This window comes from Lontra canadensis, unplaced genomic scaffold (genome assembly GCF_010015895.1).
Source record: "Lontra canadensis isolate GAN:19392208 unplaced genomic scaffold, GSC_riverotter_1.0 scaffold97, whole genome shotgun sequence".
Lineage (NCBI taxonomy): Eukaryota > Metazoa > Chordata > Mammalia > Carnivora > Mustelidae > Lontra > Lontra canadensis.
The window spans coordinates 7,865,850-7,934,109 of record NW_022631091.1 but is presented as its reverse complement, the minus strand read 5'-3'; the positions used below and the strand labels follow the sequence as shown (position 1 = coordinate 7,934,109).

The 68,260-nt window shown below is 48.6% G+C and overlaps 1 protein-coding gene across 1 annotated transcript; it reads left to right on the top strand.

The window, feature by feature from the left end:
* The first annotated feature begins 11,467 nt into the window (after window positions 1–11,467).
* PSMB1 (proteasome 20S subunit beta 1) lies at window positions 11,468–27,883 on the top strand. The gene is made up of 6 exons (XM_032837199.1): window positions 11,468–11,604; window positions 14,116–14,223; window positions 17,525–17,606; window positions 20,442–20,571; window positions 26,115–26,221; window positions 27,598–27,883. The coding sequence occupies exons 1-6, from the start codon at window positions 11,492–11,494 to the stop codon at window positions 27,781–27,783; spliced, it is 726 nt and encodes a 241-aa protein (XP_032693090.1). The 5' UTR covers window positions 11,468–11,491; the 3' UTR covers window positions 27,784–27,883.
* The last annotated feature ends 40,377 nt before the right edge of the window (window positions 27,884–68,260 follow it).

Below are 68,260 nucleotides of genomic sequence, written 5' to 3'. Positions count from 1 at the left end.
GAGCACTGTAGCAGTGCTATTAGACATTATATATTCTCCACAATGTCTTGGGTGTTAAGTTCAATAAATACTGAATTGGACCCAATACATTTTGACCGTTTATTGATCTACTAACTTAACAGAACACTGTAATAGAAGCTGTACAGACCCAAAAATAAATAAAACATGTTTTTATACACATAGTAACTTGAGCTCTTCGAAAGCCGTAAATACAAACTGTGTTCTACCTAGTTTTCCTTAACTCGTCTCTTTACTAGCTGCACATTTTTTATTTCTTTTAGACAAAAAAACCAAGCGACTACCTTCTGTTGAGTTTAGCTCAGATGGATCCTTAACTTGCTATGAGAACTGATAGCATCAAACAGGACTGGCTGATGAACACATCAGGAGCACCACACAGGGGCGCCTGGTGGCTCAAAGGGTTAAGCCTCTGCCTTCAGCTCAGGTCATGATCTCAGGGTTCTGGGATCCAGCCCTGCATGGGGCTCTCTGCTCAGCGGAGAGCCTGCTTCCCCCCACCCCTCTGCCTATATGTGATCTCTGTCAATAAGTAAAATATTTTTTTTTAAAAGCAGCATCTAGTTATCACATAGTAAGCACAGGATAAATGTTAGCTATTATTTCATTTTAAACATTATTATCTAATAAGATATTGTCACATATAAAACTTGCTGGTCTCAAAGCTACATGTTACATATCAAAGACACATCAGGCATGTATTGGTACAAACCGAGCACTCAGATATTTCTTGAATGAATGAGAGAATCAGACAATCACTTTAGGAGGACAAAGGATCCAAAGACTATACATCCTACATACCCATCACTGAAAAAGACCAAAAAAAAAAAAAAAGAGAGAGAGAGAGAGAGAGAGAGAAGAAAAAAGGGAATACCCACTTCAGAAAATATCAGATATAAGAAAATTATATTTTTAAAACTGTGGTCCTACAACAGAAGTGCTGCAAGTAAGAGCACGATAAGGGTACGGTCATCAGCATCAGAGCTCAGTCCGGAGGCAGGAAAAGACTCGCGGCCAGACGGACTTCCGGCAACAGAGGGTCCTACGGCGCGCAGCCGGCCACTTCGCCACCCGCCTGCGGAAAGCGCGTCACCCAGAGGCAGCGCGCGACCGCCACGCAGACCCAGACACACCGCCCGGTACTCTGAAACTGGGCGTTTTCGAAAAGCTCGGCCCGCGTCACTGCGTCCGGCGGGCAGCTGAGCAGAAACTCACACATCAGAATTTCAGGCCAAAGATCCATCGCAAGACGACAGGACTCAAGAGCGCGCGGCCCGCGAGACACAAGCTCAGAACCCGCACCGCCGGCGTCGGCGCGCCGCGCGGGCTCCGAGCGCGACTCCCGGTCACAGCGGCAAGAGCGGTGCCAAGCCTCGCACGTGCGCGTGAAAAGGTGCCCTTCGCCTTCGCCGCGGGCGCGGGCCAGTCTGGGCAGACAAAACTGACCGCAGGCGACGCTCCGTGAGGGCGGTCCCCGCTACGGCTGATACCCGAGACCAGACGCACGACAGGAGACGTTCCCAGACGCCGAGGCCCCAGACCCGGCCCGGCATTGCGACCCTCCGCGCGGGGAACCCGCGGCGCGGGCTGGGACGCCGCTGGGCTGGGGCGCGGCGTTCGGGCTGCCGGGACCTCGGCGCTCGCCGCGCTGACCGCACGCCTTTCCCGCCGGAGCACGCGCGCGCGGTCCTCCGTTCCCGCTCACGGCGGCCCCCGGAGCGCCCACTTATCTCTCAAACACGCAGCCGCGTGCGGGACGCGCTCCCATCCCGCAGGCTGACGCAGCGAACAATCACCGACGGGGAAGCCTCGAGCCTCCCGGCGTCGGCGCACCTCGGTCGGGCGCGCTCTTCCGCGCCGGGCGCCCGGCGACACCTCCGGATTCGGGAACCGCGCCGCCGGGGACCCGCACCGCTAGGCCTGCTAAGGCCCGGGCTGCTGCCTCCCCTCGGGCTCTCCGGCACCCGAGGGCCGCGGCACTCCTGCGGGCGGCCGGGCAGGCGCGCACCGGCCGGGCTCCACACGCCCTCCGGCACGACGCGGAGACGCCTCCGGCCGCAGGCTGTGCGGCGCTGCTCGGTCCGGGCCTCCCGGAGCCCGGCGCTCCAGCAACGGACGCCGCCTCCGAGGCACAGCCGCTGAGGGAACCGAGGCAGCGGGCCGGGCGGGCGGCCGGTAGAGGCCGGAGCGGAGGCGGCACGAGCCAGAGGAACGTCCCCCTCCCCCCGCGGCCTGCGCGCCCGCTCAGCGTCTCCCCCGCCCCCGCCCCGGGGGCTCGCTGCACGGTCGCCTCTGCGGGGCGAGGAGAAGCTAAAGCGGGCAGAGGAGAAGCTAAAGCGGCCGTTACCTGAGTCCCCGCAGAGACCACCGCAGGCCCGCGGAAACGAAGCTGAGCCGCGGGCGGCCCAGGCGCCCGCCACGGCGACCCTTCCCGACCCTGCCGAACTTCTGGCGCGCGTTGATGATGTCACTTCCGCCAGTTCCAGCTTTGGCCTCCGCAGGCTGCGCACACTGGGGCGGCGGCCATGGGCAGTGTGGGCGCAGGGGCACTTCCGCCGCGGCCCCGGCCCTCGGCGGAAAGGGAAGGAGCGGCGGGCGGGGCCCCCCGCAGTCCCGGACCGGGGCCGCCCGAGCGGGCCGTCCGCGGGTTGGCGCTGGCTGCGGAGGGGCAAGATCGCGGTTCTCAAACGCGGCCTTCAGACACGGTGCAGCGGCGTCGCTCTCTGCCCCAGTAGGGGGGGCGGACGACCAGCAGCCGCCCGCCGAGTGTGCCACGCGGGCGGGACTGCACAAGCCGGCCGGCCTGGGAGGCTCTCGCCGGGGCCCGGAAGCCGCCGGATGTGCGGACGCGTCCTGGCCGGTTCTGCGGCGCCGTCCCGCGCGCCCTTTCCACACTTGCCGCGGAGGGAGAGGCGCTCTGACCGGAGAGCGACCCCGGCTTTCTGGGAAGAAGGCGGCACCCTGTCCGAAGGCCCGCTCCAGCGTCAGGCCTGGCTCGGGCATGTTTAAAGGAGTTTAGGGCCGTTGATCAGTAACGGGAAGGCAGCGGCCCCTCGCTTTTCTTGACCAGGCGCAGAACGACGGTACCAGCCAGCCACGTTATCGCCGTGCTCCGAAGCTGTGCAAGGGGAATGGCTCCGTACTGTCTGGTTTGTGCAGGTGGGGCGCCTGGGTGGCTCGGTCGGTTAAGCGTCTGCCTTCCACCGGGGTTGCGATCCCAGGGTCCTGGGACGAGGTGGGCATCAGGCCCCCTGCTTAGTGGGGAGTCTGCTTCCCCCTCTTTCCTGATCCCTGCTCTCACTCTCTCAAGTAAATAAATAAAATCGTTAAGAATATATGGTGTACAGATAAAGATTACTCACAGGGGCTAAGGTGCTTGCTAGAGCTCAAAGGGTACTTGTGTGGCTGGGCTGGCAGGGGAGCCTTCAATTCCCCACTTCCAGTTTCTTCATTCCATATCTGGGATTAAAGGAGAAGGTCCTCTTCTGGAGCTACTTCCTCCTAATTGGGGACCACATAAGGATCTTGGAGAAAAGACTTTTACTGAGTGGGGGGTGGGGTCCTGTTTCTGGCATTTCTACTGAGGGAGACTCTGAGGGCATCTCCAAGCTAGTATGAAAACAGAGAACTCCTGCTTGACAGTTGCGAAAATTCAAACAACCAAAGACAAGGAGAACAAGAAATACAGCAATGCTTAATAGGGTATATTTCCGTTTAGGAGGAGTTAAATTTAGCCAATTGCTAAAAGGATCTAGAGCTGGAGCATCTATGGTGGTGATGTGTTTAACTCTTTCGTGACATCAGCTTCATTTTTTGAGTAATTCGGGTTAGGGTTAGGGCACAGGTCCTCCTTGAGCTGCAGTCAGTATCTGTAAGAACCATTTGGTTTGAGAGAGCCACCTTCTGAATTTGTGAGTGACAGGTTCGCCAAACGGTGGCACTGTATGCTTGGCTAAAGCCTCTACTTGGAATTTTAATTCACTAGAGACAGCTCCTGGGACAGATAGAGCTAAGGGGATAAAGGAATCAAGAAGCCTTCTTTGCTGGAAGTCTAGCCTTAACAATGCCTTAATTAGGAGGAATCAATCGATGGCAAGTGGGAAGGGACTTGTTCCAGGAAATAAGGGTATCCCCAAGTGCATCATCCAATCCTATCATAAGGAAAGTTAGGCCATGCACTGTCTCCACAAGTCCATAGTTAACCCCATGGAATGGGGTATGCTCCAGCTTTGAAGGAGCAGTTTTGCCATCCCAACTACAGAGAACCGGTCAAGGTGATAGCTGAGTTTTATGATTGTTGGGGAATCCATCCCATTGTCCCGCTGTTCAAGTAATCATATGCCCATGTGGTCTTATCATCCCCACAGAGAAACAAGCATGAGGACTGTCTATATGTCAGCTACTGTGACAATTTCTCTGAAGTTTAACTCAAACTGTCTAGCACAGGCAAACAAACACTCAAAGATAATCAGGACTAGAACTTAACATCCACGAAGGTGTGTTATTGAAACATAATTTTTCTTCCTAAAGTCGCCCTCATTTCTAAAGATAGCCAAATTGAGACTAAATCATTTGAAAAACAAGTCCAATTTTAACAACTTTGGCCTAATTATTTACATAAGCTCAGCAAGAATAGTGATTGACTGCATACATTCTTTAAAACTTGCTTTGCTAGAACTTTTCATAAGGATTCTCTAGATTGAACTTTAATTTTTATTTTTTTTGAGATTTTTATTTATTTGACAGAGCACAGAGGGAGAGTGAGGGAGAAGCAGACTCCCTGGTGAGCAGGGAGCCGGATATGGGCTCGATCCCAGGATCCTGAGATCATGACCTGAGCCAAAGGCAGAAGTTTAACTGAGTGAGCCACCTAAGCGCCCCAGATTGAACTTCTAATAGTGTCTTGGGGCCAGAAGACAAGCCAAATACTTGTGTCACATTTGCCTGTAATACCTGTAGATTGGGTGAACTCCTCTTCTTGAGGTCCCCCAAATATTCTAAAGTTTCCAGTACCTGCCAGGAAGTGACATTCTTGACTCACCTGGTAAGGCTGCTGGGGACTTCCTACGCAGGACATCCCACTGACATCTCCAAGGAATTTTATTGACTCTGTAAAGTCAACCTTAGTTCCTTAAAGCTGCCTAGTCAAATCTGATTCTATGTATGTCTCTCTCCAATATGGCATTCCAGTCAAAGCCTTGGTAGTATAATGAATATTTCCAATGGTGTCTGTTATAAAAAGAACAGATTTGCCAAATTTATGCAAATAATTTTAATTGTCATGAAAGAAAGAATACTTAGAGTTTCTGAATTCATGAGGGTTCGGGTAGGGAGAAAAGTCAAATGATTAAATTTGTTCACAAAGGAATATGTTATCATATTTCCATAAGTCACAGATATCCTAAGAGAAAATCTCCTTAAATTTGGAAGAGCAAACATTAGAGAACTAGCAATGTTTCAAACCAGGCTTATCAGTAACTTAACATACCAAATAAAAAAGCTTAATTAGTCAAAAAGACTTCATTTAGAAATTGAATCTAAGGAAGTTTGTTTTAAAAAACCTCAAAGTTAAAAAAATAATAAAATAAAATAAATAAAAAACCTCAAAGTTCTAAAACACATGCCTAAATAGGACCATTATTATAACACTTAATATTTTTTTTAAGTTTTTTTTTTAAGATTTTATGTATTTATCTGACACACAGAGATCACAAGTAGGCAGAGAGACAGGCAGAGAGAGAGAAAGAGAAGCAGGCTCCCTGCTGAGCAGAGAGCCCGATGTGGGGCTCGATCCCAGGACCCTGGGATCATGACCTGAGCCGAAAGCAGTGGCTTTAACCCTCTGAGCCACCCAGGCACCCCTATAACACTTAATATTTAATTAACTATTTAACCAAGGTGGCAATAAGAGAGTCTACAGAAGGTTATATAGTTAGCATAACTTAGCTCGTTTAATATTCGAGAAGTTTTAGTTCTAAGTAATCAAAGACCTGATAAAGGCAAAACATAGAAACTTTGGTTTTCTGCACAAAGAAAAAAAAACTTTGTTTATACTTTCTTATCAAGAAAGTATCATATCGGGGCGCCTGGTGGCTCAGTGGGTTAAGCCGCTGCCTTCGGCTCAGGTCATGATCTCAGGGTCCTGGGATCGAGTCCCGCATCGGGCTCTCTGCTCAGCGGGGAGCCTGCTTCCCTCTCTCTCTCTCTGCCAGCCTCTCCGTCTGCTTGTGAGCTCTCTCTGTCAAATAAATAAATAAAATCTTAAAAAAAAAAAAGTATCATATCAAGTATAAGAAAGTATTTTATCAAGAACTGACCAACAGGGGTGCCCGGGTGGCTCAGTGGGTTAAACCTCTGCTTTCGGCTCAGGTCATGATCCCAGGGTCCTGGAATCAAGTCCCACATCGGGTTCCCTGCTCAGCGGGGAGCCTGCTTCCCCCTCTCTCTCTGCCTACTTATGATGTCTGTCAAATAAATCAATAAAAATCTTAACCAAAAAAAAAAAACCAAAAAACTGACCAACAATTCCAGAAAACTTTGTCTTTTTAATAGAAAGAAAAACAGAATTTCAGTCTTATACAAGTACACTTTTAAAATCCATTCATTTCCGGGGTACCTGGGTGGCTCAGTGGGTTAAGCCTCTACCTTCTGCTCGGGTCATGATCCCAGGGTCCTGGGATCAAGCCCCGAGTCAGGCTCTCTGCTCGGTGGGGAGCCTGCTTCCTCCTCTCTCTCTCTCTCTGCCTGCCTCTCTGCCTACTTGTGATCTCTGTCTGTCAAATAAATAAATAAAAATCTTAAAAAAAAAATCCATTCATTTCCATCTTAGTTTTGAGCACACATAAAATTGTTTTTTTCCCATTTGAAAAATTTTCCTTCACAAACCTTCTACAACTTTTTCATTCAGATTTTGTCCCAAGCCTTTTTTCTAAATAACCAGTCTCATTTTAGGACAAAATTACTTTCTTTTACATCAACAAAAATGTATTCTCTTTTCTATTTTTTAAGATTTATTTATTTATGTATTTGAGAGAGAGGGAGCTAGCATGAGCAGGATGAGGGACAAGCAGACTCTGGGAGCAGGATGAGAGATGCTCAGGACCCAGGGATCATGACCTGAGCTGAAGGCTTAATGACTGAGCCACCCAGGCACCCCATTCTCATTTCTTTTTCTTTTTCTTTTTTTAAGATTTTATTTATTTATTTGACAGCAAAAGAGAGAGCACAAGTAGGGGGAGCAGCAGGGAGAGGGAGAAGCAGGCTCCCCCCTGAGCAGGGAGCCCGATGTGGGAGTTGGTTCCAGGACCCTGGGATCATGACCCGAGCCGAGAGCATTTGTTTAACTGACTGAGCCACCCAGGCACCCCTCCCCCCATTCTCATTTGTTATACCATTCTTACACAGCTCTTTCTTTCCTACATACAGAGTTGCTTTCTTTATTTCCATCAGTCTTCACTACAGTTAGTAGAATTTTAACTCTTAGAAACCTTAGTCTCCAGTGAAAATTAAGTAGTAACCAATTGTGAACTGTTACACCAGGATTCTGCAGGGGGCAAATTTATTAATACATTTCAAAATTTCTAAAAACATATGTATTATAGCACAATCTTTCAATTAATTATAAACTGTGTTTATTAGCAGACCCAAGTATCTTTAGTTTCTCTGTATTAAGAAGCCAGAAGCAGATAAGCCTGTTCATCGAATAACGTTTTAGTATATTATCTTATTTAGAAAAGAATTACATATCCAATGAGTTCAGCCCAATTTATCATTTAACTTAGCAAAAGTTCAAGGTTGCCAAAGATTTTGAAAGCTATATGCCTTTTTATTTATTCAACCTACTGGTTCATAACAATTATGAAAACTTTATGAGACACAAAATCAACCATCATTTTAAGTCATTTTTGTTGACAATGCAGCAGATACAAAATGATTTTAATTAATAAATTCAGGTAGAATAAAAGCTAATGTATCGTATTCCATGCAGATAACTCTAAAAACATGTTTATTTTAATTAAGCCAACAGCACTGAATTAGCTTTAATACTGGACATGTCACACTTGCATCCAGTAAAAGACCATCGATTTGTTCCCCACTGTCACTTTTTACCTGGGGCACCTGTGGGGGTCTGAGGTTAGCAATTCAAGCCCAGGGAGCCCCTGGGTCCCTTCACGTTAATCTGGGAGGCGCTTTATCCTGAACATCGTTAAGGAGGGGCCCAGCATCTTGAGGTGCTTTGCGCTCCTTGATAATGAGGGGAGGAGGAGGAGCAGCAGAAACCAGTGGTGCGGCAGGCACCGAGCATGGTGGAGAAGCTGTGTGAGCGGAGCCCCGGGTGGTGCAGAAACAGAAGGAAAAGGAGGTGGGGGCAGAGGTGCAAGGGCGCCACCAGAAAGGCTGGGAGCAGATTCAAAGCTTAGGGTAACATTCCCCACCCACCCCTGTCTGTCTCTGGGTCTCTCTGCAAAACAGATTTTTTTCCTTTGGTTGATTTGCAGCTCGCTGCATCATTTATTTAAAACATGTCCTCATGGGACGCCTGGGTTGCTTAGTCGGTTAAAGGTTAAATGGCTGCCTTGGGGGCGCCTGGGTGGCTCAGTGGGTTAAGCCTCTGCCTTTGGCTCAGGTCATGACCTCAGGGTGGGGGGATAGAGCCCCACATCAGCTCTTTGCTCAGCAGGGAGCCTGCTTCCCCCTCTCTCTCTGCTGCCTCTCTGCCTGCTTGTGATCTGTCATATAAATAAATAAAATCTTAAAAAAATAGTTTAAAATAAAAAAAATAAGTGGCTGCCCTGGGCTCAGATCAGGATATTAGGGTCCTGGGATCTAGCATTCTGCTCAGCAGGGAGTCTATTTCACCCTGTCCCTCTGCCCCTCCCCCTGCTTGTGTGTGTGTCCGCACGCGCGCACATACACTCTCATATAAATGCATAAAATCTTTAAGAATAAAAATATATATATATATATATATATATATATATACACACACACACACACACACCCTCGTGACCCTTCTTTGGGAACAGAAGTAATATTCCCCATCTTCCTGGGCAAAAGTTCAGAAAAAACACAGAACAGGACTATGACTAAATGAAGCCCAGAGTCCCTGCCAGCATTGGTCCCTCTCTAGAAGTTGGCTTCACCAATTAAACTGAATGCTTCTTCGTTTCTGTTTCCTCCCCAAAGTTGGAGTTTCACCGACTGAACCAAACCAAGATCCCTTATTGGAAGGCACCTGAATGGGAGGAAGGAATCCAAAGTGGCCATTTAGTGGTCACCTTACATCTCTAACTGGTACACTGACCAAACTGTGTTACAGTAAAAGGTCATCTTTTTCATAGTCCTAGCTTCCTGGCTATATTCCTTTCGCTTACTCAGAATTCAGCCCAGGGGGCTATTTAGTGGGATAGAGATGGAATTTCCCATTATACACAAAGTTGACATAACACAACGCAACCATCCCCCAACCCACACCAACGCAGATCTGTTCCAAATTCCTAATAAATTGACTGTTATTCAAGTCCCTTTTAGTTTCTCCCGAAAGCTATGCCTTTCCAAAGGGAGAAATCATGGACAGTGCTTCCCAGCGGAGAAGCTCGCATGGGCACGCATTCCAATGGACTTACCTGGTCCAGAAGTCTGTCCGCTTCCCCACGTGCTCCTTCCCTTTCCACCCAAAAAAAACGAACCTGGCGGCTAGTGTCATTGGGGAATCAGCAAGGAGTCTGAGACAGAAATAGTGTCCTCGGCTGTGGGGCAGATCCCTCAGACACCCTGCCCGAGACTAGCGAGCCTGGAGCAGCTCCCTGCGGTCCTCCAGGTTCCTAGCCCAGGAAACTACCAAGGAAGCCCTGGCACACCGCCAAGGCCAAGCTGCTCTGCCCTGGGACTCCCCGGGGGAATCTGGACGCCACAGGGGCATCGGCTCCCGGCTGGCTCAGCAAATCGTTACCAAACCCCAGGTCTGGCTGCCCCTGGCTTGGACAGCCAGGACCCAGGAGCCCTCGGCGGGCTCTGCAGCGTAGCGCGCACAGCTTTCAGTCTCAGGGTTGTGCATTCAAGCCCTACATCGGGTGCGGAGCCTCGTTGGAAAGAAAAAAAAAAAAAAGAATAAAAGGCGGCACTCAAAGGGATGAGCTTTGACCGGAAAGAAGTAAGAGACTTACTCAGGAGGCCCGCCACCTGGGCAGAAGGCAGACTCTCCTCCCAGCGCCAGCTGCAAGGTTTCCGCCCGGCCCGCGGACTCTGGGAGTTTGGGGTCGTTCATCAGTAAGGACAGGGCCGCGGTCCCGACATGTCCTGGTTCGCGCAGACTCGACGCCGCCGTCTCCCACCTCATCGCGGTGCAGGGCTCCGGCTCCTGCTTCCGGACGTGAGGCGTCCCGCTGGCTCTAAAACCGAATGCACGGTGCCCAGACGGTCCTCACGCGGACTCCGGCGCTTGTCGCCCGCGGGCCAGGGCGTCCCGCGCAGCCGCCGTTCTCCTCCTCCCGTTCACTGCGGCGCCGGCTGCCCCCGCGGGACGCGGACCAACACACGCAGACCCCGTGTGAGCCCCGCACGCCAGCGGGCCGGGAACTCCCCCCGGGGAAGAGTGCGCGCTGCGTCCCGCACAGAACCCGCTAAATCTTCCGTCCGGAACCGACCGCGAAGACCCGGCCTCACCCTCCGCTCCCCGTGAAACCTGCGGGAACTCCCCCGGAAACTCCCCCAAACCCTTCCGGCCCCGGGCTGCGCGCGTGTCCGCGGGGCCGTCCCGCACGAGCCAACCGCCTGCTCGCCCGCGTCTTCAAGGGCCGGTCCACGGTCGCGCAGGGCAACACCGCAGAAGGCGGCGCACAGGCCCGCGCGCGGACTCGCAGGGGGTCCGGGTTCCTCGCGGCGCGCCGAAACGGGACGCGCGTTCCGCTGCGCAAGCGCGGAAGACTGCCTCCCGCCAGGCTGTCAGCCGGCTTTCGGGGCGGGGACACACCCCGGCCGCTCCGAGGCGCGGGAGCCGGGCAGCCCCCACCCTCCCGCGCCCGTGCTCTGCCGAGGCTCCAGCCCGCGCCGGGACCGCTTGCTTCTGCAGCTGGGCCGGACAACGCCCACAGAGTAGTCGAGCTTCCACAGTTCAGCCAATTTTCTTGTATGGTCGGACTTGGAAGTTTTTGTCCATCAGGCGTGAATTCCAATGTTTTCTTGGGAAAGGAAAACCTTTCTTAGGGAAAAAAAGAAAACTGGCGGCCTCCTCGGAATAGGGGGCGCCTGGCTCTCCACAGGAGCAACGACAGGCGCGAGATAGAGCGGCCGGAAGGAGCGCCGCCGGAGCCGGAAGTGACGAGAGTTCCGGCCGGGCGCCCTCGACGTGAGACCGCGGGAACCGCCGGAGCCGGAAGTGACGGGACTTCCGGTCAGGCGCCATCTTGTCGTGAGACAGCAGCCGCCGCCGCGGGAGCCACCGCCGGAGCCCCGGAGCCGCCCACGCCGTGTGATGCTTTCGACCGCCGTAGGGTGCTTGGGACCCGGCCGAGACCCGGCGATGGAGCCCCACAGCACCGCGGGCCCCGTGCAGCTGCGCTTCTCGCCCTACGCTTTCAACGGAGGGTAACGGCCCGAGAGCCTCGCTTTCCCCGTCCCTGCCACAGGCTGTCGGCGGCCTTGGCGGCACCCGCGGTGGCCCGCCGGCCCCCCTCTCCGTACGCCGCGGGTGGGGCTGCGGCCTTGCGTGCTTCGCCTTACCGGCCGGTCGCTCGTGTCGCAGCGAGGCCGTAGACAGAAGTGGAGGCCCGGCCGGGACACGGAGGCTCCCCTCACGGTCTGAGTGGGGCTCCGGCCGGACGGCGAGGCCGCGGGGTGGCCGCCGGTGCTCGTTGGGGCCGATGGGTCAGCGTCGGGACGCGCTGGTCGTGGGCGCGTCGTCAGCGGAACCACGCTCGGCGTTTTACGTAAAGGCTCGGTGCCTCTGTCCGGGAGTCCGTTTGCTTCGGGGGAAAAGGGAGCGGAGCGACCCCTTAGGACGCGCCGTCGTGCGCGCCGCCCTCCAGTTGTCCATCTGCACCCGCGGCCTCACCCTGGTGCTTGCTTCGCGGGGGGCGCGGGCGACCGGCGGGAGGCGGGGCTTGAGGCGCCGTCCGTAGCTTCCCTCCCGGTTCGGGCGGACCCGGTTCTTGGCGACGGCCGGGAGTCAGTCGTGTCCGGCCGGGGTCGGACTTGAACGCAGACTGTCGCTGTGCTGCAGAGACACGGGGCGGCGCTCATTCAGCCTTGTTGCTGCCACTGAAGCTCGGCACCGTGCAGCTTCTTGCAGCCGGACCGCGCTCCCCGCGCAGGCCATTCCGCAGAGAAGCTGCGGGGTCGGGGTGCGCAGTCTCCGTTGTAGCTCTCGGGTAGCTGCGCCCGGTCGCTGCAGAGCAGCTAGTTGAGCCGCGTTACTGGCTCCTCTCGTGGGAGGATGACTCCCGTACGGTGTCTCCGGTTCAGCCTCACGAGTCCCTCCTCTTGGGCTTCTTGTTTGTTTATTTACTTGTTTTTTCCTTTGGGGCTTCTTAGATGAAACTTTTCTCCCTCGATTTTCTCTGTCGCCGTGATTCAGGACACTAGAACAAAAATCAAGCTCATTATTCCTCAGTCCCCTTCTCTGCGCTCATACCGAACGCCATCATCCTGCTTACCCAGGTTTAAAATCTTGGCCATCACCACGGGCTCTTCCACTTCGGTCCCGTTTTGGCGGTTCCAAAAACTTGAACAGTTTGTGTTTTTCCGGTATCCCCGCTTCTTCCAGTTGGTACTGCTCCCGTGCTGCTACGTTCATCTCCTGGGACAGCGCCTCATCCCGATTCGCGCGCTATGTTCCTGTCACGGGGGCCTTCGTCCAGCTCCGCTCAGCTCTGCATGTGGAACTGTTCTCTTTCCGGAGCTTGAGGGTTTTCTGAAGTACACGCGTGTCCTTCCCATAGGCCTTGCGTGCTTCCGCTAGCTCACGAGAAAGCCCCTTAATAAGTTGTGTGTCGTTTTCGGGGTATTCCCTGGTTCCCTTTCTTCGTTGTCCGTGTGATCTGGAATGCGTCCTTTTGTCCTTAAGCTTCCGTGCGGGTCCCACCTCAGTGAAAGGAACAGACAGAGTTTTCTGAACGCTGGTGTTCTGTGCAGCATTGTGCCAGGTGCTGCTGTGATCCGTGCCCTTCACCCTGGCAGTCATCCTGTGCGCAGGAGCTGCTGCTGCCCGCGTGAGCTTGGACGGCTCCTCAGCCGTCACAGAGCCAGAAGTGGCCAGGCCAGGTCTCCAGGAACTCCGGAGCTCAGGATCTCAGGGGTCACACTCTCCTTTCTCCTCCCTATGCCACAAAATCACGGCTAACACTGGAGGACCAGTTAGGTTTCAGGCACAAGTAAAAGGGCTTTACAGTCATTAACTCCTTTAATTCTTGCAAGATCCTGATAAGGTAGTTAACTGTTAGGATCTCTGATCTGTATATGAGGACGCGGAGGCCTTGGGATGTTAAGCAGCTAACCCACAGCCTGGAGAGATCCGGAATTAGAACTGGATAAACTTCTTTGGGAATTCGTCCTTCAGGTGTTTTCAGTAAACTGTTAGCATAAATCGTACAACAGTAAGAGGAAAGCTTTGTTTTTTGCTCATTCGTTTCCAACAGATGCTGTTCACTAAGAGCTTGGATGTAAAGAAATGAAAAACATTGAGCCCCTCTTTCAGCTCAGAGAGCTTTGGTTGTGGTACTGCTGTCTGTACCTCATCCCTGGGGCAGGGTTAGGGTCCAGTTTTGTGATACCCGTATCTCGCACAAGGTCAGTATTTCATGTTTTTGTTGTTGTGTGTTGATGATGTTATGATGCCGGTGGTTTTTCTGTTACCTTCTGTTAAGTGACTTCTGCTCTGATTTAGGCTTGTGTTTCTCAGGGAGCACGTCAATCTTTCTTTCCCAGATGACTCCTAGGAAGGGGTCCTTTCCCTGGATATTTCATCTTTCCTCTGAGTCCTGCTTTGCTCAGATCTCATGGGTTTTATTCCAGTATATGCTACAGGTAACTCTCCTCTAGACAGAGGTGCTATTAATCATCCACAGATACTCCTTAATTTTTGTGTCCGTCCCCCCCCAGTACTGTATTGGCAATCGCTGGAGAAGATTTTTCGATCGTTGCTTCTGACACTCGACTGAGTGAAGGGTATTCGATTCACACCCGGGATAGCCCCAAGTGCTACAAATTGTAAGTAAATATTTCTAGGGATGCGCTTCCCTGTGCCTTGGGGGATGTTCTGCTGTGAGAGGTTCCACGTCTAGACAGTTTATTTCCTGAGATTTTAGATTGCGTATTTGGAGCTTAGTTTGCATTTTTGTTAGAAAATTGCTTTCTAAGTTAGTATTTCCTAATAATTCAATGTGTAGTCTTCATGATATTTGCTGTACTGGCAGGAAGTATTCTGACCTTAACATTTTATCATGAAAAGTTTCAAATATACAACAAAGGTGAAAGAGTTTTATAGTGAACACCTGTGTGCTGTCCCGTGGCTCTTACTGTGAACATTTTGTATAGTTACATTATCACATAGCTTTGCATTCTTTTATCTGTTAACCCATTGCATGTTTTTTTTAATCTCCCACTTTTTTTTTACCCAGAACATTTAGCCAGAGTCTAAGCAGCTGTATCTGTGAGGCACAGTCTTAATGGGCTAGCTATATTTTTTCTAAACCATGAAAATGAAATATGCACTGATAGGCGTTGGTTTGTAGTTCACGTTTTTGGAAACAGTTACAAATGGTGGTTAATTCCTAAGTTAGTCCACAAGAGCCTGTTAACCCTGAATTGTAATAGGAATGGATTGATGGGGTTCAAGTCCTTTGGATGGGGCCCTGTGTTACGAGTAGGTAAAGAAGAGGGTTCTGTCTTCTTTCCTGGTCAGACCCAGCCTACACCCTGTCCTAAAGAACAGCTGTTTGCCTTCATCTTCCCAGTCCTCTTCACGTACTCTTTTTTTCCTCTCTGAGACTGAGAGAGAGCACGCATGCACGAGAAAGAACGTGCGCAGGGGGCAGAGGGAGAAGCGGGCTCCCTGCCGAGCAGGGAGCCCAACACAGGACTCCATCCCAGGACCCTGAGATCGTGACCTGAGCTGGAGGCAGACGCTTAACTGACTGAGCCACCCAGATACCCCTCTTCATCCACTCTTCTACCTTTCGATATCCCTTTCTCCTCTCTACTTCGTAGTTCATGGGTGCTACCTTATTTTTTCTAAGATGTTTCATAATTTGAAAGTAGTAAATGTCACAGATAAAATTTAAGAACGTAACTTTACAAATACCATCGTCATGCAAGGTTCTGCTTATCTTTGTAATGTTCTACTTTAGTGTGTGTGTTTATGAAGGGAATACCTGTTCTTTTTTCTTTTTATGAAATACTACAGCTACGTAGATAGATAGCACGTTAATAATGTCCTCTGTCCTTATCATCCATCTTCAGCACTGAACCATACATAGAGTTGAAGCTGCCTGTGTACACCTAATCCCAGGCCCTTTGGAGCTGACTTAAAGCCAAACTTGCCTCTTCCCCACCTGTTGGAGAGTCTACATTTAGTCTTCATTCTTTGCATGCAGACTCTCCTCCCTTTAATGTACACCTGAATATTTGGGAGAAGCATCTTAAAGCTCCAAGATTTTGTCCTACCCTATTGGTATTACTCACCCATCTTGATGCTAAAGACACTGGAACTCTTTAACTCAGTGCAGTGAGACTGGTTGTAGGGATAGGTCAGGAAATGCTGGTGATGCCCCTGGAGCTGTCAGTCCCCCTGGCTGGACAGGTATGGTTCGTATGAATCACTCATAAATTTCTGGAAGGAAGAGTTTATCATGTGACTTCTGCAATTATCTTGATGATATTGATACAGGTTTCTGTATAGATTGATACTAAAATTCAGAAGTCTTTGAGACCTGGTTGAATTTGTTTGGCTCTTCCAGAATTTAATCAGTTCCACAGTGGTGGGCATTTAAGTTGCTTTTTGTTTGTTTTGTTTCCAGAGCCATTAACGTAGCATGTGTACTTTCCCAGATAAGCCTGTAGTAATCTTTGCAAACTTACATGGGTATATTTACAGGATGAATTTCTAGCACTGGAATTACTGGATAAAAGTGATGTTCACCTAAATTTTTACTGGATATGCCAAATGGCCCTTTTAAAAAGTTAAATTAATATATATTCTTACCCAGTAATTTGTTAGGAGTACCATTTTCCACAGCCTCCCCAGCATTAGGCATTATTAACCAGGCTAATAGATTGAAATCATCTCCTGTGTAGCTTTGGATTTGTGAACAACATGAAGGGTCTTCATATGTTCATGGTGACTTGTGTTTCCTTCTATGTGACTCTTGTAACTGTACCAGTTTTCCCATTGTTTTTTTAATTGGGATGTAATGGACATATACAGTGGTTTCTGGTGTACAACATAATGATTCCATACTGGTGTGTATTGCAAAGTGATCACCACAACCAGTCAGTGAACACCTGTCACCGTATGTAATTACAGAATTTTTTCTTTAGTTGAGGACTTTTTAAGATCTGTTCCCAGCAACTTTGCAACATTCAGTACAGTGTTACTAATTACATTCACCGTGCCGCACGTTATATCCCATGATGCAGTGTGTCAACACTTCTGATATTGATAGAGGCCTTTAGACTAAGGTTAGAATTAGACTTTGGTCATATCTACTGTAGGTTTTATTTTTTCTTCATCATTTTTCTCTGTATAAGTTTTAATCTGAGGGGTGCCTAGGTGGCTCAGTGGGTTGTGTGTCCAGTTCTTGGTTTTTGCTCAGGTCATGATCTTGCAGTCATGAGATGGAGCCCTGCGCCAGGTTTACGGCTCAGTCGGGAGTCTGCCAGGGAGTCTTTCTCCTGCTCTCTGTCCCTCCCTCTGCTTGCTCACTCACTCCCTCACTCTCCCTCAAATAAGTAAATCTTTTTAAAAATTTTAATTTGCGGGGCACCTGGGTGGCTCAGTTGGTTGAGCAACTGCTTTCAGCTCAGGTCATGATCCTGGAGTCCTGGGATCGAGTCCCGCATGAGGCTCCCTGCTCGGCAGGGAGTCTGCTTCTCCCTCTGACTCTCCTTCTCATGCTCGCGTGCTCTCGCGCTCTCTCTCTCTCTCAAATAAATAAATAAATCTTAAAAAAAATTTTTTTTAATTTGCTGTGTAGTCACATTTATGAAACTTCTCTATGTGGACATTGGGTTGTATCATATTTAAACAGGTGGCTTCCAACCCAAGATTGTATCACCTGTGTTTTCTGTAGGCCACTCACTCTTTCATTCTTCTATACGTCTTTGATCTGCAGGTAATTAGTATAGCATAGGGAATAAAGTGATGACCCCCTCCCCACAACAACAAAGGGCTAACTAGTCCCATTACCATTTGGTAAATAGTGCGAATAGGAGTTTTAAATTTAAAATTGCCCAAGGTACGTTATACTTTGTTATCTGACCAGCTCAGTTTCTTGAAATGTGCTTTTTACAGAACAGACAAAACAGTCATTGGATGCAGCGGTTTTCATGGAGACTGTCTTACCCTGACAAAGATTATTGAAGCAAGACTAAAGGTAGATGCCTTCCTTACATGTCTATGGTATGGAAAGTTAATGGCAACTCTTCCACGGTTGGAAGCGTACAGCAGGACTGGCATTCAGAATAGCTGGAGAAGCTCTAGGTTAGCTGATGAAACTACATGTAGCCCATTCTAAAAATGAAATGATATTGTTAATATAGCGACATGAGAGTAGCATAATGTGAAACTGCAGAATATTTCCTTTGTTAAAATCTCTGCAATATAAAGGTTCTCTACCCTTTCAAGGTAGCCTGGGAAGGGTTTCTTCTGAAGATAATCTTCAAAAACTAAAATTCTCTGGAGGAGGCAAGCTTCCAGATAGGTGCTTGGTTTGTAATGCCATTAAGCTGACGTGCTTTCCCTCTTTGCAGCATTGCGTTCTTAGTCGACAGGATGCATGAGCAGGACCAGGGATAGACGAGGCAGGAGTGTTTGGATGAGGAGGTACAACCCAAGCTGTCATCACCTACCACCTTGGTAGGCTTCAGTTGACTGCCCGCTAGGGAAGTTTTGATACCTGAGGGGTAGGAGTGGAACAGCAGGAAAGGGTGGTATGAGAAGGAAGCGAGAGAATGAGCCTTTCTAACCTATTCTGCAGGTTCTGAAGGGGCTGACAGTGTCACTGCCTGCATGTTTCTTGTGCGAGATGGGTAGGCATGAGGCACAAAGGAATACTGACTTTCAATAAAAGCAGAGGCACGTCGATTTTTTTTTTTTTTAAGATTTTATTTGTTTATTTGACAGAGAGAGAGAAGTGAGAAGCAGGCAGAGGGGGAGGGGGAAGCAGGCTCCCCGCTAAGCAGACAGCCGGATGCGGGGCTCGATCCCAGGACCCTGAGACCACGACCTGAGCCGAAGGCAGAGGCCTAACCCACTGAGCCACCCAGGCGCCCACGTCTGGGTTTTTATTAAGCCCTGTGTATGTTAAGCAGTATGTAACTTCCAATAATTTCAAGGAGAGTCGGCTAGGAGTAACGTAGCCTGTATTAAAATGGGATTTTAGGGGCGCCTGGGTGGTGCAGTTGGTTAAGTGTCTGACTCTTGGTTTCAGCTCATGTCATGATCGAAGAGTAGTGAGGTGGAGCGCCATGTCAGGCTGTGCCCTCAGAATGGCGTCTGCTTAAGTTTCTCCCTCTCCCTACGCTGCTCCCTCCCCTCCGCCCTGTGTGCACGGGCATGCTCTCTTTTTCTCTGAAAATAAGTAAAATGGGTTTTATCTGTGAGAGTAACTAGTAAATACGTACTCTTCACTGGCAAAAATGCAAGGGTGGAGTAGGGTTTACTTCTGTCGGGTGCACGTCACAACTGTTATGTCGTGGGTAAGGACACCTGTCATGTGAAGAAGTTAGCAGAGGTGGTCACGTTCTGTCTTTGCCTGGTTTTGAGTAACCCAAGATCATCTGCACTTAGGAATGATGTCATAGGTACTGGAGTTTGTAATAAATTTAACCTGTTTCTGAATAATTTTGAAATCGCTCGTTGGAGTGTAGACGTGATTTCACTCAATAGTAACCATTTATTAGTAGTATTTGAAATCTTTACATTGAACGCTTCCGTGATGTACATTTATTGACATGTTTATATGAGTCCTGGTACATATTTTGTAAATGAAACTTAAAGTACAAAAAGTACATGATTAGCAGAGTAGTATTGTGTTAATAAAATAAACAAGGAGGGGTGCCTGGGTGGCTCAGTCATTGGGTGTCTGCCTTTGGCTCAGGTCATGATCCCAGGGTCCTGGGATCGAGCCCCACATCGGGCTCCCTGCTGGATGGGAGCCCTGCTTCTCCCTCTCCCTCTCCCCCTGCTTGTGTTCCCTCTATCCCTATGTCTTTCTCTATCAAATAAATAAAATCTTTTTTAAAAATAAATAAATAAAATAAACAAGGAACAGTGAATTCAACATAAATACACAATCCTCGACATTTTTCTTTCATACGTTATCACATAAATGGTGTGGTGATTAAAGTGTTGATGCTTGGTTTTGAAACAAAGATTATTTTTCCCAATCTTTTTTTTTTTTTTTTTTTTGTATTTTGACTGATTATTTTGGCCTGTATTCTTAAGTGAATCTTGAGAGATGCTTGTTCTGTGGCTCAGAAATTTGTGAACTTAAATTTATTCTATGTTTGTAATTTTTGTAGAATTTCTCTATTGGATAATTTAGGATTCCCTAAGACTGCAGTAAATCTGGGATTCAAAATCACAATAAGGTTTGCTTTGGATACTTGTATTCTCCACTGTAGATGCTTTAAGGAGAAAGACCACTTCCCAGAGTAAGGGTCCTGCCCTCACACCTTCTGTTCTCACAGGTATCCACTCTACAAAGAGAAGGGCTTGTATCTGGGTCTGATCAAGGGTCAGCAAACTTGACCTGTAAAGGGCCAGAGAGTAATTATTTTCAGCTCTATGGGCCATTTACTCTGCTGTTGCAGTGCACAGGCAGGGGTAGATATATGTAATGAATGAATGAGACTATGTTCTAATAAAGCTGTTTTTGCAGAAGCAGTTGGTGGGCTGGGTTTGGTCCACAGGCTCTAGTTTGCTGACCCTGGCAGAGGTAGAGGAGAGCTGGACTTAAGTCTTCCTCCCAGGTCACCCCACTTAAGGCTCATGTGTGTGCATTTGCTCTTGAATGAGCAATTCCTGAGATAAAGGTGGCATGGAAAATAGCTGAGGGCAGATTTAACGTTCTTTCCCTTAAAAATTTTTATAGCCCTCCCAAATGGTATGCTAGTATTACTGTGTGATCGCAGAAGAAATTGGTGCTCGTTGTCGTCTGTAATATAACCTGCCTCTCCATGCCTGTTACTTTCGTTAATACTTGCAGATGTACAAGCATTCTAACAACAAAACCATGACGACCGGGGCGGTTGCTGCCATGCTGTCCACAATCCTCTATTCAAGACGCTTCTTTCCCTACTACGTGTACAACATCATCGGGGGACTGGATGAAGACGGTAGAATTCTTCATTCTGGAAAATGGAGTGGGGGTGGCATGTTTTAGATAACGTGTGTTTCCATGAAGAGTTGAAAAGAACCATAAACACCATCTTGCCCAACAGTTTTATTTTTCTTAATTAAAGCAATAAGAAACTGAAGGTAAAAGGAAAGTAAAGAGATGATCCGCAAGTTGTATCTGGAAGCCCAGATAATGACTAATATTTTCTGAAGATCTCGCATGAGTTCAGTAGTAGATCATTAGCATTTTAATCTTATGGAGAGAAAACAGACTTGGAGAAGCTTGACCTAATTATCGTTCTACATTCCAGAAGTATCTGACTTTTAAGTTTTTAAAAAGCAGTACCTTAAAAGAAATGTATGCATTTCCAAAACTGTCATCTGAATGTATTCAGGACATTCTGGAGGGCTTAAGAAAATCAGTCTTTGTTACTTGACCTGTCCATCCTGGTTTTGATCCAAAGCTCTCTTACAGAGCAGGGACCCTGATGGTTTTCACTGGGTCTCATTTGGATTGACTTTCATTTGCTTCCAAAAACTAGACACTATCTCTCAGGACAGATCTGTGCCACCATTTACAGTAGTCCATTTAAAAAAGTTATAGAAATGTCTGGCTGATAACAATATATTAAAATATATCTACTGAGGGAAAATTTCTGGATGGTAAGGAGTTGGGCTCCTCTCCTCTCCTGTATCCACTTTTTACTGCTGCCCCTTCCATTCCATGGGCTTTTCCTTTGTTTTCTTTCTGTCTTAGTAGCTGCCCTAAATGAGGCCTCTGGGAGCGTGCTAGTCGTGTTATCGACTGTGGTTTAGATGTAGACGAATTAGGTTGACACAGTGTATTTTGAGGCTTTCAACCTTACTGCAAACTGAGAGAAAATGTAAAGCATGGATATAGTCTAGCCACAGATTATCTTGCCAAAGCCAACATGCTGGACACTTTTTTTCACTTAAATTATGTCTGACTTGAATGTCAAAGTCAGGTTTTAGCAACATTAATAATAGCTGCCATTGAATTTTAGACAATGTCCTTTGAGTTTCACTGAGAGAGAGAAAGACACCAGTTTAGGAATGCTCACATCTACTGAAGGGCAAAGCTAAGGTTTGGGTTTGAATCTGTTTTGAGTTCAAAGCCCTGTTCTTTGATGTTTTGGTGGTATTCTCAGGCATTTCCAACTGTCTTTTTATTTATTTATTTATTTTTAGATTTTATTTATTCATTTGACAGAGACATAGCAAGAGAGAGAGAAACAGGCCTTTGGCTGAGCAGGGAGCCTTATGCGGAGCTTAATCCCAGGACTCTGGGATCATGACCTGAGCCAAAGGCAGATGCTTAATGACTGAGCCACCCAGGCACCCCTCCAGCTCTTTTTAAATCTTCTCTGGTCTGCCCTGATTATCCTTTATGTTTATTCTTATTTTTTAGAGGATTTTATGTGACTAGGAGACCAGTAATCGAGACTTTTAGGGTAGGTGGGTCAATGGCTGTCCTTCAGGACACTGGGGTCAATGGCTGAACTTAGGACAGTGAGATCAGTGGTTGTCCTTAGGACACTAGATCCAGCCACTGCCTTTCAGGATGGCCAGTTCAGTAGCCATCTGCTGTGACCTCTGTGCTGTCCTGCTTTAAAAATCACCCCCCGCACATGGCCCAGTTAAAAATGGCTTCGGTTTTTCTGTAACAAAAACAGTAGTACTGTCGAAGTTTTGAATAGTACAAGAAAGTACAGGAATGAGAGTGGTAATCATGCCAGCCTTCTACTTTGAGAGGAGTTCTGTTAAACTTCTGGTGAGCGTGCTTCCAGAGATCTCGGCAGTCACGCGTGCTTGTGCGCTGTGTGAATGCAGTGTGTAGTGCGTGCGTCTGTATATGGGATGTGTCGTCACGGAGACCGTTTTATGCCAGTGAGTAAAGATCCATAATGACTCAGTGACTGACTGACATAGGTTGTAGCTCCACCAGCATTCGCCTAGCAGTCCTCTGAAAGTCATTTAAGTTGTTGCAGTTTACTTAATAAAAACAATGTAATGAACATTCTTGTACATACAGTTTTGTAAACTTCTTAACCATGTACACCTCCCTGGAAAAATTCCCGGAAGTTCAGTTGCTGGGTCAGAGAACACATATTTTTGTCATGTTGATGCCATCCCTGGCTTGTTCTTCAGAAAGGCCTTTGTAGCTAGGGCATGAATACCTAGGAGGTTTTTTGCGTCCTTTACCACTATCAGAATTAACACCTTTTAAAGATTTTTTTCTTTTTTTTTTTTTTCTTTTTTTTTTTTAAGATTTTGTTTACTTATTTGACAGAGACATAGAGAGAGAGGGAACACAAGCAGGGGGAGTGGGAGGGGAGAAGCAGGCTTCCCACCAAGCAGGGAACCTGATTCGGGGCTTAGTCCTGGGACCCTGATTCGGGGCTCAGTCCCGGGACCCTGGGATCATGACCTGAGCCAAAGGCAGATGCTCAACGACTGAGCCACCCAGGGGCCCCATTTTAAAGATCTTTATGCAGTTAAGTAATAGTTTATGGTTTATTTATATATAGCTTTTGTATATTCAAGTTGGGCATTTTTTGTGTTTATCGACCTTTTCATTTCTTTGGAGACCGACCTATATGCTGAAACCTTTGCTCATTTCCTTATCTGCACATTAGTCTTTTTAAAAATTTATTTATAAGAATGCCATCTAACTGTGTCAGCTCTGTAATGTATACAGTGGATGCCTCCCAGGAGGTTTGGTTTGGTTTGGTTTCGTTTCGTTTGGTTTTTTAAGATTTTATTTATTTATTTGACAGAGAGAGATGACAAGCAGGCAGAGGCAGGCAGAGAGAGGGGAAGCAGGCTCCCTGCTGAGCAGAGAGCCCAACGTGGGGCTCGATCCCAGAACCCTGAGATCATGACTTGGGCCGAAGGCAGAGGCTTAACCCACTGAGCCACCCAGGCACCCCTCCCAGGAGTATTTTGTCTCTTACATTTTGGGGGGTGTCTAGCTATGGCAGAATTTTCTGAATTGCATATGGTCCAGGCTAATGGTCTTTTTTTTTTTTTTTAAGATTTATTTATTTATTCAACAGACAGAGATCACAAGTAGTCAGAGAGAGAGAGAGGAGGAGGAAGCAGGCTCCCCGCTGAGCAGAGAGCCCGATGCAGGACTCGATCCCAGGACCCTGAGACCATGACCTGAGCTGAAAGCAGAGGCTTAACCCACTGAGCCCCCCAGGCGCCCCTGGTCTTTTTTTTTTTTTTAATGACATTGAGTGTCCTACCTTGTTAGGACGCTCCCATCTAGGGTTTATCTTTTTTTCTTTCTAGGACTGTTTTGACTTTATTTTTTACATTGAAGCTGTTGTGCTTTTTTTTAAGATTGAGCATTATGGTGAGGAAAAAACACCCTATTTATAGTAAAGATTCATGCCATTCTGCTCTGATGTTACAAATGTGTCTCTTGCCTTTGTTAAGTGGGGGGGAAGGTCTTTGAAGCTCTGGTCTTCAACTTATCCCACCCTTCTTTTCCTTCAATGTGTTGTTTGCAGCTTTTTCTGAGATTGGTTCTGCCTTTGGTTAAAACTTGGGCCTCGTTTAACTTGTGGCCTGTTGGCCTACTGAGACAGAGAGTTACTCTTTGGCTCTGTACTTGCTGTCCCTTCTCGTGTGTTGAAGTTAGTGAACTGGCCCCTGGGATCTCCATCTTGTCCCACACTGATCCCAGCAAAAACGCCCCCCCAGGTTCTTCTGGGCGACCTCAGCACCTCAGACGCTGCCTTCTCAGCAGAGAGTTGTAAGTAATTCTGCAGCTGAAAACGCACACACTGCTAGGGTAGCAGAGGTCCGTGGGTAGGAAGACAACTGTCCTCCTCTCACATTTCTCAGGTTAATTACTAAAGTGTTTAAGTTCTGGTATAATGTGTTTTCAAGATCAGATACATCACTTTTAAGTCTACCTCGTAAATGACCCATGATTTCTCACACCCAAAACACAGTTGTTTTAAAAAAAATTACAGTGGCACGTGTGCTTTGTAACAGATTCAGTACCAAAGCCTACAAGATGATTCCCTTCCTTTCTTGCCTCCAGTCCCACAGAGATAACCAACTACAGTTTGCAGTTTATCTCACCGTACTTTTTGTGTGCCTGTACAAATACGCATATGTTTTTCCTGTGCTTTTAAACAACACAGGACTGTGTTATAGGCATCATAGAGCTCTTCATTTCACATCGTCTTGTGGTTGTGAGCCATGGGGCCGTCCCATCTCCCTCTTCATTCCAGTTTGTGCTGGTGAAAATACGCCTTCCTGTAGGCAGATCTGATCTACAAGTGAGATTGTTACTGGGTCATAGGGTGTGGACCTTTACTGCCACATTGCTGTTTCAAAAGGCATAGCAATTTACGCACCCTTCAGGAGAGCCCGAGAGGCCCATTTTTCTTCCCCTTGTAGTGCTCTGTAACTGCTGTGAAGAGTGGGTGCATTCAGGGGTGCCTGGGTGGCTCGGTCAGTGAAGTTGCCGCCTTTAGTCCGGGTCGTGATCCGCAGCGGCTCCCTGCTCAGCAGCGAGTCTGCGTCTCCCTCTGCCCCTCCCGCCTGCTCGTGTGCATGCGCTCTCTTCTCTTTCTCCAGTAAATAAAATATCCAAAAAAAAGGAAAAGAAAATGTGTACATCCAGATTCTGGTTTGGTAGTTTTGTTTTGTTTTTGTTTTTGCAGTAGTGGTCAGCTCCAGTAGTACAGAGCAGAGTAACGATGTTTTAGACAGAAACTTTTGCCTGTGGTGTTTGTGTTTTTCTGAAATTTTTCTTTTATTAGAATCCGTTTTTTTTATCGTGTTGATGCTAAAGAGTGTGCTTACTGCTGATTTTAAAAAATGCAGTGAGGGGCGCCTGGGTGGCTCAGTCAATTAAGCGGATTCCCTCAGCCCAGGTCATGATCCCAGGGTCCTGGGATCAAGCCTGGGATCCCTGTTCAGCGGGAGCATGCTTCTCCTTCTCCCTCTCTCTCTGCCTGCCACTCCCCCTGCTTGTGCTCTCTCACACTCTCTCTCTCTCTCTGTGTCAAATAAATAAAAACTTTAAAAATAAATAAAAAGTAAAAACACACAGTGAATCTTCTTTGTGATTGTTCACATTCAGCAGAAGAATTTTAACTCAAGTCTATGCTAGAAGTGCACTAGTTCATTTTTTTGGACTGTTGTGAGGAGCTTGGTGCAGAACTCAGAGCAGGAGCTGTGACTAACCAGTGTGCCTGTGAGATCATATATGTACTGGGAGCCACTGGGCGATCCATGATGTCCCCCTGATGAGAGCAGGGAGCTCCAGATGGCAAAAACACCATGAGGAGGCAGGCATGGGCAGGTGTGCCTCTGAACACATTCTGGGAAGAGGTGGGCAGACCCCGGGGTATAATGGCGCATACACTTCTTACGGAATTGGCTGGAATTTTAGTTAGTACGTAGTCCATTTGTGTCCCACTTCGACTAGGGTTAGTCTTGCTGTGATCTGGGATTGTGGTCAGGATGGACCCCTATAGAGATTGTCTTATTCTTTCAGGGAAGGGAGCTGTGTATAGCTTTGACCCCGTAGGGTCCTACCAGAGAGACTCGTTCAAGGCTGGAGGCTCAGCCAGTGCCATGCTCCAGCCCCTGCTTGACAACCAGGTAAGAGACTGCATCCATGTTGCTTGTGACGTTGACACAAAGTGCTTTCCTCTGAGTTCTCCTGTTTGCCAGCGGGGGACCATGGAGACATCAGGGCTTTCTCGTGTGTCCCTGCTGAATTTATTTGGCTGATTTTCCCTATCCCAGTCTTCCTGTGTCTGTTTGGCTGGCTGTCTTGTGGCCTCTTCTTGCCCCCACAGCGGTAGCATCTTCTGTGTTCTCATGAAGTCGGGGCTCTGGTGTCTACAGTGGTTAGTGGTTGCTCCATGTTTTCAATTCTCTGGCACCTTTACCTGGAGATCTTGAAAATAACCTTTCTCCCTGGAGCCCTCCTACACCGTTGGTGGGAATGCAAGCTGGGGCAGCCACTCTGGAAAACAGCATGGAGGTTCCTCAAAAAGTTGAAAATAGAGCTACCCTAGACCCAGCAATTGCACTACTGGGTATCTACCCTAAAGATACAAATGTAGTGATCCGAATGGGCACGTGTACCCAAATGTTTATAGCAGCAGTGGGATTGGGAGGGAGACAAACCACAAGAGACTCTTAATCTCAGGAAACAAACTGAGTGTTGCTGGAGGGGAGTTGGGGGTAGGGATGGGGTGGCTGGGTGATGGACATTGGGGAGGGTCCGTGGTATGGTGAGTGTTGTGAAATGTGTTAGCCTGTTGATTCACAGACCTGTACCCCTGGGACAAATAATAAATTATATGTTAATTTTTTTAAAGATTAAAAAAATATATCTTTCTCCCCATATTCACCATTTTTCTGTCACCTAATTTTGTATTCTAACTTTAAAGTACATATTTAATTTACCCCTTTTCTGCTACTGTTGCCTAAATTGAGGCCTGCATTTCCCAGCATCCTTTTGCCTCCAAGCTTCCTTCCTTGTGTTTCTGAAATACATTACAGATGTGTAGCCACTTGTGTATATTGCTTATCTGCCTCATCTCCTGCCACTCTTCTTTACACCCGGACCTCCAGTGTGGTGTGCCTGCTCCGTCACCAGGCCTTCGGTCTGCAGCGTTACTCCCCTCTGACTGTGGCTCACCCTTCACACTCCTCCACTCAAGTGTGTCTTCTGCCAAAGCCTTTCCCTTCAGGTGACCTAGTTATGGCTGCTTGGGCTCTCCTGGCTCTTTGTCCTTCTTACTGGGAGCACACTGGCCTGCAGCTCTGCTTTCGTATGTCCTCTCTAGACTGCGTGTGCTCCTCAGGAGCAGGAGCTCTGTCTTAGTGAATGAGTGTCAGGTGTCATTGCTTTTCAGCTAGGAGACATACCGGATTTGTGTGATCTGTTCATTGCGAATCCTCAAGACACATGAAGGCATTTGTACTGTCATGTGATGACGCATCCAACTTTCCTGTCCCACCAGGTTGGTTTCAAGAACATGCAGAACGTGGAGCATGTCCCACTGTCTTTGGACAGAGCCATGCGGCTCGTGAAAGATGTCTTCATTTCTGCAGCCGAGAGGGATGTGTACACTGGGGATGCCCTCAGAATCTGCATTGTGACCAAGGAGGGCATCAGGGAGGAGACCGTTCCCCTGAGGAAGGATTGATTTCTGTGCTGTTAGCATTATCACTTCAGAACTGGTTAATTTTGTATCTTGGAACTGTTGGACTAATGTGCTTTATTAAAAAATAAAGACTGAAGTAATCTGTTATGACTTGTGGTCTCTAAGCAGGACAGATCTAGAAAGTAGAATTTCTTTTTTCCTTTCATTTCCTTTTTCAAAGACTTTGTTTATTTGAAAGAGAGCGAGTGAGTGACAGCATGAGCAAGGGGAAGGAGAGAAGCAGACTCCCCGCTGAGCAGGGAGCCCGATAAGGGGCTCAATCCCAGGACCCTGGGATCATGACCTGAGCCAAAGGCAGTCATCTATCAACTGAGCCACTCAGGCACCCCTTCCTTTCTTTCTCTGCTTCTCTTTTTTCTGTCTTCCAGAGCTATTTTTGTATTTTAATCCTTTTTTAATTTTTAAATTTTTTTTAACAAGCTCTACATCCAGCGTGGGGCTCAAACTCATGACCCCAAGATCAGGAGTTACACACTCCACTGACTGATCCAGCCAGGCACCCCTGTTTTTGTATTTAAAAGATGAAAAAAAAAAAAAAACCAGGTCATGTCAGTTTTTCCCTTCTATTTATTTTTCCAAAGGTTTTATTTGAGAGAGACACAAATAGAGGACAAGCATGGGAAGAGAGAAGCAGACTTCCCGCTGAGCAGGGAGCCTGACGCGGGGCTGGATATCAGGACCCTGAGATCATGACCTGAGTTGAACCCACTGAGCCACTTAGGAGCCCCTTTTTGTTAAATTTATGAGCAAGAAATTTTTCTGGAAAAGATTGTTTTGGTCGGCTGTTCACTGCATGATGACAAGCTCATCTTATGAAGAGGGTTTTTGGAATTTAGTCCACCCAGCTTACCTTAAAGGGTGGAGTATTACCACTTTTAACTTTAAAGTCATCTCGGTTTTATTAATGAATGTGAATGGAATGTCTTAAAATTTCCGACCCATGGAGTTGCTAAGCAGTCTGAAATGGCTGTGTGGGAGGGAAATGTTCAGATCAACCAGAATAGAAGAAAATTACAAAAGCAAATAGCCCTTCAAATCAGCTTTAGCCAGACATCAGCAGGAAGAATTTTTGTAAACACTTTAAGAATATTAAATCCGAGGGCACCTGGGTGACCTAGTCGGTTAAGTGTCTGACTCTTGATCTCAGCTCAGGTCTTGATCTCAGGATCGTGAGATCAAGCCCTGCTTTGGGCTCCATGCTGGATGTGGAGCTTACTTAAAAAAAAATCGAGACCTAAACTTTGGTAGAGCTAAAGTAGTGTCCATTTAGGACAATTAAATACATTTTCATCTCTACTACATAAAATGTTGGAGCCATTTTCTTGGTGTTGAGCAAGTCAAATGGTATGGTATGACCTAGGGGTTGTGATTGGTTTTGTGGTGTATTAACAACAGCGGGGTTTTCTTGTTGGCCTCCTGTTAATTTAATTAAAATTATCAAAACTCTAAGAGATACATATTTTAAAATTTGGTGAGAAGTCCATTGAAAGCTGATGACCCAGGAGAGGTGCTGTGTGAGGAAGGCCCTGTCTCCAAGGACAAAAGACTTCTGTCCCAGCTCAACAGTTGGGCGGAGAGCACATTTTCCCTTGTACCTTTTCTGCTCATGTCCCAGGCAGATCAGATGACGCCCACACTGGGCGGGGCAACCTGCTTCACTCAGTGCAGCACTTCTATGCTCATCTCACTCAGAAGTCCCCACAGACACCTAAAAGTAGTACTTAGCTAGGGATCTGGGCACCCTGTGATCTGGGCAGGTTCACCTAAGACTAGTCATTACAATTTGGCAAACTAGGTATGCTTTTTGTTTCAAAGGAGTTTCCATTGATTTTGGGATTCAACTCTCCACTATTTAAAAAATACAAATTTGTGTGTCTAGAATTTTCTATAAGGTCCCCACCTCCAAAGATTGCTAGGGAAGTTTTACAAATTTCATGTCTTTTTCTCAGCTTCAGGTACGAATTCTTTTTTTTTTTAATATTTTATTTATTTATTTGACAGAGAGAGATCACAAGTAGGCAGAGAGGCAGGCAGAGGGGGGGCAGAAGCAGGCTCCCCAATGAGCAGAGAGCCCGATGCGGGGCTCGATCCCGGGAACATGGGATCATGACCTGAGCCAAAGGCAGAGGCTTAACCCACTGAGCCACCCAGGCACCCCTTCAGGTACGAATTCTTGTGACCTAGTGTTTCTCTAGACCTTGGGTGCAGTCTCACTGAAGTCCTGTGTTTGCAGTAGGCTGGAGTCAATACAGCCTTGTGTTGAAGACATGGTGGCATGTGGGTCCTTTCAGAGCTAACTCAAATTATTTGGGTGGCTTTTATAAACCATTTAACCACAGTTCCTCTCCTGAAAAAGGCAGCCCCTTAGCACTTGGGTAGATGAGAGTTTAAATTTCTAGTTAGCCTTCGGTTTTTGGTGAAAAGCTGCCATTATGTTGACTTCCCTTCATAGGTCAGATTTGCGTTTCTGCCCACGGCACAGAATGAAAGGGATTGAGAATCTGATACTATTAGAAACTGTAGGAAAATAGTGCTTACTCAGTGTTGACTGTGACTTGATTTACACCCATGGAATTGAAGTGCCGTGTATGTGTTTGTTCGTTCTCTAATAATCAGAAAGGGTAGAAACACTTCTTTGAAGCCTTTGAAGCCTGCTCAGTGGAACTCCCCAGTGGGGTTGTGCCAGCAGGTGCCACTCAGGCCTCCAGGGTTCATAAACAACCACGTTTACTGCTGGCATTGCAGAAAGAAAAAACAGGCTATGGGACCAATTCAAGCCTACTTAAGAGGAATATGGACCAGTTAGTATGACAGTGTCCTTATTACCAAAATGTCTTGGCTATTACCCTGACAGTGTCTTCCCCTGCCTTTCTGTACCTAACACCTAGAAATGCCCTTCATGGCCAACAGCATTTACTAGCTTGCTTTCTGACTTGAGGTCTGCATTCCTTCATTTCTGACTTCCAGAGTACGACTGGTAGAGTCTCTTGTATTGGAAGAAAACTGGTTAAAAACTAATTCCTGGGTGTACCCCAGATATATTTAGCTGGGCCCTAAAAATATTTTAAATCAAATACCCAGATGAAGTATACACAATTTTTAAAACTCCCTTAACTCTTCAGATGTTCAATCAGAGAAACAACTTATAGGAGACACCCAGCAAGGGATTTATTATAGGGTTTGACCTGGTGTGATTAAGAGGAGCTTGACCTGGTCTGTGTGTGGTGCTGGAGCCTAAAATCCACAGTGCAGGCCGTTGGAGAGGGAGGGCAGGTGTGACGTTGAGGATGCAGGAACACTGGAGCTGGTGAATCAGGGCCATGAGCACACTTGGATCACCCTCACTACCTCCAGATAGCCCACCTCAGGGACAGGACGGGGACAAGGGAAAGCTAGAGTGAGTCAGGCAGGAGCTGAAGGCACTGTGAGCCGAGGCACTGCCCATGCCCCCTCCAGGTGGGCACCAGAGCAAGACGGCTGCTGCTTCCCCTCCCTCACCTGCCAGGCCCCCTCCGGGGTTCCCAGCATCAGGCCACACCTGAACTTGGGAAGGACATTCAGTTTCCTTCCCATGTTGTTGCTTCTACCAAGGAGGTGGCAGCTTGTTCCATGCGTGATCTGGGCTGCTGCAGGAGCCTGAAGGCCAGGTGAGTCGGAGGTACAGGAACCTCATGCCTGCATTCTGCGAGGCAGCTCATTTTCCACCAGGACAGAGGATAGGGGAAGTCCCACCTGCAGGATCACTAGGGTCTATTAACATCCTGGGGCTTGTTTTCTGTCGTGGACAGGGAAGGGCTCACAGCATTGTGTGTGCATTTCGGAGGTGGTGCGTCTGGGTATGTCCAACAGAGGGAGGCCCTGCCTGCCTGGGCCGTGATCACCCGTCTCCGTCCTGAAGGGGAGTCACAGGCGGGTGCTGGCCTCCACCGTGTGGCACAAGATTAGTGTCCAGGTGGTTCTTGGGTCCGAGTGACTTCTTGGAGCCTGGAGTCATCTTTGAAAACTAATTTTTCTATAATGGGAAAATCTCCAAAAACACAACGTGGGGAGAGGGAGTGGGCGCCTGGGTGGCGCAGTTGGCTAAGCATCTGACTCCTGGTTTCGGCTCAGGTCTGATCTCAGGGTCCTGAGATGGAGCCTCACATCAGGCTCTGCATGGAGTGGGGATTCTGCGTGAGAGTCTCTCTCTCTACGCCCTTACCTCCTGCCTGCTCGCTCGCGCTCTCTTTCACTGAAATAAATGTTCAAAACGCAATGTGGGGTGTGGCTTGATGTTCACGGGGCTGACTAAGGAAGCACAGGTGATCTACAGTGTGCTCTCATACCATTTTGTCTTCAAGCAGACCTGAACTCCTGCCTCTTCTGCAGTGAGCTGCTTCTGGAGAGCCGCAGTCCGCCGGAAGCTTGTGGAGTTGGAAGAGCAGTTAGCTGTGGTCTAGGAAGAGATCCCACCCACGTTCTGCAGCGGCGATCACTCTCCCAGGGGCCACCAGATGGCAGTGTTGGCTTGCCCAGGCTAGCCATCGCCCCGCAGACAGACGCTCCGGTTGGACGCCTAGCAGGTCCTAGGCCCACCCTCTGCCAGGACACAGGCGGTGCTGAGGTTTTGAAGGGGCCCTGAGCCCAACTGTAAATCTCTTTCATACCTGGAAGGAGGGGTGCCTTGTTGGTGCTCTAAATCTCAGATCACCCTCATACCGAAGCGGAAAGGACTAGTGATAAGCCCAGCAAAACTGGTAGTAATCTACAGAAGAGGGGATAACCCAAAAAGTTGGTAGATGGTAATCTACGCTGGAGATCCTGGGTGTGTGTATGGGATGCGGGTACTGAGGTGGGGGCAGAAAGAAAGAGGGGAGGAGGGTTGTGGTCTGAAGAGACAAACATCAAAACACAGACTTTGTTTGGAAGCAGAGAAATTTATGGGGTTTTCCAGGCAATGGACAGGCCAGCAGAGATGACATTAAGACTCAGTATTCATTTGATTCTACTGGTCTCCCTTTCTCCGGGTTTTCTGTATTTTCTACCAGCAAGTCCTCTTACTTCTTGTACTTTGGTAAATTCCTTTCAAATGAACCTTGATGTTATGAGGGGCTCGAGTCTCAAAATGCCGCTGAGATTCTCACTGAGGATTTTGTATAGATGCCGATGCCGAATTTACCACAAATCCTGAGGCTTCATCTCGGTGCCAAAGAGCAGATGGCCTGCTTCCTGTGGAGTTCTGCTCTACCCCAAGAAAGTGCGAGAAGGCTTGCTTCTTTCTTTTTAATTTAAATTCTAGTCCGCTAACATATTCATCACCCACACACAGCTCTCAGCGCTCATCCCTGCAAGTGCCTCGGTAATGCCCACCCCTCACCCCCCACCCCAGCAACTCAGTGCTCTCTGTAACTCCGAATCTCTTAGGGTTTGTCTCCCAAGTGAAGACTTGCTTTTCTCAGAGCCTTTGACTCAACAGGATATGGCCTGTGCTGCTCTCACTTACCACTGGCAAGGGGTCCGTGTTTTTCTTGTGTCTTAGAGGTAATTACACCTTTTTCCTCTTTTTCTCAGAGCAGAAATCAGATAAGTCCCAGACAGACCTACACGTCTTGGTGATAAAAAGAAGGTCTATAATTAGAATGACTCTATTTCCTACACCAAATTTTGAAACATGCTATAATACAAGGTCTGACCAAATATTTGAATTTAAGGCTGTCTTTGAAATATTAACAGTTGTAAGAGACTTGCTAAGAATCCCTATTTAATTTTATTTTCCTTTCTTAATATTTATTTTTAATTATTTCAAAAGCTACAACTGGATTCTGATTTTGTTTATGTTCTTGACTCTCTCATATTAGCAGTTTTCATTAACTATTAGAATTGATTCTTGAGAACCACAGGAGGGGCCTTGAAGGTGAGGACACTGCTGACCCATCTGTGCTGCCTTTCCTGTCACTTACAATTTTAAGAATAGTCATGCACAAACACCAAGAGCTTCTCGGAGGCGAGCCTGTTGGACTGCACCAGCTGTGTTCTTCCTGCTTCCTGGGAGCGCTGCTATTTACAGCTCCTCTGGAACCTCGTCAGGCTTAGGGAAGCCTTGTCCCTGGGCTCTGAGGCTCTGAAACTCAGGCTTTGTAAAAGGATTCCCTGCCCTTTGTGGTTTCCCTGAGAAGCTATTTGCAACAACGCTAGCCAGGCCAGCATTTCTCAGGGGAAGACGTGAGCCTGGAAAGACACAGGGGCCGAACGCAGGGCCAGGGATAACCTGCGGGGTGCGGAGGGGCCCGTGGGCTTTGCCACAGTCCCACCAGTGGGCTCTCAAGAGGATAGAAGTCCGCACCAGGGCCGGCCCTGATCGTTATGAGAGCGTAGACACTAGAGGATGATTTTTCCGAGAAATCAGAATTTGCTTATTTCTGTTGTTTATTAAGAGGTGGGTCGGGGTGTTTGTTCAGTCCCTGCTCCCTCTCTCCACTACGCTGACCACAGCCGTCCAGCTCCTGTCACGTCGCGGCACTTTGTAAGTCCCAGGGAGAAAGCTCGGAACAGAGACATGACCCCCGCCTTCTTGAGCCGGATGGGAGGTAGCCTGAGCACATCAGGTGTCTATGAGGAAAACCAAAAGTGTGAGGTAACTGAGTGGGCAGGTGTCCACTTTAGAGGGTCAGGGAGGAGGTGACATTCGCGCTGAGACTCGATAAGGAGGACAAGCGGGGATCTGAGGGTCCTGGGGACAATCTTGCAGCACACACCGGTTCCCTCAACACCAGCTGAGCACCATCTCCATGCCCAGCCCTGGGGTCCAGCCCGGAGCAGAACGGACTCCGGCCCTGCCGTCAGGGAGCTCGTGCCATCATGGGGAAGGCAGGATGACCAAGCTGAGAGCGTGCGTCGCAGAGTCCCATGTGCGGTTCTTAGCAGCCGCCCAGGGCCCAGTGTGGGGAGAGGGACGAAGCGGCCCGGGCTGCGGGGGGGTGGGGACGGCTAGTGCAGGTGTCTGGGAAGGAGCCTCCTCCCGCTGGACACAAGTGAGACGACGCCTCTGATGCTTTCTAAGACAGAAGGACCGCAGCTCGGAAGGAGACCGACGTCCCCACCCTGAAGCCCGTCCTCGCCATCGGCCCCTCGCTGTGCAGAGGGCAGGGACATGGCCAGGGCCAGGCTCCTCTGTTAGTTGTCGCTCCTGGCGACAGGGGACGTGCAGCGCATCTCGTAAGTAGAAACCCTGTCCCGAGAGGGGGTGTTTTAGTTCCAAATTCCTTAAATAACCAACCATTGGGAAGTTGGCAGTTTGCGAAATACTCAGTGTGGGATATTATCCTGCCATTGCGAGGGCCGACTACGAAATCCTTGAGGGAAACATGGCACGACGTGAGGGCAGAACGCTGACTGAACACCAGGGGAGCTCCGCGTTGCTTGCCGCCACACTACGGGCATGTGCCGAAATGAATCCAAAAACACCCACGTTAACCGAGCAGGGCAACCCGATATGTGTGGTTTTCTTTATTTTACAGACCTCCATAATGGACTTTTATTGTTTATTTATTTTTAATTTTAGGACAAAGCTTTGTAAATTAGAATTCTAGTGTAATAACTCCTGTCCCTCCCCTGCCTTTTTTTTTTTTTTTTAAGGAATTTCTGCGCTGAACCTGGGACTCGATCCCACAACCCCAATGTTGACAGTCACAGCCAGACAGGCACCCCACTCCTCCTCCTTTTTGGCCAAACTTCTCAAAATATTTTATTTTGATTATAGATGCAATATAGTAGTCAACTTAATAGGGAAAAATGTAAGGGTAACTTGGTTTGCATCAGCACCAAATCACTTTGTTCGAACAGAGCGTCTCACTGTCCCTCACAGTCAGGGACGATGTCCGTAGGCATACCTGATCGCCTGCTAATGAGTGAGAAAGAGACTGTTGTTTCCATGAGCACTGTCTCCACAAACCCAGAAATGTTCAGGCAGTGTGTGGGGCGAGGCTGGGGGGAGGTGTGTTGACTCACTCCCTGCAAAGGGTGTAAGCCCGCTGGTGCTGCCCTACTATGAACAGGCTGTTGCTCGAACTATCTGCTGGACAGTGAAACTAAAACCCCAAGCTTTTTACTTTATTATTATTTTTTAAAGATTTTATATATTTATTTAGAGAGAGAGCACATGTGTGCTTGTGGGGAAGGACAGAGGCAGACGGAGAGAGACTCAGGCAGACTCCATGGGGCTCCATCTCATGGCACCAAGATTGTGACCTGAGCCAAAACCAAGAACTGGATGGTCCACTGACTGAACCACAGGTGCCCCCAGAAACGCCAGATACTTTATAAAGATGTGCACGAAGACTTTGGGTTGTCTGGAGAAAACCACAGAAAATTATGACTTCCCTTGGGATTCATGAAAGTGAGAGGAGTTTTAACCTTTATGCACATTACAAAATTCTAACAATGTGGATGAAACTGAAGGGAGGAGGATTTCCCTCAGAAAAGACTGCTGGTAGGGAAAAATGACCAGTGCTTTTCTTACTCCTTTGGAAGTTGGAGCAAGGTCACATTCCTTCTTACAGTTTTCACAAATTGGTCAGAAACATTTACCAGTCAAAACTCATCAGGAAGTTTGGTTAGGTTTGGAGGGATTTTTACTTTCTCTTATCCCTTTAATAAATTTGCATCATTCCATGTCCCTTGTAATGCTATAAGAAAAATAATTTTGGAATTTTAAGTACAGAAAACCTAAGTAGCTGTTCAGTGGCTCCAAATTTACAGCCAGTGTGGGGCTGGGTCCTCCTGACACCTCAGCCCCTCTCACTCTGACACTTGCCATCCCTGTGGGCATGGGGCTCTGTCCTAAATGAAGGAATTTCCTAGAGGGCAAGGTCTTATCTTTGTTTATCATCTGAAGTGACTGTAAGCTTTGGTTTATTACAAAGCACAAGCTCTGTTTTCCTTGAATCCCTCCACTGCCGCATCCATTTGTCGAGGACTTTGACGATGGGACATTTCACATGCACACAGAAGGAACTGAGAGACCAGTACAGTGAAACGCTATGTGTCCCTCACCCACTGCAATACCTCCTCGTGCTCAGGCTTATGTCATCCTTCCCACCCCCTAGATTATTTTGAAGCAAATCTCAGAAATTCTATAAAACTTCATTGTAAATATTTCAGCCTTAGATAAGATAATGACCATATATTAAAATATAAACACAGTATCACAATCATATCTTTTTAAAATTAACTGTGATTCTTCAATCAAATATCCAATCCAATGTTCAAGTTTCCTCAATTATCTCATAAATGTCTGGTTTTAAGATTTTTTTTTAAGATTTTTAGATTTTTTTTAAGACAGAGATCACAAGTAGGCAGAGCAGCAGGCAAAGAGAGAGGAGGAAGCAGGCTCCCCGCTGAGCAGAGAGCCCGATGCGGGGCTCGATCCCAGGACCCTGAGATCATGACCTGAGCCGATGGCAGGGGCTTAACCCACTAAGCCACCCAGACTCCCCTCATAAATGTCTATTTACAGTTCATTCAAGTCAGGAGCTAAATCTCTCTCTCTCTCTCTCTCTCTCTCTCTCTCTCTCTCTCTCTCTCCCTCTCATGCACCTGACGTGAAATTGTCCAAGAGGGCAGGTGGTTTGTGCTGCAGACTTCCCTGCTTTGTGGACATTACCGACTGCGTTTCTGAAGTTTCTATAAACATGTTTCCTTGTAAATCTGTGGATTTAGAAGCTTGACCAGATTCAGTTCCATTTTCCACTAAGAGCAAGAGACATTTGTATGAGTGTTAATATTGCTGATTTGAGCAAATTAGATCTGTTTCTGTCAGTTAAACAAAGGCACCAGCACACCTGGGCCACTCGTCGCTTTTCCAGGCAATTTTGCCAGAAATGGATCGACAAGGTTCCAGCACTGCTCAGGAGACCCTGACCTCCTCGCAGGGTCTGGGCTCTGATCTCTCCCGACCTGCTCAGCCGGGGAAGGAAGACGCTAAAGCCGGCAGCAAAGGGACGTCACAGAAAGAAGAGGAAAACGTGTGTTTGTTCTTCAGACCGGACCCCAAGACCTGTTCTCTCCAGCTGCTGACGGTCCCCAGCTTTGCCGAAGGAGCCAGCAGCGAGCAGACTTGCTGGAAAACAGCCTCTTCCTGCCGTGTGACTTACTGAGGTAGTCATCGTCTCATGTCCTTTATTGTGACAGGTGCTTTTGTGAACCGCGTGGATGTCTTCTTGTGATACGAGACCCACCTCGAGTACTGCTGGCTCTTCCCTGGGTGCCACTGTAAGACCGCCCTCGCCCCTTCTTCAGATCATAGGCTCCACATCAGCGGGCTTCCCCGCAGGCAGGGCGGATGCCCCTTCCCACGGTGGGGGCGGGGGGACCTGGGGGTCCCTGGCCTCTGCAGGAGCCGCTCCTGGCCACGGGTGTGCTGGGCTACGTGGAAGCCCTTCAGAAGGTCTCTGCGGCTGCTTCCCGGCAGTGCCTTTCCTCCCAAGGTTCTTCGCTTTTTGTTCTTAAACATGGTTTCTACTCAACCCCATTACCCTGCTCTGTGTCAGTAACACACACGCCGCTTGCTTTCTCAGATAGCAGACTTTCCAGCCCATCTGGTCCACTCGCCTGCTCTGGCAAGTCCCTTTACAATTCAGCCCTCTGTTCCATGCTTTCCTGGGCTTTTTGGTTAACACCTTTATTGCATGTTTTATTCCTAAGGGGTAGCGCTCAGAATGCCCTGTTGGTCTCATCTCATCTCTGCCATTATTTGCATTGTCCGTGTGCTGGGACTATTTTTGGGAGAGTGCCGCCACAGTGACAGCTGTGGGACACATTTAACCTGCCAGCTGAAATGTCTCACAAAATGCCCTCCACGTTCCAGCTTCTGTACATGGCTCTGCCTGGGCACAAACGGCAACAGGGTCGGTGTGACTGGTACCTCTTCTGGGAGGCTCAGGTGGTCCAGACTCCCTTTTAGAAACTTCAGGGTCAAGCTATTTGTAGTGAAGACCCCTCACACTCCAGCAGCCACACCTGCTTCCTGCCAGCAGGCGGGGACTGGGGTCCCTGATGGCCTTAAAAGGAAAGGACTTGGGAGAAGCCGCCCTGGGTCAGACCGTGGGCTGCACAGGCCGGTGCTTCTCTCTGAGGGCAGTGCCAAGGGAATGATTCGTGGGAGCGAGAGGGTGTCCTCCCAGAGCCTGGCCTCAAAATAGCCTGGCTGTCCTGAGCTTCCCTAGGAGTGTGCCATGAGTCCATCACCACAGTCCATGGAAAGCCACTGAAAACCTATTTATATTTTATGTTTGTACGTCATGAATTGCAGTTGAATTCAAACTGTCATTCCTAAGGCATTTTGTTTCTCCTTTGTTTTCCTATGACTAAAGCTGTCTATACGTCTCAGGGCTGTCCTCCTGCCTCTATGTCTGGGAACTACATGGACTGTCATGGGTCCCAACAACTTGTGAATGTACCTCGCAGGGTGACACTGAGGGTGACCATCCGCTGTCACGGACACCTTCAGCTGGCCTTAAGAGGGCACCACAGGTGGCCCATGGCACCTCAGTGTACGGGCAGAAACTAAGTATCTCACCTTTCGGAGCAGATTCCATCCCAAAAAATTGTTATCCCATTTTCCTTCCTGACTACAGTCAAAATAAGCTTTTATAGGGAGAACAGTCCATGCAAATGTGTGTGGCCAGTGACCTCGGCTGAGCCACGGCCACCCTCCCTTTCTTTACCACACTCGAGCTGTGACAAATGCACAAGGCAGGAGGTCCAACTCGGGAGGACGCTAAGAAAAGTCACAGATTGGAAGCCGACTTACGCAAATTTCCATCCGGAGATTCTGAGCTGGGCTCACTCAGCAGCCTGGGCGCACCTGCACGGCAAGAGGAGCTCACGGGACACCGTGACACGGTGTCCCGTGAGCTCCTGGGTGTTCGTAAGCGATCAGGTTGGAGTGCGTTCTAGGCAATATTGTGTAAAATCTAACAGAAAGGGGGCACGTACACGAAATAGGGCCCAAGGACCAGGGAGACCCTTCACGCATATAGAGAGCAGTGGGGGAGCCAAGCCCCCTGGGCTCCTCTCCTCAGGTTGGCATGTGGTCTGCCCCTCACACATTTGCCGGAGGGATCACAGCCGAGCGCACACTGTGGCGCTGTCTCTCACACTCACTTCTCCCGCAGCACCACACTGATTGTTGGTCAAAGACACCTGCAGCACTGCTGGTTGTAGGCTCTGGAGTCCGGTGGCTTCCCAACGGGAAGGCCTCACTTCCCATCTCTGTGGCCTTGGGCAAAGCGTTGGACGTGGGGAAGCTGTGGTTGCCTTGCTGGCAAACTGGGTTGATATCCCCACATCTCCGAGGACGTCCTCAGAGTGAGGACTAAAGGAGCGACTGTGTGGGAGTGCTGGGCCCGGAGCCTGACACGTAGTAGGGCATCCTCGGGGAATCACAGCCATCCTGACCAGGGCCTCGATGGTGTTCCTGTGCTCCACAGGGGACTACGGGCCCCCCAACCCCCACCTGCAGGGAACCTCTCCCTTACCCTTCCAGACCTTCAAGGTGTGGCTTGGGGAAGCCACCTCTGGCCCCTCCCCTCCCCACCCCCACCTCCTAACACCCTTTCCTCTCTCATCCTGTGCAGGTTAGGGGTGCTCTGAGCCAGTGACTCTGCACGTGTCATCCGCCATTAGCCTGGGGACAAGGACGTCACCACTCTGCACTCTGGCTCTAGATCCATGTCCACCATTACTGCTTACTAAATAGTGTTGAACTAGTTAATCACACCTACTTACCGGTTTCTTGGATAAAGCTTTGGCTGGCGACTATAAATGTCCTTGATTCTTGAAGAATTCATTGTTACTAAATCCAGTCCTGTAGGAAAACCTGACCCAACACAGTGTGGCTCGGCTGGGGTGGGGTGGAAAAGATAAAAAGAATTCTTGGTGGTGGAAAGTTGGAGGAGCCCCGAGCCAGCACCTCCTCCCATCCCAGCGGAAGCTTGATCTCCAAACTAAGCATCTGTTTCTGAGCTCGGGGGGCAGCAGCTGCCGCAGAGGGCGAGGGGACAGTGCTCTGATCAGAACCCTTCCAAAGCAGTGTCCCCCCTCCAGCCAGCGGCTGCCCCTGTTGACTTTCTCTGAGCTGGCCTCCAGCCCCTGGCCACTCCCTAAGGTCCCTTGGGGTCACTTTGCTGACTACAGCCTTGAGATTTGAGAACAGCTCCTCTCACCTTCTGCCTCTGGTGAGCAGTTAAAATTCCATACGTGCAAAGTGGAGTAAATGATCCAGTGTGATACAGTCACTGTTTTTAGACCCCAAAACTTTATTTTTATTTATTTATTTATTTTTAAAACTTTATTTTTAATTGGTGCTTCATAACCTTGTACTTGACCTAAAATGTTAAAAACCCTAGTCATGGGTCCTTATCCTTCAGTATCTCATGAAATCAGTTTTCCCAAGCATATGGCTTTTCTGGTTTGTTTGTTTGTTTTTTTAAGATTTCATTTATTTATTTATTTATTTATTTATTTATTTGAGAAAAAGAGAGAGGGGAGAGGAGAGCATAAGCTGGGGGAAGGAGGAGGACAGGAAAGAATCCACACGCAGCACAGAGCCTCCAGGTCTCGATCTGACGACCCTGAATCATGAACTGGGCCAGAGCCGAGTCGGCCCCCAGGCGCCCTGTAGCTGCGGCAGTTTTACCGCATGTGTAAGTTACCATTGTGCATACCGGTTCTCATACACACACGCACACACACATGCGCACACACCCTATTTAAAAAAAATTTGCTTTCTTGGAATCCATCTTTGTATTCCCAGTCCTAAAATAGTCCAAGGAGTTACTAAAACCATGTTCTCCTCCCTGACTCCTTTGCTACTTTAGTCTTAGTGAAGACCCTACTGGTCTTGAACCCGGATGACTCCAGGTATCTCCTGGCCAATCTGCTGGCCTTCACGTCTTTGCCTCACCCCTTCCGCTCCCCACAGGGCAACAGGTGTGAACTTCCTTACATGCAAATCTGGCCAAGCCCTTTCCCTCCTTGAAATTCCTCGTGCCTGTTGTTTTTACTCACTTTAAAATATTTACATACAAGAGAATTAACTCTTTTGGATGCACTTGTATGGGTTTTGACAAGTGCATACAGTTGGTAACAACCACCAGCACAATGGAGACACAGAAGGGTTGCTTCTCCTCACAGAAATCCCCTGTCATCTCTCCCCAACCCCCAGCCCTTGGCAACCATGAATCTATTTTCTATTCCTTTAATTTCGCCTTTTCCAGAATATCATATAAATAGAATCATACACCTAATGTCTAATTTTTTTAAGTGGTTGCAAATGGCACTGTATTTTACTCCTGGTGTCTGTGTGGTCGTGTCTGGTGTATAGAGCATTACTGGTTTCTGTATGTTAGTCTTCTGTCCTGCAATCTCACTGAACTCCCATATAGTTTTAGGTTTGTACAGGTTCCTTAGAATGTTCCATATAAATAGTCATGTTGTCTGTAAGTACAGAGTTTTTGTTCTTCCTTTTCCACCTGTATACCTTTTATTTCCTTTTCTGGCTTTATTGTACTGGCTAGAACTCCTAGCACCGTGTAGAGTAAGAGTACTGAGAGCAAACATTCTTGCCTTATTTCCAGTCTCAGAGGGAAAGCATTTAGTCTTTCACCATGCAGCATAATGTTAGCTGGAGGTTTTTTATAGATATTCTTTGACATTGAGGAAGGTCCCCTCTATTCTTATTTTTCTGAGACTTTTTAATCATGAATGGATGTTAGATTTTTGTCAAATGCTCTTCCCACATCAATATGATCATATGACTTTTTTTCTGAACCTGTTATTTTGAATAATTTGAATTATTTTAAATTAAAAATGTTTGGTTTGATATAATTGATGTAATTTAAATTATATTTAAAAATTATTAATTTGGGGGGCGCCTGAGTGGCTCAGTGGGTTAAATCCTCTGCCTTCAGCTCAGGTCATGATCTCAGAGTCCTGGGATTGAGCCCCACATCGGAGGGTCCCTGCTCAGTGGAAAACCTGCTTCCCCCTCTCTCTCTGCCTGCCTCTCTGCCTACTTGTGATCTCTGTCTGTCAAATAAATAAACAAAATCTTAAAAAAAAAAGATTATTAATTTTTGAATATTGAACTAGCCTTACATTTCTAGAATAAACCTCACATGGTCAGGGTGTATAATTCTTTTCATGTGTTTCTGAACTCTATTTGGTACTATATTATATTAACATTTTTGCACCTATATTTATGAGGGATATATGTCTATGAATTTCATTTCTTTGGTACTGTCTTTATCTGCTTTTGAATAAGAAAAATACTAGAATCACAAAATTAATTGAGAAGTGTTCCCTCCTCTTCTATTTTCTGAAAGATATTGTACAGAATTGGTGTTAACTCTTCTTTAAACATTTGGTAGAATTATCCAGTGAAACCATCTGGGTCTGGGGATTTCTTTGGGGAGTTTTTAAATTATGAACTCAATGTTAAGAGTTATAGGGCTAATCATTACACAACTAATGAATTATTGAACACTGCATCAAAAATTAATGTTGTACTATATGTTGGCTAATGGAACATAATAATAAAAAAATCTAAAATAAAGAGTTATAGGGCTATTCAGATGATTGATTTCATATTGAATGAGAGTTTTGGGAGGTTGTATTTTTTCAAGATTTGGTCTATTTCATCTAAATGACCAAATTTATGTGTAGAGTTATCTATAGTGTTCCCTTTTGATCCATGTGATGTCTGATGTCTAGTGACATTTCCTGTTTCATACCTGATATTGGTAATTTGTGTCTTCTCTCTCTCCCTCTCTGTCTCTGTTTGGCTAAAGGTTTGGCAATGTTATTGATCTTTTCAAAGAATAAGTTTCTGTCTTAATTTTTTTTCTAGTATTTTAAATTTCATGGATTTCTGCTCTTTATTATTTTTTTCTTTTTGTTTGCTTTGTGTTTTTTTAGGTTCTCGAAATGAGAGCTTAGATTATTGATTTGAGAAATCGTGTGTGTTCTCCAACCATAGTAGACTCAAACTAGAAATCAATAACAGAAAAAAGAAAAATAACAGGAAAATCTAAAAGATGAAGCCTCAAGGAAAATGAAACAAATACATTGCTTTAAATAAAAATGATGTACAACATACCATACTTACGTGTATGTTTCCAAATCTGGTCTGCCCGTCTGTCTGTCTTTCTTTCTCCTTCTCCTTCCTCCCTCCCTCCCTCCCTTCCTTCCTTTCTCCCTTTCTCCCTCCTTCCCTCTTTCTCTTTCTTTCTTTTTTTTCTTTTTCCTTCCTTCCTTCCTTCCTTCCTTCCTTCTCTCTCTCTCTCTCTCTCTCTCTCTTTCTTTCTTCCTTTTTCTTTTTTTTCCTCCAAGACACCTTGATATATCTTCCATGGGCACTTGAAAAGGACATGTATTCTCTTGTTGTTGGTAGGACTGTTGTATAAATATTGACTAAAGCTTATGGGCTGGTTTGTAGTTGTTGAGAGAGGGATGTTCTCGTCTCCAACTGTAATAGTGGATTTGTCTGTTTCTCCTTTCAGTTCTGGAAGTTTTTGTTTTGTTTCATATATTTTAAAGTTCTGTTGTTTGGTGCATGACCATTTAGGGTTACTATGTCTTCTTGGTGGACTGGTCCTTTTATCATTATATAATGACGTATTTGGGCTCTGGTAATTTTCTTTGCTCTGAAGTCTACTTTACTTGATAGTAATATAACCACTTCTGCTTTCCTTTGATTACTATTTCCATGATGTATATATTTCAACCTTTCTACTTTCTGCCTATTTCATCATATTTGAAGTAGTTGTAAATAGCATAATGTGAGGTCATGCTTTTTAATCCTCTCTACCAATCTTCCTTCTAATTGGAGTGTTTAGACCATTTATAAGTAATTAAATTGATGCTGTTAGGGTTTAAGTTGCCAGCTAATTTTTTATTTTCTATTTGTTCTCTCTGTTTGTTCTGTGTTTTTTCTCCTTGTTTTCATTTTCTTTTTTTTATAAGATTTTTAATTTATTTATTTGATAGAGAGATTGAGAGAACACAAGTAGGCAGAGCAGCAAAGAGAGGGAGAGAGAGAAGCAGGCTCTACACTGAGCAGGGGCCCGATGCGGGGCTTGATCCCAGGACCCTAGGATCATGACCTGAGCCGAAGGCAGAGGATTAACCAACTGAGCCACCCAGACATCCCTGTTCTCTTTTTCTTAATCTTTTTGTAGATTGCCATCTTTTTACAATTCCATTTTGATTAATCTATATATTTTTTAAAGATTTTATTTACTTATTTGACAGAGGCATAGAGAGAGAGGAAACACAAGTAGGAGGAGTGGAAGAGGGAGAAGCAGGCTCTATGATGAACAGGGAGCCCAAGGTGGGGCTCGATCTCAGGACCCTGGGACCATGATCCAAGCTGAAGGCAGACATGTAAGGACCGAGCCACCCAGGCACCCCTATATTGTTTTTTTTAATTGTGTCTCTTAGTAAAGTTTTTCTAATTATTACATTATTTATATAATAATCCAAGATTCCTTCTTTTCTTTATTCCTATCTGTTTAGAGAACTTGCCTTAACCATTAATTTAGGGTAGGTCAGCTGGCAACAAGTCCTCTTACTGGTTCTTCATCTGAGCATGTCTTTGTTTCCCCTTCATATTTTTTTCTGGATATGTGATTCTTGGTTGACAGTTCTTTTCTTTCAGAACTTGAAAAAAGTGTTGCTTTCTTGGTTTCTGATGAGAAATCTACTGTCATTTGAACTGTTTTCCCTCATAGGTAAGGTGTCATTTCTCTTACTCCTTTCAACATTTTTTCCTTGTCTTTAATTTTCAGAAGTTGAGTTATGATGTGTCTTGATGTGAATTTCTTTGGGGTCATCCTGTCTGGGATTCACTTAACTTTTTGAATCTATAGATTTATATATCTCTTGCTAAATTTGGAAAACAGCCATCATCATCATCATCATCATCATTTAGTACTTTTATGTCCTGCCCTCTTTCTTCTCCCTCTTTGACACTCTAGTGATATGAATGTTAGATCTTTTGTTATGGTCCTACAAGTCCTTGAGGCTCTCTTCTGTTTTTTTGTTTTTTAAGCCTAATTTTCTTTCTGTTGTTCAGACTGGATAATTTCTACTTTTCTATCTTCTTATTCAGTGTTTCTTTCCTCTACCCCCTCTATTCTGCTCTTGGGTCTATCCTTTAAATTTTTTATGTCATTAATGTATTTTTCATTTCTAAATTTCCCATTTGATTCTTCTTATATCTTTTTTTTTGCTGAGATTTTGAATTTTTTTCCATTTATTTTTAGTGCATTTATATTGCTTGCTGAAGCATTCTTATGATGACTTAAAAACCCTTGCCAGATGATTCTAGCATCTCTGTCAGTGTTAGAAACAAATCCTTGATATTTCAGTATCTCACAAACATATAATATTGTCACACCTGTTTTTAAAAGCTATTTTGCTAAATGTGTAGTGGTATCACGTTGTGGTTTTAATTTGCATTTTTCTAATGACTAATAATGTTGAGAATTTTTTGCTTATTTTTTATAATAAATTGTTTATTTATCATTACATTTTCTTATCATTACATCTTCATTAGTTTTTAAAAAGCTCCCTAGCATCTAGAATAATCCTTGGCATGGCATATGGGATCCCGTATAATAAGACCTCTGCCTGTATTTTCAACTTTATCTTCCAGTTGAGTATTGCCTTGATGATCTCACTCATGATTGAAAAAGTATTACAATATCACAGTAGACTTCCTTCATATTCCTATTCCCAAATCTATAACCCCACCTACACCTGTCATTCGTTATTCCATCCTAATGTAACTGGAGAAGTGTCTCTCCTCCTAACAAATGTCAACTCTTTTACAGAGTTTCCCTCCCACATTGTCTGGGACTTTGTTCCTTCCATTATTCCCTTTTCTGTCATGTACAATTGATTTTCATTGGCACTTGATTATTCTTACCAGCAAACTAATATGCTCTTGTATATCCCATCACAAGGAAACAAGAGAACCTCTCTTGCCCCATAATTCCCTTCCAGATGTTTCCTTACTCTTATTCTCTTTATATTCAAATTTCTCAAACACATTTTCTATAATCTTCCTGTTCCTTCTTTATTGTCCTCTGACCCACTAAAGTGCTCTTGTCAAGGCACCACTGATCTACTTGGGCAAAATCTAATGAAGAATTCTCTTGCTTGACCACTGCCTTCCATTTTGAAACAACCTCTTGTCTTAGGTTTGGTGATGCCATATTGCCTTGTGTTTTCTCCTATTTCTCTAGCTGCTCCTGTGTACCTTCTCCTTTTCCCTCCATCTTCTACTTGTGCTTCTAAGGAGTCATAAGGCTACTCTTAAAGAAAACTGGCTTTTGTGATACAGTTTTTTTTAATTATATTAAAGTGCATGAAGATATCTTTTCATTGAAAAGGAGTCCATGATTATATGATGATTATATGAATTAAAAATCTACTAACCACTCACATGCAGCCCCATCCTCCCCAGAACTAACTGAATGCCGGGCCTACAGCTCTCCAGCCCCGTATCTCCAGGCCCCTGGCTGCCCAGCCTCATGTCCCTTCCCAGATGACATGTATTCATGTTTTCATGCTTTTAGAAGAGTTTCCCTCAGCTCTGCAAGTAGTAGATTCTCTCTCTCAGCGACCCTCTCTGAGTGTTCTTTTTCAGAGCAAACTGATTATTGTGTCCCTGGTAATTAACACCACTTGCAATAATTTGTTCACACCACCTGAGGATAATCAGTCTCTGCCATTAGATTAAGCCCTTTGGAGGTAGCAACTCTGTCCCGGTGTTTGGAACAAACAGGGCACGTAGGAGCAGTGTGACAACTCCCGTGAAGCCAGCATTTGTGTACAAATTCATATTTACACGCACAGAGGCTACGTGTGTACCTACTCATGAATGCAGGCAATCCTCATTACCCACTGGTGCTGTATTCAGGCACCAGCTTGCTTGCTAAGATTCCTTTGTAACCCCATGGTCACAAGGGACACGAGAAGAGCTGGAGAAGAGGGGAATCACCCGTGTGTGTGCTCCCAGCTGAGATGGAGGCAGGAGACACTCTGTCTTTCTGTTTCAGCTCTCACTGTAAAGAGGGACCCCTTTGCCACCGAGTTAGTGCCATGTTTTCATATTTTTTTTTTTTTGCTTTTTATTGGTGATTTTGCCATTTAAAGTGGCCTTCAAGCCTAGTGCCGACATGCTGTCTAGGGACCCTGAGTACAAAAAGGCTGTGAGAAGCCTCATGGAGAAAATATGTGTGTAGATGGTTCGTGCAGGCCTGGGGTAGAGGTCTGCTGGAAGTGAGCTCGGTGTTCGCAAGTCAACGGTGGATATTAGGTAAAGTGTCTTGAATAGAAATGCACCTAAAACAGGTTGACATAATCATTGGTTGATGAAAATATTGTGACCAGAGGGTCATAGGAACCTGACCCTGGTATTTTCCTCTGGGAAAAACAATTTAATCTTCACTAATTCAGGGTTTGTGGTGACTTTATAGAGCATAATTACTGCAAACAATGAGACTCAATAGTAAAAATACATATACCTTTCTCCAGTTTGCTTCCTTTAATTATCAGTTGTGGGGGAAGCTGGAAAAAATGTATACACACACACACATGTGTGTGTGTGTTTGTATTTTGTCTGTCTTTTATGAATGCCTGTTTATCCTCTTTATTCATTTTTCTATTAGTTGTCTTTTTCCTAACAAGATAAATACTTTATTGATCTATTATGCATATCAACTCTTTATCTCTTACTTTACAAACATTTCATTCCAGTTGCCACTCTTTAAACTTAACGTCTCTGGTCTTTTCACACAAGGTAGTCGCAAATGTTTAAATGGTCAAATCGGCCAGTCTTTTCCTTTGTGACTTCTGGGTTTGTTTTTTTCATAGGATGGCCTTCTTCAACCTACATTAATAAACAGACTTCTCTATTTCCTACTATGTTTTTGAAGGAAGGGAGCCTTCTACTTCATCTGGGATATTTTCAGCATTTTAAGGTGGGAAACTGCTGAATTAGCAGCTGCTCGAAATTTCTTCTTCTTTCTTCTCCCAGCCTTATTTTCCGTTAATGCCTTAGGATTGGACTCGACTGATTGCCTCTGCCTGCGCGTCTGGCTCCACACACATTGTCTCCCAGCTTTGCCCCTCCAGCTTCTTGTCAGTCCAGGGTGCGCGCTGGCTTGCCGTCTGGGTGCCCTCAGACACCAGTCAGCCCTGGCACAGCAGCTCCACTTCCCTCAAGGACCTCCACTCCATTCCCCCTCGTGCAACAGTCCTGATGTCTCCAGTTATCTTTGATGCTTTAAGGAAGTCTTTAAAAAATGTTTGTATATAAGGTACAGACTAAAGCCCATACGTGAAAGAAGACCTTAATAACCAGAAACCTATTTATTTATGTCTTTATTTTATTTAGTAATCTCTGCACACAACGTAGGGCTCAAACTCATGACCCTAAGATCAAGAGTCACACTCTTCTAGCTGAGCCGGCCAGGTGTCCCAGGCCAGAGACCTTTTTAAACCCTCTGAAGAGAGGGGTCTGGGGGGCTCCGTCGGTGAAGCGTCTGCCTTCGGCTCAGGTCGTGGTCCTGGGGTCCTGGGATCGAGCCCCGTGTTGGGCTCTCTGCTCAGTGGGAAACCTGCTACTCCCTCTGTGGCTCCCCTGCTTGTGCATGCTCTTTCTCTCTGTCAAATAAATAAATAAAGTCTTAAAAACTAAACAACGCCCCTGAAGAGAGCAGAAGTGCAGAGAGTCCTGACTTCACCAAGATGGGTGTCTGCTCGTCTCCTCCAGGTCCCGTTGTCCCCGCATGTCCCCACTGGCTGTGTGACAGCTCCTCGTGTAGGTGTCAGGCAGTAGCCAACTGGGCAGCGGGAGCTTGGAGCCTGGCCTCGAATCATTTCCTGTAAGTGAGGTCCTTGCCAGCGGCTGCCAGGCTGGACAGCTATGGCGGGGTCATCTATTGGAGTGAGACAAAGCCCTGTCTGCCCTCTCTGCTGGCCTGGGAGCCTCGAGGCTGAAATGAGGACCCCACGTTGCTGCTGGACTGAACCACTGCCTTTGGGCCTTTGTTGGGTAAGGAGTTACTGTGTATAGACTGCCACCATCCCCTTATCCTTTTTGTTCCCTAACTCAGTAAAGCTGAGGAATGGGTAGAAAAGAACTTGCGAACTCTTAGAAGGTTTTTTCCTTCATCAGTCTCTGTTCCAAAGGATGAGCAGATCAGAGATGTACAACTTTGCAGAAATGAAACCAAGTGAGCAAAACCCAACTCAACCTAATAGTTGTCAACATTCGAAATAATGGAAGTTGAGAGTCTTCTTTCCAGATACTAGTTATGCTCTATTTTTTGTAGTAAAAACCCCTGAATCTTTCTCCAATGGAAGAAACCTTCATTTCTTTCAGCCTCATCAGACCCTGTGTCCAGAACCATTTGCTGTTTTTCAGATTCTTTAATAAACTTAATTTGTTTATAAGGAGAATGTTTTCCCAGAGAATCTGGCTACTAGAGATTTAATCCAGTGCCATGCTTTTCTGGCAATCCAGAGAGTCACAAACATGGTGATGTGATGATGAAGGCAAAGAAAAGGTCCTCACACATCACCCTTCTAGTTGGCTGTGGGGTGGTACTCTGGTCCAGGCAGGTTCAGCCCCCTGGATGCCTCTGGAAGTGACACATTCCCCTTCTGTGGTGCATGGGTCTGCCCGCTATTTCCAAATTCCGATGACCCTTGAACAAAGTGGGGGTGAGGGTTGCCCAACCCTTGTGCAATAAAAAATCTGTGCATAACTTTTGATTTCCCACGAACGTAACTACTTAATAGCCTACTTGCTGGTAACATAAAGAGTCGATTTTCACATATTGTGGATGTCTTATGTACTGTATTCTTACAATAAAACAAGCTAGAGAAAAGAAAGAAAGTGTTATGGAAGAAAAATTACATTTGTAGTACCGTACCGTACTTACAAACAAAAATACCCATATAAGTGGACCTGTGCAGTTCTAACCCGTGCTGCTCAGTGGTCCGCTGTAGTCAGGTCTGTGTGCAGACTTCCGTCCAGAGCCCAAGCTGGTCCTCTCATGCTGCTAGCCTCACACTGGGGGAACCCACACTCGTCCCTTTTGCTGTTGTCAGTTGTGAGGGCTTGGGGGGCCTGGGTCAGAAAGGCACTGTGGCTCTCTCTCACCCAGCAAGAAGCTGTGTCCAGGGCCACCCAGGGAAGCAAGGCTCAGTGAGAGCAGTCTGGAAACTGGGCATTCCTTCCCAGCAGGGACCCCATGGGCCTGTGGGCCACTGTGCATGTGCGGCTTGCTTAGAAGACAGGGAGGGAGAGGTGCTGGCTTTGGTGTCACGAGGACTCACTCCTTTCTTAAGGTGCTGCATGGTTTGCTCTTCATTTCTTCTGGTCTCTGAAACGGGACTTCCTCGCCATCCTCCTAGCCTGCTTGGCCAACACCTGGTCCCTTATTCACATGTCTGCTGGTTATGATCTTGTCCCCTTGCCAACCACAGCCACAAGGGCAGGACTTCCTCTGTCTTGTTTGCATAGACCGGTGCCTGGCATGCAAAGTGTTCAGCAAACACTTCTTGGTTTTTGAGTGGGTCCAGCCCCACCTGCTTTCACAGGGACCATGTGAACCACAAAGCCGGTGACATGGACAGACTACCCCAGCTCCTCAGATAATAGAGGTTTTGAGGGGACTTTGTGATTCTATGTCACAAGCATGAAGCCACACTGGGAGCTAGCAGACAGGAAATACCATCTTTGGGCTGTTGGTGAGCTTCTGGTGGAAGAGATGCTACAGACCAGAAATGGGCAGGCAGGACACCCAAGTAGACAAATGCCACCAGAGGCCAGAGGAAAACTCCTGCTCTGGGATTTTTGGACTTTGGCTTTGGACTCCCTCCCTTATTGGTACCTGTGATATAATCATTCATGAGAAATACATATTTGGTCACTCGGATGGCCAAAATATAAGTTCTCAGACACATTTGGTCTTCATCCATAGTTCCTTCAGAGTCATGCAAATAGACACTGGTGCCCCATTACTAGTGAAGGGGACTATCAGACCTCACATTAGGGCAGGGCCTGTGGCCAGGTGGACCAACCACTGACCAGAGAGCTGGAATTTTTGTGCATCCCCGACACTATCCTCAACTTCTGGGGAGGTGGCCGGGCTGGAGTTTGAATCAGCCAATGCCCGATGACTTCGTCAACACGACCATGTAATAAAGTCTCCATGAAAACCTGAAGGACTGGCTTCAGAAAGCTGTGGATTGGCGGACCCACAGAGAGCCATCGTGGTGCCCTGCAGAGGGGGTGGGGGTCCCTGCAGAGCGGGTGGGGGTCCACACCCCTCACACTACTTTGTATCACCATCTATATCTGCATCTGAGTATTGGGTCTTACCCTTCATCACACCCTTGAACACCTTGGTAAATGTGTTTCCTGAGTTCTGTGAGTCACTCCAGCAAATTAAAAGAACCAAAGAAGGAGGTCCTGGGAACCTCTGATTTATAGCCAGTCAGTCAAAAACAGAGGTAACGGCCTGGGGCTTGTGACTGACCACTGATGTGGGGGGAGGAAAGCAGTCTTGTAGGACAGAGCCCTAACCTGTGAGATTGGTTGTTGGCTCCAGGCAGGCTGTGTTGGTCAGCTTGAATCCTCGGACACCATGGGGATGTCTGAGACTTCTTGCTACAGTCCGGGTGGGAACCCCTCCCCCATGTTTGAGTTGGGTCTGGAAATCCTAAAAGGGATAGTGTCAGGCGAGTACCTCTTCCTGCCCCAGATAGCCACCTCCCAACCTGCAGCTCTGGTTCCGACTGGGAGGTGCGCGTCTTCCATGCGCTCTGTCCATAAAAGTCACCGAGACAGTGGTTCAGTCAGAGAGCTGACAGAATGCAGAGGGCGGGCCCACTGGCTGGGAGGTGTCTTAGAAGACTGATGGATGGTCTGGGAAGGAGTCTTAGGGCTCATGTGGGAAGGACTAGCTTCCTGAGGGGTTGATGACCAGGTAGGATTTGGGGGATGCCGGCAGGGGGTCCTGGCCGGGCTGGGGCTCTCTCAGCTTCTTCACTGAACACCCACAGCAGCATCCTGGGGGCGGGAGGCTGGATCCAGCAGTTTTTCACCTCAACATCTTTACTCAGTGAATCTGTCAGGACTTTTTAGATGAAGGGATGTAGGAAAGTCCAGCTTGAGCGGCAGAGAGACACCCAGCAAGGCCTGATCTGGCCACCGGAGAGCAGCCCTTTCCCTCCGTTTGCCCCACGGCCCCACCTGGCCTCCAGGCCCACCCTGGGGTCCGTCACCCTCACCAAGAAGATGAGATACACCGGCTGCACGAAGGTAACGTGGGCCGGCCGCAAAGCTGGAGGCAAGCGTCGGTTTTATCCGAATGCTTGACCAGGGAACTAGTAGTTATTGACAGGAAAACAAGGGCCCTGTGGTCAGCAGATGGAGACGACTGATGCTGGGCTCGTTCTGCTCCCACTGGCCACCCAGTATTTCCTCTCCACCCCTCCCGGCCAAGCTTCTTGCCTAGACCCCCACCCGTCAGAATCTGTTCATAGTTTTCCATCATCCCAAATGCCATTGTGCCTGGCACGTAGCGTGTCTTCAGTGCGTATACCGAATGAGTGAAATGCCTGCCTCATAAAACTTCTCCTGATATTGCCAATAAAACATGTTTTCTGCCTTCTCCCAACTCCCACAGACCTTGTTTAGAGTTTGCTTATGACACCAGGTTTCTGCCTCCTTTCTATGCTTGTTTCTATGCTTGTCTTGATCTCTTCATGAGACGATACAATGCTCGACATGGAGCTGTTCTTTCTCCCTTTTCTTTCCTGGGATGAAAGGACCAGATAAATGTTTGTTGATAGACTGAATACATGAATGAAGGAGTGAACGAAAAGTTAATAGACTGAAAATAACCGTGTAGGTCCTGCCTAGATTGAAAGCATGGGAAAGAGTTAAGACAGGGAGGGGCGCCTGGGTGGCTCAGTGGGTTAAGCCTCTGCCTTTGGCTCAGGTCATGATCTCAGGGTCCTGGGATCGAGCCCCTTATCGGGGGGTCTCTGCTCAGCGGGGAGCCTGCCCACACCCCCGCCCCCGGCCTGCCTCTCTGCCTACTTGTGATCTCTGTCTGTCAAATAATTTAATAAAATCTTTAAAAAGAAAAGAAAAAGAGAAAGAGATAAGACAGGGAGCACCTGGGGGCTCAGTGGTGTGGCGGCAGCGTCTGGAGGCGTGGTGATGAAACGGGCCATGAGCATGTGGCCGCTGGGCCGAGGCTGCTGGAGGGATGCCAAGCACCACCCAGAGAGAGTGGCCGGAGGGCCCAGGAGTCCCTTTTCAGGAAGCCTGACCTTGTCCTAAAGGCTTTGTGAAGCTGACCACCCATTCTCAGTAGGAGGATGAGGAGTGGGATTTGTGATTTTGACCGATCACCCCTGCAGCTATTCGGGATTCAGAGTACGGGGTGGGCTCCAGGGGAGATGGTGGTAGTGGAGAGGGGTGGGCAGACTGGGGAGGTGTTCAGGTAGCAGAGCAGAAACTGTGGCCATGGGCAGGGTGTGGAGGAGGACGGGCAGGGAGTCCCATCTTCCTGGAAGTCTCAGATGCCTGGACCCAATGCACTCTCACTCTCCACTGGCCTTCTCATCTGTCCTCCCCCTGCCCACCCTCTTGTCCACATTGGAAATGTGCACAAGAGGCAGTGCTGAGAGCCCAGGACAAGCATCAGAGTGGGAACGGGATGGGTGGGCCCCACAAGTGCCTGTAGCCAGTCTCATTTATTGGGACTCAGTGATCTCAAAGAAAGCGAGTTGTGAGAGGTCTTGTCCCTTCAGGCACTATTGGTGGGTGGAGCGGTGACCAGGGGGAGGGCAGCTGTCCTTTCATAGGCCAGAGGTCAGAGGTGGCCTCCACAGCTGGCAACCGACAGGAGAGTTGGAAGAAAGCCCCAGCCAGCTGTGCCCACCGCTCAGGCTGAAGGGCTGCATGGGTAAAGAGGTGGGAGGGGTTCAAACGGGAAATGAGAATGGAACTCCCCAAGTTCCTTTGTCCCTTGGTGGGGACAGTAGCACTCGCCCCCCCCCCCCCATCATAAGGACGACACCAGCCGTGACTATCTATTGACTGTTAAGGATTGGGCTCTGTGCCATGTGCTGTGCACGGATCCCACGACCCCATCCTCACAGTGCCCTGAGAGGTGGGCGCCGTTATTACCCCCAGTTTCAAGATGAGGACACTGAGGCACAGAGCTCAAGGAAGTCATTCATCCCCAATGACGTTTTGGCCTGCAGGTCAGAGACCGGGGCTTTGTAACTGCAATAACCCCACATGCAGACATGGCAGGCTTCTGGGGGAGCAGCTGGCCGCCCCAGGGACCAGGGGCAGAGAGACTCTGAGGGAGTGCTCTCATGTGTCCTGGTCAAGACGGGGGCAGAGATGGGAGCCCTTCAGGAAGGGAGAGCGAGCACAGAGAGGGTTTAGCTAGTCACTGTTACAAAAGCTTCCGTTCAAAGAATGAAGATCTTCTCAAGTTGTGATCGAAAGAGCCAGAAGCCGCCTGAGGGCTTCCATCTACTTGAATAGACGCTCCCAAAGTCACTGCCAGGGTTTGTAAGAGGCGCTGGAATGCCTGATCCTGAAAGACAAGCCAGCCCTCACCCAAGGCAATCGTCCGTTACTATTTTCTGAGTGTGCAAGCGTTGGAACCACGGCTGAGCAGACGGATTTCCTGCTGTGAGCCCACGCGGGAAGCGACCTGCTCGAACACGCCCATGAAAGGCAGCGCGAGCTGCTATAAAAACACATTCTGACACCCGAGGGCCTCGGCAGGACAGGAGCACCCTTCTTATCCTCGTGAGGTCCATGACGGGAGCACCCCGTGGGGTTGTGATGATGGGGGCGGGTCCCTGGTCCACATACCCTTCAGGCCCCCAAGCTGATGGAGGTCCCGCCGCCTTCAGCATCTGGTGTCCGAGGTTGTCCCAGCTGGAGATCCAGCTGGCAGACAGGAGAAGTCGGAGCATGGAAGACCCCAGTGTGTGTGTGCGGGGGGTGCTCCACCTGCCATAACAAGATATCACAGTCCAGGCAGCTCAGACCATGGCTCTCAGGGCTGGGTGTCTGACATCTGGGTGTCAGGCGGCTTGGTTTCTAGAGAGGACCCCCTTCCTGGCCGGCAGAGGGTGGTGTAGTGGGGGGCTCTCTCCCACCTCGGCCAGCTTGGGGCCCTGCTGAATGACCTCATCGAGCCCTAATTTCCTGCCAAAGAAGGAGTCCCTCTCCAGACACCACCATATTGGCGTTGTGAGTTCTGGGGGGACACAACTTAGTGCACGGCACTGAGACCACATAGCCACGTGTCATGAGCCGGGTGTGGCATGGCTCTTGCTCCTTATTTCGTTGGCCAGAGCTGCTATGGGCCCTGGAACTGTAGGGGAGGCTGGACCTTCGAGGAGAGGAAACTGGGTCTCGGTCGAGCCTGCGCTTTCCCGTCACAACCAAAGGGAGATGGCTTCGAAGTTTACCTCGAACCTTCATTGACCCAGTTCTGTTATGGAGGGATAATCCGTTACCCAAACTCTTCGCGGTTTGAAAGGACAGTTTACTTGCGCGGTCTCCCCATGTGGCTTCACTGAGGGTTCTGGCTCCAGGCTCCTCCTGGGGTGGCAGCCACGCTGTCAGCCGGCTGATGTCCTCACAGGGATGGGAAGCCCGAGGCCGGAGGGACGACCCCTCTGCACCCCTGCGGCTGGCGGGGGCTGGCTGCTAGAGGCCCGCGGCTCGGGGCTGGCTGGGCGCCCTCGACGCACAGCGCCGGGCTTCCCCCTGAGGGTGGCGAGGTGGACGACCCGCCTGGAGCCTGGAGGAGCTGGGCTTCACTTCTCCATCTTCTGTGCGCGGGAAATGAGCTGCTAAGTCCAGCCACAACCCGGTGGGGAGGAAGGAGACTCGACCTCTCACAGAAGGGATAGCAAGCAATTTGTGGGCGTGTTTAAAAATCACTGATGGTGTGTTTCACTGGACCCGTAGAGAGTTGACCCCCAAAGCCACCTGCTAATGTCACTGGGTCTAATTTCGTCGGTGGATTTGTAATGCAGTGTAACTCCGCGGCATGGCCGTGGTGGGACCTCACTGAGCCGCTTGTGACTCAGGCTTGTTATCTTTCAGATCAGGAGGCTGCCACCCTCCTGACCCCAGGGGACAGAGTGTGCCTATGGAGCACACAGCCGCCCTGGTCCCAGCAGAATGTCTCTCGCCGTGCTGGCGATGACAGGCAGTCGGGGCGGCACAGAGGTGGCGTTCCCGCCCTGAGCCCTTGGGCCCCGAGCCAGCTCGAGGTCGGCTTCTCTGCTGTCTGCGTTTGCCCCACTTGTGGCCTTCAGGGTAGAAGAGAGGTGGGGTAAGATTATAAGGTCCTTGGGGACCAATGGTTCTCACATGCAAAGCAAATGGTTCCGTGAAAATTCTGACTCCCGTCGGCGAGCATGTGGGAAGCTGTGACATCGCTGCAGTGTGGCTCTGACTGAATTTTCTGTCTGTACTTTGTTTCCCCCTCCCTCCTCTGTGCCCCCTGGGGTTAGGTTTGGCCCAGCAGCACGCCCTCCACAGAGTCCAGTATCTGAAGGAAGGAGGGCCAAGCAGCTTGGGTGTCGCCTGCTGGGCCTCAGGAAGAACTTGAGGGAATATAACCCTTCCTTTGTTCTTCTCCATGGCTTTTTGTTTGCCTGACAGATGTTCAGCCTGGTCTCGGGCACCGCCCGGCTCCTCTTACTGAGAGACCGTGAGCCTATTGATCTCTGCACGTTGGTGTTGCTTACGAGGCCTGTGACCCCCAGCCCCCAGGCCTTCCTTTGGAACCCCTCACTCTCTCCCAGGGCCCCCCCAGACACAGGGAGCCATGGGGAGCTTGGTGAAAACAATCACAAAGGACTTGGGGCAGCCCTGGTGTGGACATTTTCCCCATGATTTTTGCAAGTGCAATGAAACTAGTGAGAAAACGTGTCCCTATTTCTTTTTGTTGTTGTTTAAAGGTGTCGTTGTTGTTTTCTTAAGTACGCTCTCCACCCAGCATGGGTGGAGAGATCAAGAGTTGCATGTTCCATCCACTGACCCCCCAGGCGCCCCCAGGTGTCCCTATTCTGACTCGGAAGACACGTCACCCTTCCAAGAAGAGAAGTTTCTTTCTCTGATTCTCAGGTTGTTCACAATAGTAAAATTTAGGCATAAATTCCGAGGCTAAAATGGCAGATAAAACCTGGAAACAGTCTAGGCTCTCGTCTGTTTGCTCAGTCAGTAACAGTAACCAGGTTACAACTGCTATACGTTTGTATTCTCAGCAAACAGTTGGAAACTGGAAATACTCCACCACCCTCTTGGGGTTAAAGCATGGCCATTGTGCACCTTTTTAAACTTTTGATATATTGATATCAATATTGATATCTATCCAGTGATATTTCTGAACCCAGAAACATGACCTGGAAACTACAAGTTTATCAAGAAAAGTTAGAAAATACATGTAGTAAGAAGAAAAGGCATGCAATATACCAACCAAAGAGAACCACTTTTAACCTTTTCTTCTGTTTCTCTCAACATTTCTGCGCACACGTGCACACACACACACACACACACACACTCGTCTTCTGGGAACAAACGTCTTGCTCCAGGCCGTCCTCATTTTCCCCACGGCAGAGTGCCTTTCCAGCCGTGTCTGAAGGAACCTCCCCGCTCACTCTAGCCAGAACTGTTTCTTAGAGGGATGAAACCAGATGCCTGTTTGAAGACACAGAGGAGTGGGTTGAAAGGGAAGACAGCACGTTTAGGTGACTAAATATTTTAATATATACTTAGAAAACCAAAATGGGATCGAACCCTACGTTTATTTGAGATTCCTTTGATTCCAAGTAACAGAAAACCCAATTAACCTGGACCCAAGCAGTAATGGAGTTTATTAGCTTATGAAACTGAGTGTCCAGAGGTGGAGTTCACTCGGCCAAGTGGCTGGAGTGTGTTTCCCCACAGCGTCATCCGAGTGCAGGACCCCAGTGCCTGGGGTCCCCCGCCCCGTCCCCCGAGTGTGCCAGCTTTAAGGACCTATTTTATATTTTTGTATTTTAGCCAGAGGCTTCCATTGAGGTTAAAAAATAACCTTGTTGTTTAACCCTTAAACTGTCCCTGCTCCCCTTCCCCCAGGGGACTTACTTAAAAACAAGTCCCGGAAACCAGCTTCAGGTAACAAAGCTTGTGCCAGCAAACCGCGCATAGCATCATGCATACCATTTGGGGCAGTAGGGACGGTCTGAATGAAGGGTTCCTTCTGAAGAAAAAAGAAGTCCCTTTCACAGTAGCCTTGGGACGCTCTTATTTCCTGTAACCGGTCTGGTGCCCACCCTGTGGCTGGTGGGAAGGGACACTCCAGGAGGTTAAAGCGAAAGGGCCACTGCAGGTGATGAGTCCGTCCATCCATACACGCAGCTCAAAAGGAAAAGAGATGGTTCTCAAAAGCATCTTTGGGTGCTAAAGAATAAATCATGGACAGGAAACATTTTCTTTTGAACTTTCTTTAAAATTTTTAAATTTTACTTAATGGTGCATCGTGAACCACTCACTCTGCATGAACAAGCAAACTTCCAGAGTATTTTTTAAATATTTTATTTGTTTATTTTAGAGAGAGAGTGTGTGTGTGAGTGGGAGCGAAGGGCAGAGGCAGAGGGAGAATGTCCGCTGATGCCCGATGAGCAGGGAGCCAGACTCCGGGCTGGATGTCGTGACCCAAGATGGTGACCTGAGACGAGATCAAGAGTTGGCCACTTAACCAGCGAAGCCACTCAGGCTGCGAGTATTATTTTTACCGGGGGCCTGGCATCTCAGTCTGCTCCCCAAAGCTTATTCAATGTATCTTGTCTCGTTATTTACACTGTTTTTGTTACTTACCTTGTTGCTGTAACATAGATGTTGCAATGAGCCTCTCTCTGCTCTCCTGTTTGGAAATTCCATTCACTCATTTTACAAATTTTCATTCAGTGTCTGCTATGTGTCGGTCACTCTTCTAGGCACTGGGAATTCTTCAGTGAGTGAAACAGATGAAATGGGTCCCTTCACCTACTTTATATTTTAATGGGCAGTGACAGTGAATGAAGTATTCTGTCTCGGGGTGCTAGGGGCCCCTCCCCCAAATGGAGCAGGGGAGGGGGAGTGAGCGCTCGCGCAGGCTCTTGCTGTTCCCCGGGAAATGACCAGCACACGCCTCGGAGTGTCCTTGCCCTGCCTGCGGCGCACGCACAGGACTCACCTGCTGTGTCTGGAGGCAAGAGGGGAAGCGTCTCTTCCGCACCCACATTCTCCAGTGACAGCAGGTCCCGTGACGGGCAGGCAGCGCTCGCGAGGGCCACCACGTGCAGCCGTGCTGGGCTAGGGAGGCTGTGAGCTCCCTTTCCTCTTCCACAGGCTGCACGTCTAAGCGAAGCGCTCGGGCTCTCTGACTGAGGCCGACTACGCGGTAAGCAGGGGCTGCTCAGACTCCGTCTTCTGCTGTTCCTGGAAGAGTGGTGGGACCGGTGTCGGTCAGGGGCCAGGCAGGAAGCGCTGCGACTCCCCGGCTGACTCAAACAGGGAGTTTAGATGAGCTGAACTAACCCGGAGATCACGAACTAAAAGAAGCACCTACTGCTGTTCCAGAAGGGTGAGGGGGAACCTGAGGCGGCAGACACAACAGACCCAGAGTAGGGCCGGGGCTGGAGCAACACCGACAAAATAGGGAAACTAGGGAGGCCCTCTTCCCCTCCTCCATCTGTCAGACCCCTTAGGGTCACCTATTCCCAGAGCTGGGCCCTATAAGAGGCTTACTGTCAACGGGAAGTGCAGCGGAGAGAGTTTTAGCCACACGATTTTGGAACAGAATGCCAAAGAATGAGTTTGAAGACACAGGTCAGCAACTGGCATGTGCCTGTCCGCTTCGTTTCCATGTACTCCCTTTACCCACACTTGAACTTCTACACAAGAACTGTAACACTTTACCAAAGCCATCGTTCTCCCCTCTTCCCAGAAAGATGAGACAAACAGTTCCATTGGTTAGTAACCCATCTGTTACTCAGTGATACATCAAGTGATGCTTTCACTTGAGTGTGACCAAAATCCCACCCAAGGATTCTGCGATCGGAAAAATAACTTTTAAAGTTAAGCACTATAAATAATTCTTATAGAAAATAATAGGGGAAGAGAAGGGGAAAGTAATTGCTGTACCCAAGCACGTGTATAAACAACAAGAAAGAGAATGCAAAGTTTTGATATTTCTTTTTCTTCTGTGATTTATCCCTAGGCCGCAGTTAACTTCAGTAATTTCCTTTTTTAGGAGGAATAATTGATGGACAGCATCTATCACGGAGTGTTGTGAACCCTGGAAAAAGTTGACAGTGGAGGACGTCCTCTGGGTATTCCTGAATGAGAAGGGCAGGGTTTGGAAAAGGGATGAAGTGCTCACGCAACGGCTCATGAAGGACCCCCCCGCACAAGAGGCCGATTACAGATCTGTACTTGTGCTTGTGTGAGGTTGTGCCAGCATGGAGACCGGCAGAGGAACCCGGTGTACGCAGGTTTATATACGCAGGTCCCTGCTGATGAACTCTTTCATCTTTTGTGTGTCTAAATTTTACTTATTTTGCCTTTGCTTTTGAAAAATGTTGTCATGAGGCAAGGGGTTCTAGGTTGCCAATGTCATTGGAAAAGTTTAAAGACACTGACCAGCTGTCTTCTGGCTCCCATCGTTGCTGATGAGAAGCTGCCTGCTGTGCTTCTTCTTCTGTACAGATGTTGAACATCTTCTCATATACTTATCTGACATCTATATATCTACTTTGGTAAAGTGTGCTTTCAGATCTTCTGTATTTTTTAATCAGGTTCTTTGTGTATTTCAGATACAATTCCTTTATCAGATGTGTGTTTTATAAATGCTTTTTTCTAGTCCATGACCTGATTTTTTATTATTTGAACAGTGTCTTTCATAGAGCAGGAATTTTTAATTTTAATAAAGTCCGCCTCGTTCATTTTTTCTTTCATAGTCACTGTTTAGATGAATTATTCAGGAGCTCATTACCGAACTCAAGGCCACTTGGATTTCCTCCCGTGTCATCTTCTAGAAGCTGCTTAGTTAAATGGTTTACGTTTATTCCTACAACGCATTTTGAGTTAATTTTGAGATGGTGTAAGGTCTGTGTCCAGATTTACTTTTTCAGAATAATTTTCTTTTTCTACTTTTCTCCCATGTTCCATTTGCCCTCAACTCTTGATGGGGTTCTTTCTTTCCATGACATGGGGACCCACACTTTCATTTCTGAAGAGTCCAGATCCTCAGTGAGTCTGCTTCCTGGCATTGCAAGTGTCTCCATTGACCTTCACCGTCAGGCACAGCAAGTCCCCGCGTCCAGACATCACTTCCGCTGTCCCCCAGCAGCAGCCAAGTTCCCCCTGGTGGTCAGTCATGCAACCCACGCAGCACCTCCTTTCTTTGCCTGTTGATTAAGGGCCAGGTGGCAGCTCCAACTTCCAGTTCATTAGTGTCTTCTTTTGAGAACGAAACCCTGTAAACCAGCACAGTGGGAAGTTGAGGGGACGGACAGTAGAAGTGCGCACATGGGTTAGTAAGTACAAACACTAGTTCCTTTCGGTTCTTGATTCCTGGACTCTGGCTATGGCAGGGAGAGCGCTATATACTGCTTACTGGATCCTGCTGGAGGCTCCTTAATGGGAATATTTACTGGGTGTTTTCAGTTGAACAGGGCTGTAACTGAGTTTGGCCATCCTGTGACACGGCAGACGCTTCTCAGTGTTCAATGCGATGAGAGACCGCAAGCTGGGTACCTCAGCACCTGGGCACAGGTGTGTGTGTGTGTGAGTGTGGGAGTGTGTGTGCGTGTCCACACTTCGGGCGTGTGTGTGTGTGTGTGTGTGTGAGTGCACATCCACTCTTCGGAAGGCCCCGGCAGGGTTCGGTCAGCTCCAGCCGCTCTGGGCGTTTGGAGTCCCGCACGCGGAGCTGCCATCGGGGTTCGAGGGCGTCTCTCCCGAAACAGCGGCGCGGCGGTGTTGAGGCAATGGCCGGCTTTGAAGCGGAGGCCGAGCTGGAGGCTTCTCAAAGCAGGGAAGGCCTGGTGGCTCTCTTGGGTTACGACTCGGTTCTATCAAACGTCCCTGCGTGGGGAGTGCGGCGAGAAGAGCAGGGACCTGCTCCGGGTCACAGGCCTGGGCGCCGCACCAGGGCCCTGCCCGGCCGGCACGTGGCTCCATTACAAGGACGCCACTTCGAGGGGCCTGTGCTGAAGCCACGGGACCCATTTCACATGGGAGACGTCGCTCTCATGGTCTCGTTCGGGCCTCCCCTTCCGCCTCGAGCCCGAGGGCGTGCTTTCGCCCTGCTGGCGAGCCGTGAGGTTTGTCCGCTAGAAAACCATTGGCTGATGCGCTGCGGACCCTTGACTGTCCCCCAGGTGTTTGCTGTTCGCAGGGGATCCCGTCTGCTGCGGCTCCAGGCCAGGCGTGGGAGTATGCTCACACGAGGACATGTGTACACATGCACACAACACACCACACACTTGCTCGTGTGCATGTGCTCACACAGTGCACACACCGGCACATACATGTGCATGGGGGCTCACACGCGTTCGCGCACACGGGTCCCATTCCTTGGTCGCGGATGGCTTTGCCCGCGGTGTCCTCCTCCCTGCCCCCCATCCAGGATACTGAGGGAGCTGAGGGTGTTTCTCTCTAGAGTTTTAGTGGCAAAAGGAGAAACAAATGTCCTTTCTCTCCCAAACCCAGTTAAGATTCAGCTTCCCCAGCTTCTTCTCCAGTCTTCAATTGCTCAGAAAGAGAGGTTGGTTTGATTTTATAGGGTGCCTCCTGGTTAGGGTTAAGGGACGTGGACAAAGAGCCCAGACAAGTTTTCGCCGATGACCAGGGCCTCCCTACGCCCGCCCAGGGAGAAGGCCGACCACGTGGCCCTCGATAGCAGCAAGGAGCGGGGCCTGAGAGGCAAGGGCAGGCCAGCTGGGGGAGAGCTCCGTCCAGTGAGGCGCTGGTGGCGACTGCGGATCGAGGTAGGCGGGCGGCACTTTGTCAGGCTGAGCTGGGAAGGCCACTCTCTTTCCAGGCTCCTGTGATAAATGAGACGCACCTTGTCCCTACCAAGAAGGTGGGGAGAAAAGGGAGTGTGATTCGATTCCATTCTTTAGACTGTGAGCAAAGATACCAACTCTGGCAACTTACACAGAGATATATTTAGGGCCGTGAGGAGCTCCAGGAACTCACGAGAAGTTTGAAAATAGACAAGAGGCAAGACAGCCTGTGCGGGAAGCCGGAGCCACGGGGACAGCCAACAGCAGGAAAGGCAGGTCGGGGTGTGTCTGGAGGGGTCCTCCACACATTTCTTTAGGTTCTCGACCAAGGGACAGAGAGCTACGGGGCGTAAGAGTGCCTGCTTAGCCACAGTCTTCCCTTCTGACAGCGGGAAGGCTCTGAGGGTCTTTACTCCTCCCTCCGGGTGGCGGGAAGGCTGTCTGCAGATCAGTCGTTTACTCCGCCAGTGGAAGGCACCCACCCAATGTCTCATCTTCCCAAAGAGCATAAAACTCCTGACAGCGCACGTGCGTCTGGGACCGTCTCCTTAGGAGACGCAGCCGCAGAATGGCGTGAAGGGTGTGGGCGACTCCGCCGCCTCTGCTGCCGGGTTAGAGGGGCTTCTTGGTATATTCTCGAAGCCTGTTCCAGATGAGACGCTGACGAGGAGGCAGGACTCCAGCAGTGGTTTCGTCCGATCGCTGCTGGTCACCCGAACGTTTCTGAGGCCCCACACACCAGCCTTTGCGCGGAGAGGACAAGCCGTCTAAGTCAGGCCTCCCCGAACGCCTTTCAGTGGTGTCTCATTTCTTTCAAGTTTGGGCCTTACCTCATCCAGCTCATGTGTACGGCCCTTTGGAAGGAGAGTCCTTCCAGGGAGAGCCGAGGGTCAGATGAGCGTGTGTCGGCAGGGGGATGTGAGGCTGGACCCTCGAGTGCCCGGCTGAAGAGAAACTGAAGCCTCGGGGCGCAGAGTGGTCCAAGCCTCTCAGCTGCACGGCCGGGCCCGTTCAGAGCAGCAGAGAATGACCCAGCCTGCGGATGATAAGAGCGCAGGGGAGGGAAGGAGTGGGAGGATCCTGGCCTTAGCCCTGGCAGTCAAGGGGCCCTCAGGAGAAGGATGGCACCCCAGGGTCCCCTCACAAGCAGCTCCTTGGCGGTGGTCCTGTGCTGTGTTCTCTGCTTTGCTTCCATTCCTGTTGTCAGCAAGTAGCTCTGTCTGTCTCGCAATCCAGCTCTGGCAGAGGAGCTGGCTTCCCCGTAGTTCCCATCAGCAACCTGGGCCGTCTGCCTCTCAGGCCAAAGGCAGATTCAAAGGACTCTGCCCTTCAACTGAGGAGCGGTGAGGCTTCAGGGCCCCCACCAGTGACCTACTGCGCGTTTAGACCATAGCCGGGGGGGGGGGGGGGGGGCAGTTGGGGGATGACTGTCAGGGCTGGAGGGTGGAGAGAGACAGAGACACCATCAAGGGAGAAATGGGAGAGAGAGAGAGATGGAAGAAGGAGAGGGGAGACGAGAGGAACACATTCCCCTCTTCACGGCTCCATCTGGGTCAGGCCTCACTGCCGCACTGAAGGGGACATAGGACTTCCCTCATTGCATGGATAAGAAAACGGGCTCTCAGGACATTCTGGAGCTTGTCAGACTCCAAACCTCTAAGTCCTTATTCTTAGAGAAGTTGCAGGGGAAATTTAGAAGGAAGAGACTGAGAGGTGAATTCCTACTAACATATTTGCCTGTGGCTGGGGCCCGTTTGCCAAAGACAGAAGCACCCACCCGGACTGTGAGGAGAGGCTGTGTGTCCCCAAACCAGTCAGAAGAAGGCGACTGGCCAAGGTGAGCCAGGCCAGGGCGGCAAGCACACTAACGTCCTGGGGAGGAAGGAGAGAAGGCAGCTCGGGCGCGGCAGAAAGGACGCGGTGTCTGTGTTTAGTAGATCACGCAGCGGGATCTGGAGAGGAAGCGAGGGTGCAGCCAGGCTCCCTGGTGCGGAGGAGATTCCCTAAGAGTGTTTCACGGGGGCCTGGATGGAACCTGGCTGGAGCCGCCTCAGCGGCTGGGCAGGGGCAGGGCTCAGCCAACCGCAAACAGAATTAGCGGCAGGGTGGAGGGGCGGGAGGCATCGTGCGGTCGGAGAGAAGGGGGTAGGGCAGAGGCGGGACAGAGAAAGTCCCCATGGGGGCTGTTGACATGCTCCAGACCCCGTCGGGAGTGGGGCCAGTGCCCCGCTGGGGGCAGCAGAACACGGCAGGGTGGGTTATGGGCCTCCCCCATGCTCGGGGTCTGAGGCGCTGCCTGCCGGTCCACGTGCGAGAGCGGGCGCGAGGCGAGAGCGGCGCAACCGCGCGGGAGAGCTCCTGCATGCGGAGGCCACACTCCGTGCCGGCGCCGGTCGGGGAAGAGAGAACCGCGGGCCACGGCTGCGTGCGGCAGCCGGCGGGGACCCCCAGAACGACAGGGGAGTGTCTGTGGTGCGCGACACGCAATGCTGAGTCCTTCCCGCCCACAGTCCTGTTTCACTCTCAGGATGACCCTGGGAGGTGCTCACCCCCTGCTGCTGCACCAACAACGTGGGAAAAGGCCCCCCCAGGGCGTGTGGACAGCACAGCACAGCGGCAGCACTTCTCCCTCCGAGCTGCGTCTCAGGTCCGCTCTGGCTCGGGCGGCGGCTACAATGCGTCTCATCTGGGACTCAGCAGGCTCTTGCCACAGCTGAGGGTGTGGGAGCTGAAGGCAGGAGCGCACGGGGCTTCTCTGGCCCTGCCCGGGGGCGGGGGGGGGGCGGTGTCCCACAGACCCACGCACGCCCGCGGCCAGCCCAGCATCAGTGGCGTGAGGGTGCCGCCAGCACAGGGAGCGCTGCGAGCGAGTTCCCACTGAGCATCACGCCCTGCGGGCCAGAAGGCAGGAGGCTCAGGAGGCGAGTTTGTTCATCAGAGTTGTTGTTTTTTTTTAAAGATTTTATTTATTTATTTGACAGACAGAGATCACAAGCAGGCAGAGAGGCAGGCAGAGAGAGAGGAGGAAGCAGGCTCCCCGCTGAGCAGAGAGCCCGACGCGGGGCTCGATCCCAGGACCCTGGGATCATGACCTGAGCCGAAGGCAGAGGCTTAACCCACTGAGCCACCCAGGCGCCCCGTCGGTCAGCATTCTTAACTTTCCTGGTCATCCCCTCCAGTAGGAGCACGACAGGCCCCACTGCGGCAGTCGGAGGGTGTCTTCTTGTCGGCCCAGCCGCTGTCCGTCATTCCTCGTGGGTGACTGAGGCCGTGTAAGCAGGAAAAGGCTTCATTCAGGGCAGAGGCCCTTCCGGAGCCGCCGGCGTGCGCAGAGGCCGTAGGTGCCTCAAGAAGTGACTCCTCCTCCGCCACAGAGCTCAGTCGTCTTCAGACTGTGGCTCCACGGCACCTGGCATCTCCCACAGTCTGTGCCAGGAAAACAGACGCCTGAGTCCCACTCTCCACCCCTGAGAGCCATGGGGGGACAATCGGGGCATCTCAGGGAAGGAGCAGGTGCAAGAAGCAGACATTTGCTGTGTCTTTGGCTATTTAATGTCTGTTTTTCTGAATCTTTCAGAGAAAAGTTGGCTTCCTCTTCTTTTATCCAAATTGATGTGGACTGACAGAGAATTACAAATAATTTTTGATAATAGACTATCATGTGATTTTTTAAAAAATGATTTTTATTTATCAGAGAGAGAGAGAGCACAAGCAGGGGAACAGGAGGCAGAGAGGGAGCAGGCTCCCCGCTGAGCAGGGAGCCCGATGTGGGGCTTGAACCCAGGACCCTGGGATCATGACCTGAGCCGAAGGCAGAGGCTTTAACCCACTGAGCCACCCAGGCGCCCCTATACATTATCATGTGATTTTTGACATATAACTCTGGAGGAACTCAAATAATTGAGTACTGTTGCTATAGTAACACTCTTTATAGGAACAGGGTTGCCTCAAAAATTATATCCCTAAAAATGAGAGCTAGGATGATAACTGATGCTGGGAACCCTGTATTGGTTTAGAAATAAGTATTGGTCCCCCCAAAGAGAAACTAACTGGAAAACCCCCAGCCTCAGCCAGGTTATTAAGAGACACATTTTAATATGTTATTTTTCATGTTAGTTATTTATCATGATTTATAACATATTTATGCGGTTTTGATCAGTTAGGTAGTACTAACAAACATGATGATAGCTTTATCCAGAGTGAATTTATTTTTTTTTAACTGAAGTGTCGTTTACACACGGTGTTATACTAGTTTCAGGTGTACAACACGGTGATTTGGTAAGTGTGTACGTCACTCAGTGCTCAC

Bases quoted from the DNA above. Each gene is read 5' to 3' on its own strand.
- PSMB1 (XM_032837199.1), top strand. From the start codon at position 11,492: ATGCTTTCGACCGCCGTAGGGTGCTTGGGACCCGGCCGAGACCCGGCG. The intron at 14,224-17,524 runs GTAAGTAAATAT...TGCTTTTTACAG, and splicing joins AGCCCCAAGTGCTACAAATT to AACAGACAAAACAGTCATTG. The intron at 26,222-27,597 runs GTAAGAGACTGC...CTGTCCCACCAG, and splicing joins AGCCCCTGCTTGACAACCAG to GTTGGTTTCAAGAACATGCA.